This window comes from Aristolochia californica, unplaced genomic scaffold (genome assembly GCF_029961685.1).
Source record: "Aristolochia californica isolate CCGP_79_NKW_82.1479 unplaced genomic scaffold, dmAriCali1.0.hap1 SCAF_2, whole genome shotgun sequence".
NCBI lineage: Eukaryota > Viridiplantae > Streptophyta > Magnoliopsida > Piperales > Aristolochiaceae > Aristolochia > Aristolochia californica.
The window spans coordinates 39232621-39304709 of record NW_027181881.1 but is presented as its reverse complement, the minus strand read 5'-3'; the positions used below and the strand labels follow the sequence as shown (position 1 = coordinate 39304709).

General features: G+C 37.7%; 4 protein-coding genes and 2 pseudogenes across 4 annotated transcripts in view; 2 read left to right on the top strand and 4 right to left on the bottom strand.

Annotated features, from left to right (window-relative positions):
* Nucleotides 1-5703, top strand: part of LOC137955818 (protein FLX-like 3) — a 9092-nt gene extending 3389 nt beyond the window's left edge. Inside the window, exons 2-4 of the mRNA XM_068802968.1 lie at nt 4051-4591; nt 5167-5312; nt 5403-5703. Coding sequence (XP_068659069.1) covers nt 4059-4591; nt 5167-5312; nt 5403-5545 — 822 coding nt within the window. The 5' untranslated portion in view covers nt 4051-4058 and the 3' untranslated portion in view covers nt 5546-5703. The remainder of the gene's footprint in view (nt 1-4050; nt 4592-5166; nt 5313-5402) is intronic.
* A 13392-nt stretch (nt 5704-19095) lies between these two features.
* LOC137955043 (uncharacterized) lies at nt 19096-21774 on the bottom strand. The gene is made up of 7 exons (XM_068801920.1): nt 21583-21774; nt 20873-21492; nt 20297-20800; nt 20142-20243; nt 19588-19732; nt 19456-19539; nt 19096-19272 (listed from the first exon to the last, which is right to left on the bottom strand). Exons 1-7 carry the CDS (start codon nt 21772-21774, stop codon nt 19096-19098), a joined length of 1824 nt encoding a protein of 607 aa, XP_068658021.1.
* A 2524-nt stretch (nt 21775-24298) lies between these two features.
* Nucleotides 24299-27389, bottom strand: LOC137955269 (cyclin-U2-1-like; annotated as a pseudogene).
* An 8719-nt stretch (nt 27390-36108) lies between these two features.
* LOC137955042 (protein GLUTELIN PRECURSOR ACCUMULATION 3-like) lies at nt 36109-45038 on the top strand (annotated as a pseudogene).
* Nucleotides 45039-46311: 1273 nt separating this feature from the next.
* Nucleotides 46312-48739, bottom strand: LOC137955346 (uncharacterized). The gene is made up of 4 exons (XM_068802250.1): nt 48347-48739; nt 47663-47773; nt 47493-47573; nt 46312-46868 (listed from the first exon to the last, which is right to left on the bottom strand). Exons 1-4 carry the CDS (start codon nt 48620-48622, stop codon nt 46794-46796), a joined length of 543 nt encoding a protein of 180 aa, XP_068658351.1. The 5' UTR covers nt 48623-48739; the 3' UTR covers nt 46312-46793.
* A 1489-nt stretch (nt 48740-50228) lies between these two features.
* Nucleotides 50229-66937, bottom strand: LOC137955520 (isoleucine--tRNA ligase, cytoplasmic). Its single transcript, XM_068802495.1, has 27 exons — nt 66260-66937; nt 65511-65576; nt 65262-65405; nt 63994-64220; nt 63316-63481; nt 62983-63096; nt 62514-62611; nt 62307-62385; nt 59885-60043; nt 58978-59067; nt 58258-58391; nt 57956-58115; nt 57158-57241; nt 56860-57072; nt 56622-56747; nt 56166-56303; nt 55750-55853; nt 55558-55621; nt 54666-54754; nt 54347-54488; nt 53784-53847; nt 53409-53476; nt 52903-53025; nt 52749-52814; nt 50764-50872; nt 50584-50675; nt 50229-50462 (listed from the first exon to the last, which is right to left on the bottom strand). Exons 1-27 carry the CDS (start codon nt 66791-66793, stop codon nt 50358-50360), a joined length of 3558 nt encoding a protein of 1185 aa, XP_068658596.1. The 5' UTR covers nt 66794-66937; the 3' UTR covers nt 50229-50357.
* Nucleotides 66938-72089: the final 5152 nt, after the last annotated feature.

The window sequence follows — 72089 nt, the reverse complement described above, 5'->3', positions numbered from 1 at the left end:
CTTATACCTCTTTTGAGAACATGAATACCCAAGAAAAACACAATGTAACGGCTTTGGGAGACAATTTATCAATTGAAGGACCAATAACATGAAGATAGCAACCGAGCCAAACACATGTTTAGAACAACATCACACCAATAATGTTTATGAAGCTTCATTTGGATTATCATTGTGCGGACAACCTGAAGCAAGTGTTTGTTCTTCCTTTCAACCACTCCATTCTTCTAAGGCATATACACACATGATGACTAGTGAAAAAGACCGTGGTCAATACCAAAAGAATCAAACTTATTATTCACGAACTCAAGTTCATTATCAATGTGCACACGAAGTGAAACACAAATTTGTTTTTCTATTTCATTATAAAACTTGTGGAATACATCAAACACTTTTGATTTCTCTGAAGGGAGATACAACCAAGCTTCCCTACTTTAATCATCAATAAAGGAAACAAAATACTGATATCGTAAAAGATTGAGAACTCGATATGGACCTCATACATCTAAATGAACAATCTCAAATAAACTATGACTTCGATGTGGATGAGAAAGAAAAACTATTCTATAGTGCTTCCCAAAATGACATGAATCACATTGAAAAGACAAGGTGGAGGGTAACTCTAGAAACAACATTTTGAGGTTCTTTGGAGATGGATGTCCTAGCCTCAAATGCCACTGGATAGAAGATTCTATTGTCTGGAGTGTTGTGGGTAACTGATGGGTAGAACCTTCCTAGTAGTAGAGGCCTCCGCTCTCACTCTCAGAACTAATGGTCCTCCTCATTTGAATGTCTTGAAAGACACAATAACTAGGATAGATTGTTACAGAACATTGAAGGCTTTTATAATTTCACTCACTATCAACAAGAGAAAAAGAACATTCTAGAGATGAGGAAGTAGGCTGGACTGTCCCAACACCATCAACAGGAGAAAAAGAACCATCTGCTAATGTAACATTTTTAAATAGAGAAGATCGATCGAGGGAAGAAACATGGTGGACATACCTAAGATGTGCATAGATGCACCAAAATCAATGACCCATGAAGAAACTAGAGTCATATGGAATGTAGACATACTTGACTAGCTATAGTAACTGTAGTAAGAGGAACAACCTGGTTCACATATGGGGAGGAAGCTGTCAACTAAGCCATGCATTGAGGCAGCTATTGAAGCTCATCAGGTGCACCAAGAAGAATGCCAACTGCATTAGTAGTCAAAGATCGTCCACCTTTTGTGACACTTCGAGTTTGTGTAGGTAGACTTACCGTACTTATCCAAGCACTTGAGTAATGATTGGTACGACCATAATGAGCACACCACCTCTCACTGCTGCCTTCTCCACGACCTTGACCAAGATCAAAGGTATCTCTACCTCAACCACGTCCACCTTGGCCACATCTATAAGTAGTCTCTGAATTACTGTGTTTGCTGAATAATGAGATCAATAACCCTTGTTTCTTTATTCTCCTTGCTACCAGGTGGGACTACAACTACTTCAACTTGAATAACTCACTTAAACACCTTGGTTAGGAATGGCATATCAATTGTTGCAAGAATCTTAGCTCAGACTGCATCATGCTCCAAACCCATACTATCTAGGAATTTAGCCGTGTACAACTCACTCCATTGCTTTTGAAGATTTGTTTCGTTTGTAGTAAATGGGTGATACATCTCAATCTCCTGTAATTTCCCTTGTAGCTCTCTAAAATAATCTACTAAAAATCTCTCTCCCCTCTTCACAGCAAATAGTTGAGTGTATAGCTGATATACCCTCAACAGGTTGCTCTCTTGAGCATATAGTGACTCAAGAACATTCCAAATTTGTTTGGAAGTCGTAGAATGCATGATTTGTCTATCCATACTATTAAATAGCCAGGTCATAACCTGACTATCCTCAACTTCCCAATCGTCTGTAAGTGGCTATGGAAGATCACCCTCAAATATTTTGCGTTCCTCTTGGCTTTCAAATGGATTTTTATTGATCCGGCCCAGCTCAAGTAATTTGAGCCATTCAACTATTTGTGGTAATGATATTGTATCTTTCTGTTCTGAATACCCACCTTTCACAGAAGTGACAACTTCTCCCAAATCAAACATGACTAGACGTCAATGTACTTCAAATAATCTGAATATAATGCAGTTCAGCAACAAAAAATTCAACAAAGAATCATATAAACACACCAAGTAGTCTATGCAGATGATGTGGGAAATTGAAGGCATCAACTCATTAACAACCACGAGTACAATATAGATTGTAATGGTATGAAATCACCTCAGATCACACAAGTTCACCAAAATCAGAGGATAGTGTAGACCCAAATACTAGTCTGGGAGTCTGCACAGGCACACGGACAGGAAGGTATTCTTTAACAAGCCTCTAGGGGTACTAAATCAAAGATGATTGCTCAATAGGCAGTACACACCATAAACTCTAAGGTTATGGCATAAAAACGTAAGGATCTAACTTTTAACTCCAGTCAGCAGAGAATTGAAGAAATACCCTTCCTGGAGACAGTGCAGACTGAGAAAGGAGAGGAGAGATTGATTAGAACTTCACTTCAAATAGATCTTGTACTTTGGTATCATGTGAAAATAAGATAAAGAGATGAAATAGAGAAGAAGAATAAAAGAAAAGAGAGAGAAGAAGATACAGAAGTGCTGCAATGTGAGGCAAACTGTTTTAAGTGAAAAATATGTACAATGTCAGAAACGCCCCTCTACACTAAACTAATATCTTTTAGAATGCAAAGCATATGAATCTGAGGATTGAACCTAACATCCACATCAAGTAGACAAATGCTTTCCTAGTCTTAGAGGACAAACCCAAGTATGTAAAATGACCAGAATACCCTTCACACTCACAACTTTAACTCAATTGGTGTACAATAGAATTTAGGGTCAGTTACAGCACAAAGAAAGTTGTAAGAGAATTCAGTTTTTCTAGAAGTTAACAGGGAGTAGGAAGGTTATTAGCTTCTCTTAGAGAAAGCGAATTTACTAGAAGTGTTTGATTTTATTTTCTCTGAAGAAAGTTTTAATGACACGAAGTGGTATGATGTCTTTCTCAATTTCAATCCTTAGTAACAAATGAAACGTTAAGTGCCTCCACACTACCATTGCACCTTCTGAAAAGGCTGTTCTTAGGTTAGTGCACTTAGAAAGTAAATCACTCAGGAATGGAAAAAGTGAAAGTTCTTTCAAGGTGAGTTGCTTTCTTTAGCTAATCTACATTTCACCAAATTTTTCATGTGCACCATTGCATTTTTAGTACTTTTGGTGGAGGATTAACTTTATCTCTCAACTTTCTTTGTGCTTTAAAAGGGACAAGCATTTAACTTTATGGGTATCATGCTTTGCATCTCTTGTGCACTTACAAATTGGTGTACCTTGTAATTGATTGATTAAAGTCTTAAAATTGTAAGCATGTATATGACATGAGGAATGGATCTGGTTGGGTTTTGTTTCCCTTTTCCTTCTTTATTTGAAAAAAAAAAGGAATGAGATGTAGTTGGATTTATTTTAAGCATAAAAGTTGAAAGTTTTTATTACAGTTCTCATTCAACATCTACAAAAGAATCTGACTAGAGGTAAATATTAGGAACATATCAGAGGTGGGTGTATAACTTGCTGCCATCCAGTTCATGTTTTGATTAGGTGCAGTTTGTGCTCTATTATTATAGAAAGTAGGCCATTGATTTTGTTCTATTATTATCTGGAGTACATAAACTAGTCACCCATGACTAGATGGTTAGATTCAACTCGAAGAGGGTACAATTTTCAAATTAACCAGATAATTAGAAAAAGTCACTATTTCTAAATTAAAAATATTGTAAATTGAAAGTAGATTTCTACAGAATGAGGGTCAGGAGGAAGATGTCTTGTTGGACTCTAATGAGCAAGTTAGATTTGTAGGAGAATGGGCAAATCATCTCTGGCCTAATTTAGATAAGGTCTAGGCCACCTGTTTAGTGAAGCTGGAGTATTTGAACTCTTGTATTTGTTCTGTCTGCACCAATTACTGTCCTAGTGATGAGGTAAATTTCCTTATGCAGGATTAAATATGGCAGGGAGGACTCGAATGCCTCGACACCCTCTTAATGATGGTGCACATGGCTTCCATGAGGCCCCCCCTTCCATTCTTCTACGACATGGCCCCCCTCTACCTCCTCACCCTGCTACTCTAGAGGAGGAACTCATGATTCAACGTGGTGAGATCCACAGGCTTCATGCTGAGAACAGGCATTTGGTTGAAGATCATATGTCTTTACATAGGGACCTAATGGTTTCGAAGGATGAGATGCACAGCTTAAGTGAACTCATACCAAAACTGCGAGCAGAAAAAGAGTCCCATATAAGGGATTTGATCGAAAGGGGTTTGAAGTTGGAAGCTGAACTTCGTGCTATTGAGCCTCTTAGGTCAGAGGTTCTACAGTTGCGATCTGAAGCTCAAAAACTAAATGCACTGAAGCAAGAAATGACTACTCAAATTCAGGGTCTCAAGAAGGACTTGAATAGGCTGAAAGCAGAAAACCAGCAGATTCCTGCCATGAGAGTTGATCTTGAGGGCCGTCATCAGGAGCTTTTGAGGGCCAGGTTAAGATATTTTTTCTTTACTATTTTGGTTTATTGAAAATACTAATAATTCAACGTTACTGAACACAAACCATAGGCAAACTATGGGGACACTCAAGTGGCTCCAAGCGTGCGGTACAAGTAGTTGATCCAGATCTACCATTTGAATGATCCTCTTCTAATTTAAAATTAGTTTGACTTGTTACCTGTCAGAAAACCAGGTACCTAATCACCAGCTATGAGCCACATGCTTTCTAAGGAGATGATTAGTTATACACAACGACCTTTTTTTAATTGTAATGTAGCTCAGGACAGTATCCTATAGTTGGTTCATAGACCATATACCATCTGCAATAGGCCTTCTGACTACTGGTCAGGTGGGCTACCACTTTTGCCAAGAGTGCAGCACCTCTCCTTGTGAGTACCCTAGGTTAGGCACAAATACTACTGTTACATCACTCTTCCATTTTCTCATTTGTATCCGCTTGTCAGCTGAATATTTCGATGGAAAAGCAGTTATTGAGCGACCAACTCAAAGAAGTCGGGTGTTTGGCCGGTGAGTTACATTAACTGAGTCGGCTACTGGTGTTTTTTAGGACTGCTTTTGAATATGAGAAGAAGGCAAACATGGAGCAAGTTGAGCATAAGCAAGCTATGGAGAAAAACCTTGTCTCTATGGCTCGTGAGGTTGAAAAATTACGAGCAGAGCTCATGGGTACAGACAAGAGTGCAGTGAGACCGGGTAATTTTCTTTGACTGGTTGTTCTAATGCATGTTTCACTGGTTTAGGGATCATGACTAAGATGAAAGTGAGCCTGGCTTTTTTTTGTAGGAGGCAGTGGTTATGGTATGTTAAAAGGCAGTCCCGAAATGCGGTACCCAGGCGCATTTGTGGATGCTTATGGGGGTGACAAAGGGTTTTATGGGGCGAGTTCATGGGGAAATCACGAGAAGCGGGGACCACCTCGTCGTTGAGCAATTTGATGCGTCTTTTGTAACATATTGTTATTTGGTTGGTTATATTACACTGCAGATCCTTTGATTTAACATAACATCTGAAAATAGGAAAGGAACAGGAAGTACCGCCAATCTTCTTTGCCATGGATGGTTGAATTATCTTCTGCTTCATTGGACTGAAAGTTTTTTTTAGGGCATTGGACTGAAAAGTTTATGTAGAATCCTGCTTAGCTCATGAGCTTGTTCTCTGGCATTTAGTTCTCTTTGAAGTTGCATGTTAGATTATATATTTCCAAGAGAAGTGGGAGAAGAACGAGAGAATGTACATAGAAAGAAAGAGAGAAGATAGAGAAGAAGAGATGTTGTCACAGAAAGAGAAGCAATCTTATTAGGGGTCAGGACCAACACAAATACTTATGTAATTACTGATATAACAAAAATACCCCTTGCCCTCTAAATTACATAAAACAGCATAAAAGTAATAAAAATAAAGTAAACAGTGTCACAATGTTGGCACTCACTACCATGTCTTCAATGAAGTATCAATCTTGTTGATGTACTTGGGCGCTTTATGAAACAGGGGGTAAGGTCCAATCAGCATTGCTACTAATCACAACCCATAACCACAGGATCCTTTACCTCAAAACCTTCACACACATTTTTACAGGCCATGTGGGTCACAGCCTTGTACTCTGGGCATTAGATCTAGCAATCATTGTTTACTTTTATGTCCTTTGTATCACTAAATTTCCCAAACAAAGGTGCAAATATTGGTAGTTGAACTCTGATTACTTTGTACTCAGCATAGTCCACATAAGAAAAATTCTTAACTTTCCAACCAACCTTTTATATTGAATCTTATAATTTAAATATGGACTTCGACATCATGAAGTTTACAATTAGGTTCTGTTGGTGTTTCAAATGGTTTAGCTCCCAAAAATCTAGACTCCAATAGTAAGTCTATGAATGACTTCCTCTAAAATAAAAGAATCCCACACTTCTAGCCACTTTGATTTCTAAAAAGCATCTCAAGTACCCTAAGTCTTTGCTTTGAAACTATCCCTTCAAGTGATCTGTCACTTCTTCAATGCCCTTCAGGTCTCAATAGTGCACCTAAACCCAAATGGCATAATCAACTTGTTGCACTTTTCAATCTAGGCTTATGGGTTTTATTTTAGACCATAGATGGCCTTTGTCAGCTTACAAAATTTTCTAATCCTCCCTTGATTAAAATACCTTAGGGGTTGCTGATAGAGACAGAGATAGAGATAGAGATTAAATATAATGTAAACGTTGTATCCAGCTACGTTACATAGCTGAATAGTTAGTCTTAGTAATCAATTAGGAGTCTTTGTAAATTTGTATATAAATACCTTCCTCCACACAAATGAAGATATGACAATTAATTCCCTTTTCCTCATATTCTATATGGTATCAGAGCTTAATCAAATTCTTCCTTCTCGTAGCTGAAAATTGTGGGAGTTGTTCGAAGCCATCGTTGGAGATATTCACCGCCGTTGCTTTCGCAACATCTGTTGTCGTCGACAACTGCTCGTCGGCCGCTTCCATGGCAGACTCCCTTACCCTGCATCTTCTCGATAGCCGCTACCTTCGTTGTTGCTTTTGTCGCCGCCACCGCCAACCCCGACAACTGCTCCTCATCAACGCCTCTAGACTCCCCCGCTTTCTCGGCAGAAAACCAGAGATGTAAGTTAGGGGAGAAATAATATTTCCCCCTTAGTGCGCACGAAGACTTCGTGCGATTTCACACGTGCGAGTTCACACATGTGGCCTTCGCACGTGATAAAAAAAAACTTTCTTGAACTCCCTGACTTTTTCTTCCTCATGGCTCCTGAAGAGACTCAAATTACTATTCCCAATGCCCATGATCCAACAAAACCTCTTACGGTGCTCAACATCCATCAACTATCTTTACTAGAAGCTTCATATGGAAGTCATTCTTATCGGTTATGATCTACACAAGTTCGTTGATGGTTTCTATCCTGCGCCATCAGCCACAAAGATGGTAAATAATCTCGTTGATCCCTATCATGAATGTCATCCATGGCTTCGTTTGGACAAGTTGATTTTTAGTGCTCTAGTCGGCTCTCTCGTGCCATCCCTCATTCCGCTTATCACACAATCAAAGACCTCTCATGAAGCCAAGAATACTCTGCCCCCACTTATGCCCGGCCCTCATCCGATCACATCAAGCAAATCAAGGAACAACTCAAGCATGACACCAAGGGATCTCAATCTATTACAGATTATATGCTATTTATTAAATCTTGTGATGATGAACTTGCGGGCCTAGGATCACCTATGCATGTAGAGGATTTCATTGAGAAAATTTTGGATGGACTCGATGATAATTACAAACTACTCATTGATATTATTAATGGTCGTGATACACCAATTTCATTTGAAGAACTGCATGAAAAATTCATCAACAAGGAACTCTCTCTGTGTGTCCATCAAACTCTATCATCTCCACTTCCAGCTTCAGCAAATCCAGCCAATTCACACGCCAATTCCGGGAAGTCAGGTAATCGTCATCAACGACAACCTGGGGCATCCTCCTATCGTGCATCGACAGCTCCAACCTCAAATCTCGCCAATACTGTCACACAGAATGGTCAATATAAGCCTCGACCCAACCTTGGTTGTTGTCAATGGTGTCGGAAAAAAGGACACAACATTCCATAGTGCCTTGCCTTTCGTCAGATGCAATCACATTTGCCACAACAAGCTCCTCAACAACCTCGCTCGTCTGCACCTTGGCAACCACAAGCTCATCTTGCAACCGCCAACTCTTCTATTGGTTCTACTTGGCTTTTAGATAGTAGAGCATCGCACCATGTTACTATGGACTTGAGCAATCTCTCTTTTCACACTCCTTATGACGACACTGACGACATTGTGATTGGTGATGTCATGGTTCTCCCTATTACTCATACTAGTTACAAATCTTTCTCTACACCATCATGTCAATTTTTCTCAAATAATGTTCTTTGTGGTCCTACTATGCAAAAGAATCTTATTTCCATTTCTCAATTTTGTTAAGCAAACAATTATTCCATTGAATTTTTACCTACTTATTTTCGTGTGAAGGATCTTTGCACGGGGATAACACTTTTGCAGGGTCGAACTAAGGATAGTGTGTACGAATGGTTGTCGTCTTAAATCAAGTTGCCACAAATTATCGCCTATTCCAATGTCATCCATCGTCTACCATTCTCAGGCACATAGTGTCCACCTTTAAGTTAGATTTATCAGATCATTTGAATTTTAACTTCAATTGCAATTCTTGTCAATGCAATAAGAGTCACAAGTTACCATTCTCACTCTCTTCTCTTGTGTCTTCTTTCCCTCTTTATATTATTTTTTTCAGATGTATGAACTTCTCCCATTATTTCTATTGATGATTTAAAAAATTATGTTATTTTTGTAGATCACTTTATGAAATATATTTGGTTTTACCCTCTCAAAATAAAATCCTATGTGTTTGATACATTTGCCTATTTTAAATATCTTGTTGAAAATTCCTTTGGTAAACAGATTTAAACACTTTATTCTGATAATGGTAAGGAATATAAACCGATGTCCTATTTTTTGGCCACCAATGGTATTTCTCTGCTCACGTCTCCTCCACACCCTTGAATACAATTGGTATTCCGATCGACGACAACGTCATATTGTCGAAACCACTTTGTGTCTCCCTTCTCATGCATCCATACAATTATCTTACTGGTCATATACATTCTCCACTGTTGTCTATCTCATCAACTGTCTACCCACTCCCACACTAAACCTTATGTCCCTATATGCCAAACTTTTTGGCACCCTTCCCAACTACTCTAAACTTCACAGTTTTGGTTGTCTCTGTTATCCATGGCTCAGGTCATACTCCTCCCACAGCTCACTCCTCGTTCATCCCCGTGTATCTTTCTTGGGTACTCAACCACTCAAAGTGCCTTTTTGTATTTTGAACCCACCACATCTCAACTTTATAAGTCACGTCATGTTAAATTTATTGAGTCGATCTTTCCTTTCACTTCACTTCAGTCTCACTTAGATTGTCCTTCATCTGACACAGTATCCCACAGGTGTCTTTCCTTCCAGCTATTGGCACATCAAACACATCTTTGATCCTTGCGCCCTCTATAAGCTCCACTCCAGACCTCGGACCTAACCCCACTCAACCACCAAACCCCACTCCACCACCTAACCCCACTCCACCACCTATCTCATTCACCGAATCACACCTATAATACCTACTTACTTCTTCACCTCACTGTGTTATTGTCACCGGATCTAAGAACAACATTTACAAGTTTATTCAAAAATTAAACTTCACAGCCCAACTTCCTACATCTATGACCAATGAACCATCAACTGTGACTCAAACTCTCACAAATCCCAAATGGCGTCAGGCTATGTCGGATGAGTATGATGCTCTTGTTCAAAATGGGACATGGGAACTTGTTCCCTCAAATTCCTCACAGAATCTGGTTGGTTGAAAATAGATTTTTCGTACTAAATTTCTCTCTAATGGCTCTATTGATAGGTGCAATGCTAGCTTAGTCGCCTAAGGGTTTCACTAATGCCCCAGGGTTGATTATCATGAACCTTTTAGTCCCGTTGTCAAGCCTACCACTATTCATATTGTTCATAGCCTTACAGTAAGTCATGGGTGGTTGCTTCAATAACTTGATGTCAATAATGAGTTTCTCCAAGGTACCTTGTCTGAGGATGTTTATATGGCACATCCCCACCATGTTTGCAAACTTTTCAAAGCTAGCTATGGTCTCAAGTAAGCTCCACGTGCTTGGTATTATGAGTTACGCTAGTTTCTAATTACCTTTGACTTCACCAACTCTCATGCAGACTCCTCTCGATAAGATTAATTTGTGATTTTTTTAAGGGTTGAAAGCAATTTTGGCTTTTGTAGGCGATGAAAGATAATAATGGAGAGAGGAAAAAGTTGGATTTAAATATGGTATTATTGCAATTGATTTTAAAGTCGGCAGCCTATGTACCGAATCTAGCAAAAAAAATCTCGTTGAAGAACTCAACTGAAATCGGATTTTCATACCAACTCTAAAGTTTGAATTACGAAGTACCACCTTTTCATTTTCTGTTGTAAACTAATTTATAATATCTTACTTCATACCCGGATATTCTCGAATTAGCCTTCCAGGGCTCTAATACCAATTACAGCGGAAAAATTAATTGAAGGAAAATAAAAAGAACAAAGGGTAGAGAATAACTTCAAACTTATTCACAATATATTAAAAGTAGTTTTAATAAACTCTAAAGCAAGTTAAACTATCAACAAAGCAACCTTGAGTACAAATTGAGAACTCCGAATTTCAAGTGATGTCTAATACAAAATAAGTTATCTCCTCATATAGAAGGAGAGAAACAAAGTGGATTCTATACAATTTTGAATTCCACCAATAAATATCAGATAAACCTCTATGATTGAGGCGGCTGAGATGAGACACCTCCATTATTGAGGTTAGGTTGAGTAGTGCCTCAATTATTGAGGTGTGAAAGAGACCTCTGATGTGCTTGTGTTCAGAGAATCTTTCTTTTCTTTAATGCATTAATCCTTACACATGTAAGGCGGCTACTTTCTATGGTCCATTGATGTGACTTGATAGAAAATGGCCGACCAAAGATACTGTAGGTGCCTGGATTGATGTGGCAAACAGGTCAGCTGTGGGCAGGAGGATAAGATTTCCTCTGTGAATTTTGAAAGGACTTTGATGATGAATCTTGCTATGGTGGTGCTGACATATCTTCAGACGTCCTGCAAATAATAAATTTATTTCTTTTTAGACTTTGATTCAAGAAGATGAATCATAGCCTCAATATAATCCGCCATCGTGGGTTCATTATCATCAACAGGCTAGCTATCCGGTAATGAACCAGCTTGATCTTCATCATCTTCTTCTTTAGCAACAAATGGTTCTGATACTGACATATTGCCTTCGACAGGACGGGATGAAGACGGTGTGTTCTCATTGCACATATCACGAATAGAATCCTTCATTGATTCTAAGAGTTTCTTCATTAACTCTGCTTCCGAAATATTCGAATATTTAACTCGTAATTGAGTCTTGAAGTTGCTAAATAAATTCTTGGTGTCATAATGGACCTTTGGCGCTTTGTGTAATTCAAGTGCGTTCTCATTAGTGAGAATAACAAACTTAATTTCTGCAATTTTCTTATCCACGTTGGGGAAATTCTTCCACCATCGAATATGGAAAGTCCGAAGTAAAACTGGAAGGCCTTCTTTATTAAAGCATGATGTACAGTCCCATCTCCAAATCCATGGTATAGAAAATATCATGAAGAAGATAAATAGATCTACACCATTAAGTAATCTACCCAGAGCTTTAAGCTCAGGACTTGTTTTAAGCCATAAATTGAATTGAACCTTCATTGGCTCAGGTAATATGGTTATCGGCGGCCCAAATTTGATCCACCAATTGAACACCCAATTGGGTAAAGGTAATGACCTTTTGAAGACATCCTTACTCCATTGAAAGAACAAGGAATGTCGATGTGAGGGATTCTGGTAATAAAAAGTATTAGACCATGCATCAATATAATCCCAATAATTGAATTCCTTATCATTAGGAGGGCTATAGATTTAGCCAGATCAAATTTTTCCCATCCTGAAGGATGCATAAATTTTTGAATCGTACATTTATTGTATGCTCTTGGGTTATCCCATTTAGCCAAATCAAATTTTTCCCATCCTGAAGGATGCATAAATTTTTGAATCGTACATTTATTGTATGCTCTTGGGTTATCCCATTTAGCCAAATTGGACAGTGATGCACTACAATTGAATTCAGATGAACCAAGATGGATTCAAATGAATACCACTGTTTTCCTGCACGGATGGGGCAGTAGGCTTCACCAATTCATCTCTACAACATCTCTCAAGAATCCAGGGTACCATCTAATTCCTTTTTATTGATGATCAAAATTATTTCTTGATTAGGAAGAGTAATATACTTAGTTCGGATTCGAGTGTCTCTTTATATGACTCAGGGGCTTTTCCCTTATTCTTAGAGGAATTTCCTCTTCCTTGATTATTTCGGCCTCGACTCTTGATGTAGAACCACTTCCTCTCATTGGGAGTGGGTTACCCCTGTCGAGGTTAACAATGATTTGAACCCTAAAGAAATTTACGGGTTAGAAAATCAGGTAAGGAGTTCAATTCTCCTTTGATATATTTAATATCAAAATCAAAGGCACTTAATTCTGCCTGCCATCTAGCAAAGATTTGTTTGGATGTAAGATTTTTTACATCCTTTTAAAGAATTGATTTCACAACAGAGCAATCAACTCTTAAGAGAAATTTTTTATTTAATAAATCATCTTGAAATTTATGAATGCACTTAATTATTGCAAGAATTTTCTATTTCACCGTGGAATAATTAATTGTGCATCATGCAAAGTACCAGAGGTAAATCCAACAAGTTCTTCTTTACTAGCGGAATTGACCTGTTATAATGTGCCACCATAGCCAATATGGAACGCATCTGTCTCAACAACCTTCGGATAAGAAGGATTGGTAAGGTTAAGACAAGGGAGTTGTCGAACCTTCCTTTTAATTAATTGGACTGCCTGGGTATGTTTAGGAGTCCATGGCTCGGGATTCTTTTTTATTCATTTATGAAATATTGCTAAGTCTTGAACAAGATTTGGATAATAGTCAACAATATAATTGAGACTTCCTAGAAATCTCTGAAGTTAAGTTTTTCCCAAAATTTCATCTGGAAATTTGGAAGCAAACTCGATACTTCGATCAATGGGAACTATTTTTCCCTTGTGAATATTATGAACGAAGAATCTAACAGAGGTCTGAAACAATTTCATTTTAGGTGCCGATATCACCAACCCATGTTTTTGAATAACGGTTTTGAAAACATTTAAATGCTTGAAATGAGCATGAATAGATTTTGAATAAACTAATGTGTCATCAATGTAAACAATGGTAAATTCAAAATAAGAAGGAAAAATATCATTCATGATATTCTGAAATTTAGATTGAACATTCTTCAAACCAAAAGGCATAACATTCCATTCAAAATTACCAAAAGGGACAATGAATGCAATTTTGTATTTATCCTTTTCATTGATTTGAATTGCCAATATTCAGATTTCAAATCAAATTTAGAAAAGATTTTAGTATAAAATAATCTGAATTCTTTTTGTTTGGAATTGGATACCTAATCCATTTTAAACAATCATTAAGTGGTTTATAATTAACTACTAATCTAGGAACACCTCAGTCCTTTTTTGCATTTTTATTGACATAAAAAGCAGTACAACTCCATGGGGAGTAAAATTTTCTAATTAATTTTTTATCCAAAAGATTTTGGATTTCCTTCTTGCTTAGGTCTAGAAAAGTATGTTTCATTTGGCTAAGCCTAGCTTTGGTGGGAATGGTCCTTTCATTGAACCCTTCAATATAAGGTAACGACAAAATATATTTATGTCTATCCCAAAATGTTGTAGGAATATCACTACATATTTCTTTAGAAAACAATTTATGAAGACAACTAATTTTCTCTTTAATGTTTGTAGTTTCCAGTTGTTGTTTTACAAATAAGAATTGAATTTCTTTGTGTAGGAAACTAATTTGATTTTCTTTAATATTTTTTAATTCAGAAATCTCATTAATAAAACTTACTTTTGGTTGAGATTTGAAAGAGAAATAAATTGGTTTATTATAAACCTCTCCAAGGATTCCTTGATTATCAATGCCTTTGATTGGCATAATTTTGTCCAAAAATGGTGTGCCTAATATGACTTGTTGAGTCATATCCTTAACCAATAGAAAATATGTGGTTATGCACTGATCATTAGTGCAGATAGAGGCATTGTTTAATTTTTATTTTATTTTCAATCTTTTGCCATTAGCATTGGCCAAAGATTGGGTGTTTTTTTTCAAAATACTAGGTTGGAATTAACCCTTCTTGAATGCAGTTTAGATCTGCTCCACTATATATGAGAGCTGTTAAATGGGGAATGACAAAGTTCTGGTCGATTACCAAATTAATTTTTGTATGCCACTTTTGATGAGTGATTTGTGTAATTTGATTGAGAAAACTATCATCAGATATTTTCTCCTGTTTTTCTATTTGATTTTCAAGCTTTTTATATAAGGTTTTTAAGTTTTTTAATTCAAGCTTTTTTTCTTTGATTTCTACCTGTAAGGCATTTAGAGAGAGAGGTTGTTTTAAAGAAGTAGTTTCCTCAAAATGATTCACAATTTTTTTCAAAGAATACGGTTTAACTCCTTGACTATTCTTCGAAGATTTGTCAAGATATTCTTTTATTAAATATCTTTTTGTCAGAGGATTTTCCTCTTGATCGATGTTCTCAAGCAATATTTGCTGATCAGATGTTAGAACATTAATCGTATGCATTTGTGCCACTGATTTGAGATGAGAACAGTTACAATTGTGGCTTTTTGTCTGATTGGCTAGAGGAATCATAGGTCTTTTTCATAAATTTTAATTTTTAAAATTCTGTTTTGTCTAGGTTTGTTTTATAATTCTGGTTCATTTGCTCCCTTACAAATTCTCAACCAACATTATGGATGACCATTTCATGACCCTTGACGTTGGGTTGGGTGTAGGGGTAGTATCGAATTGAGACGACACCGAACATGCCTATGTTTGAGTTGGGCTTGGTTTAAATATTTTAAACTCAAACTCGAGCCCAGCCTCGAGCCTAAAATTGTAATCGAGCTCGAACCGAGTTTGAACTCCAACCTACATTTAAAACATTCCATAAAAAATATGTCTCAATTTGGGTATTGGATTTCATAGGCCTTAAAGTTTTTATCCACTCGAAGTGCCAAGTAAAAGTCCATGCACCCGTTTTCACCTTCCAATCATTATAATTGTTTCCATTGAGAGTAATAATATAGGAAGAATCAAATTTTGAAAAAAATAAAGTTTGAACTACTACAAAATGAACAACAACCTTATTAAAACATGCAATTAAGTCAAATATCGAATATTTACCCATGTAAATAAATTCAAACAAATAAATTAACATATCATTATAATCTTAACTATGGACTTAGATTATATCACATGAGCGATTTATATCACTTTATTATGAGATCAAAATATGTATGTAAAATAATTTTCTAGGCCTGTGGGCAACTAGATTTTGTTTTTTGAAATATTTTTATCCCATCCTGATTAATCACTTAAATATGACATTTTATCATGTGGAGTTAAATTATTATATTTCAGGATTAAACACATTTTTATATCATTAATTTTATGTGATTAAGCTTAATGTCACAATAAATTTCTTTATTTAAGAATGTTGTGGCTATTACTCAATTATTTAAATATAAATAAAAATATGACACCAAAATAATTGACTAAAATTGATGCCAATTATTAATTTCATATATTTATGTCAACAAAAAAATATGCATAAAATCCTAAATAAAAATCTTCATAAGATAAAAATTATCATAAATATGTACTTATATATTCAATATATATATATATATTTAATATATATATATATATATATAAATATATATATATATATATTTAATATATATATATATATATATAAATATATATATATATATATATATATATTGAATATGTAAAATTATTTAATTTATATGAATTATATGAGAAATAAAATAAAAAACAAATATACTGATTTTATAGTTATTCTAATATCTATTAAATGTATCCAACAATTAAACTTAAAGTGAGATGGCCTCGAGGTCATTTTCCAAAAATGTAAGTTGAGGGGTTGGGTTCTCAAATCCCACACTCCACAATTTTTCTTTCTTTCTAAGCATTGCTAAGCTCGACTGACTCAGTTGCGCGGTTTTGGAATAGGTGAGTCGCATTCAACTCAGTCTAAACCCTAGAGGTCATCTTCAACCTCTAGCCACGCATAGAGAGCAATGCCCTGCGCTGGCCTCCATCACTACCTCGCAGTCAGCCACCATTGTAATCGACAATGGCGCTACCAACGCTGGCCTTGGCTCTGTTCCAACATGTCGTAGAGCCAAGAACGCACAACGAAGGATCCACCATAGGAGGCAACGAAATCTGACGAATACTCACCCCGTAAGGTTTTTCTTTGTTTCTAAAGAATCCGAACAGGTCAAAGTCCAACATCTGGCTACAAATAACAACAAACGAAAATTTCCTCCATAAAATTTGAACCCATGCCCCTTTTCTGCTCATCCCCACTGCTCACCATCTGCTGTCGTGATGCACGATGGACGATGCGCAGGGTAATTTGCAAGTTATTTCTTTGTTGCAGGTTTTCTTATTTTTCTAAAAGGTTCATCCGTAAAAAATTGGGAGGGAAAATTCGTCAAAAATTCTTACCAAGTTTGCATCTGTCGAAAATTTGGGAGGGAAAGGTTTCATGTCCTATCCCGACTCCTGACTTTCGACTCATTAAGTAAACGAGCCGGTTCGCGAGCTCACAAATCGAACCAAACTTTGTTCGTTTGTTCGGGTTCGACTCATTTACTTAAACAAGTCGGAAACCCAATCTCAAATTCGATTTGAGATCGGATTTATTCGAATTAAACTGAGTCGGAACTGAGTCAAGATCGTTGTCACAGGGTCGCAACTCCTTTGCTTAACCCGTGCGGCACTTGTGTGCAAACTCCTTTTGAAAATACACAAGTCATCCTAACTCTCACTCTTACTTGCAAGGGCTACACTCACTCGCCCGATGAAAGCAATGAGAGAACTTAAGAGGACTCAAGGGACTTGCTCAAGAGAGATTGTATTATGCTCCAATGAGTTGTGTACAAATGAGAGGCTCTCCCCTATTTATAGTTTTGAGGGGCAGCAAGGAATGTTCTAGATTATGTACACTTGTCATTGATCCAATGGGTTGGATCCTTCTAGACTATTCCACTACCATCTAACTATGGACCGTTCTAGACTCCTATATACAATACTAGGGTGTATGCCCAAGTACATATACCGGATCCAACTTGGTGTATGTGCGGGACTTTCTAGAGAGCTTCTAGAGATCCTTCCTTCTAGAGCATGGGTAGGGTCATCCATAGAGGGCTTGGACTAGAATCTCCTCTATGTATCCTCAAATTGGCCCAATGGGTGGGCAGTGGGCTTAGGTCCAATGACATTCTCCCCCACCTAATTTACTCAACGTCCTTGTTGCGTTCCTTGTACATCGTGATCTGGTCCTCGAACTGCCACAATGCCTCAGCTTCTTCCCATGTAGCCTGACTTTCTAGCAATCCACGCCATTTCACTAAGTACTCAGTCTTAGGCTGGACTCCCCTCCGTGTCTTCACGTGATCGCTAATGATGTACTCCACCTCCTTGTCAAATGACGAAGTCATCAACGGCGGTGCACGTTTGCTAACTCCACGTAAGGGATCCTCCGCATCTGCATGGTAGGGCTTCAATATGCTAGCATGAAAAACCGGATGGATCTTGAGGGATGGTGGGAGTTGGACTTGGTATGAAACCTCTCCTACTCTCTTGATGATGGGGTAGGGCCCTTTATATCTCCTTACCAACCCCTTGTGCTTACTGCGCAAAGTCTTGAACTATTGGGGTGGTAACTTTATCATGACAAGGTCCCCCATCTTGAACTCAAGTGGCCGCCTCTTTCCATCTGCGTGGTTTTTCATCCTCTTAGTGGCCTTGTGTAGGTAGGACTTTGCTATGTCAGCATGTTCATGCCAATTCTTAGCAAACTGGTAGGCTGCAGGGCTCTTGCCTTCATATCTGGTTCCTATCGTCAATGGTGTGAGCGGTTGTTGGCCGGTGGCTAACTCAAAGGGGTTATGGCCTGTTGACTCACTCTTTTGCAAGTTGTAGCAAAACTGGGCCACATCCAAAAGCTTCACCCAATCTTTCTGATTTGAACTCACGAAGTGCCTTAGGTATTCCTCCAGCAATGCGTTCATGTGTTCCGTTTGTCTGTCGTTTGGGGGTGAAAGCTCGTGGATAAGCAAAGTTCTCTCCCCAAGAGTTTGAACATCTCCGTCCAGAACTTCCCAGTGAACCGAGGGTCTCTGTCATTTATAATGTTTTAGGGACTCCCCAATACTTCACCACGTTTTTCAAGATCAGCTGGGCTGCTTCATCTGTTGTGCAATCTGTTGGAGCCGCAATGAAGGTAGCATACTTGGAGAACCGATCTACCACAACTAAGATAGACCCCATCCCGTCCATCTTAGGCAACGCTGATATGAAATCCATGGAGATGCTCTCCCACGGTCGTTCTGGCATAGGTAATGGCTCCAGCAACCCTCCCGGCTTTCTATGTTCAACCTTGTCTTGTTGGCAAACTAGGCAGGTTTTCACATACTCGTCTATATCGTCCGCCATCCGGGGCCAATAGTACCTGGTCTCCAACAAAGCAAGGGTCCTTCTCTGCCCTGGGTGGCTAGCCCACAGGCTGTCATGGCATTCCTTCATCAATTCTCTTCTGAGGGTGCCCCACTTTGGCACATAGAGACGGTTCCCCTTAGTGTAGAGAAATTCATCCTCTTTCTAAAATCTCCTGGTCCTTCCATCTTCGATAGCTTGAATGATGCCTCTGGCCACATCATCCTTGCTAAGCCCTTCTCGTATATGGTCTGGCAAAGTCTCATTAAATTTGCTTACCGTAGCCACATGTTCGAGCTTTATGGCGGCAAGTTCAGCCTTCCGACTCAAGACGTCCGCAACCTGGTTAATTCGTCCAGGCTTGTATTCCATGACCATATCAAACTCGGCCAAGAAGTCTTGCCATCGTGCTTACTTCGGACTCAACTTCTTCTAGGTCTGAAAATAACTTGTAGCCACATTGTCCGTCTTAACAATGAAGCGAGAGCCAAGCAAGTAGTGCCTCCACGTTCTTAGGCAATGTACCACGGCCATCATCTCTTCTTGGACCGTATATTTCTGCTCCGTCTCATTCAACTTCCGACTTTCATATGCAACAGGGTGTCCATCCTATTCCAAAACCCCTCCAATGGCAAAGTCAGAAGCGTCAATGTGTACCTCGAAAGATTTGGAATGGTCTGCCAACTTGAGCACTGGTTCCACTGTTACCACACCCTTAAGGTCCTCCAACGCCTTCTTGCACTGCTCCGTCCATTGCCATGAGACATTCTTTTTCAACAAAATTTGTGAGTGGAGCAGCACGCTGTGAGTATCCCTCGATGAACCTTTAGTAGTAGTTGACAAGGCCCAAGAAGCTTCGCAACTCTGTCACCTTTGTGGGTACCTCCCACTCTGCTACAGTGTGGACCTTGGCCTTGTCCATCCAGATCCGCCCGTCTCCGATCCATTGCCCAAGGAATGAGACATCCTTCAAGGCAAAAAAACACTTCTCTCTCTTCACGTAGAAAGAGTTTTCTCGTAGTACTTGGAAAACAATTCGTAAATGGTTTAGGTGTTCTTTTAATGTTTGGTTGTATACCACAATATCATCTAAGTAGACCACCACGAATCGATCCAAGTATGGATGAAAGATTTTGTTCATCAAGGTGCAAAATGTAGCTGGGACATTTGTTAAACCGAAGGGCATGATTAAAAACTCGTAAGCTCAATACCTTGTGACGCAAGTAGTCTTCGGCTCATCTCCTTCGCCAACCCGCACTTGATAGTACCCTGATCGTAGATCAAGTTTGCTATAGAACCGTGCCTCAGCCAGCCTATCGAACAAATCTGCTATGAGCGAAATCAGATATTTGCTCTTGATGGTTACCTTGTTGAGTGCCCAGTAGTCGATGCACATCCTAAGGCTCCCATCTTGCTTCTTCTGGAACAATACTGGGGCTCCACAAGGGCTTTTGATGGTCGTATGAAGCCAGCATCCATCAATTCTCGTAGCTGCCTCCTTAGTTCCTCTAGCTCAGGTGGCGACATTCGATATGGGGCTAGTGCAGGGGGTCTTGAACCGGGCTCCAACTCAATTTGGTGATTGACCTCCCTCCTTGGTGGTAGTCTCTTGGGCAACTCTGGTGGCATGACATCCTTAAATTCACTAAGGACCTTTTCGACTTCCGGAAACATGGGTGTCCCATCTCTTTCTTCTGACAAGGTGGCCAAGTAGGTTACCTCACCCTTCTTGAGGCCCTTGACCAACTGCATAGCCGACAACATCTTGCTTACTTTCTTGCCATCCTTCAGCATTGGGACCATGCAAGGTGCCTTCTCATCTAGAAAGCTCAACACTCCCAAGCATGGCATAGGAATGGCCTTGGCCAAGCTAAGGAATTCCATTCCGAGAATGACCTTGAAGTCATCTATAGGCACTGCTGTCAGGTTAATGGTGCCTTACCATTCTCCTGCCTTACAGGCGATGCTCCTTGCAACTCCAATCACTGGTTTAGCCTCAGAGTTGACCGCCTTCATCTTACTCACATCCTTCTCCAACTTGAGACCCAGCCTCTTGGCCTCTTCTCCAGAGATGAAGTTGTGAGTAGCTCCCGTATCAATCATAGCACGTGTGTTTTTGCCATTTAGACACACGTCTATGTACATGAGGTCTTTGACTGAATGGGCAACAGGCTTTACCACATAAGCCTGCCCCTTCATGGCATTGAGGAGTCTAAGTGCCCCCATCTTAGGCTCCTTCTCCTCATGGCCTTCCATGTTCACCAACAACGCATTGAGAGCTTTCTTCTTTGGGCACTCAAAAGCTCTGTGGTCACTATCACAAATGAAACAACCAGAGCGACGAGGGATGAACTTACCTTTGCCTTTTTTATCATAGCTGGTTTTCTTGCCTTCTTCCTTCTGGTACTTCGGTTTGTCTCCCTCGCCCTTGCCTTGGTTAGGCTTGCCCTTTTTATCTTTGTTTGGGCCGTCAGCCTTCTTTGTGAATTCGACGAACTTCTCCGTTGTTGAGAGTGTGGTGGCCAAGTCTTGAACTCCCCGCCTTTGCAACTCTTGCTCCACCTAAGGTTGCAATCCATCCATGAAGAAGAAGAGCTTGTCTTTCTCAGCCATGTCAGATATATTTAGCAGCAAGGCTGTAAACTGGTTGACATATTCTCGAATAGACCCCGTATGTTTTAGCCGCTTTAGATCCTTCCAAGCCAAGTACTCCACGTTTTTTGGGAAGAATTGAGACTTGATCTCCTTCCTGAAATCTTCCCACGTTGCTATAGTGCAACAGCCTTCGGTCACATCACCGTACATCCGTCTCCACCATAGCATTGCATCGTCTGTGAGATACATAGTGGTTGTATCCACCTTCAAGGCTTCCTCCGAAATCTTAGCGGCTTTGAATTATTGCTCCATTTGCCAAAAAAAATTCTCCAAATCCTTGGCATCTCATTTCCCATTGTAGCTCTTAGCTTCCGGGACATTGACCTTTGGAGCGAACTCCCTCGGTCCAAGCCCTCCCCCAGAAGTTACCGCCTTCTCCAATAGGGTAAATCGAATTTTAACATCTTCGAGCTCAGCTACTTCTTCACAGAGGCTAGTCATTTCTCCTTCCATAGTCTCAAGCCTTTCCGACATGCTGTCAATTTTCTCTGTTGTCTTTTCATTCAAGGTTTTAAGACTACCGCACTTCGCATGTCGGCTTCAAGACTATGCAAAACATCTACAAAAGCGTTCGATTTGTTCAAACACTCAGAGAGAGTTTGTTCGAACTTACCGGCCCGAGCCTCCAGTATAAACATACGAGCATCCAAAGCCGATTCCCGACCTCGATCCCTTGACCTATCTCTTTTCGTCTTTGAAGACTGGCCCTCCACGGGCACATTGGTCACTTGCGAAACGCTGGCCATGACGCAACAACAATCCTCAGCAATTCCCCCTCTCGAACAGAAGCTCTGATACCAACTGTCACGGGATCGCAACTCCTTTGCTTAACCCGTGCGGCACTTGTGTGCAAACTCCTTTTGCAAATACACAAGTCAGCCTAACTCTCACTCTTATTTGCAAGGGCTATACACACTCGCCCGATGAAAGCAATGAGAGAACTTAAGAGGACTCAAGGGACTTGCTCAAGAGAGATTGTATTGCGCTCCAATGAGTTGTGTACAAATGAGAAACTCTCCCCTATTTATAGTTTTGAGGGGGAGCAAGGAATATTCTAGATTATGTACACTTGTCATTGATCCAATGGGTTGGATCTTTCTAGACTATTCTACTACCATCTAACTATGAACCTTTCTAGACTCCTATATATAATACTAGGGTGTATGCCCAAGTAAATATACCGGATCCAACTTGGTATATGTGTGGGACCTTCTAGAGAGCTTCTAGAGATCCTTCTTTCTAGAGCATGGGTTGGGCCATCCATAAAGGGCTTGGATTAGATCCTTCTCTATGTATCCTCAAACTGGCCCAATGGGTGAGCAGTGGGTTTAAGTCCCATGACATCATGCTATTCTCGAATGGGCTCGGTTGACTATCACCCCTACTCTGGTGTAACATTGGAAAGTTACGTTCGAGGGATAAGAAGCATCTCTCCTTATAAAATATTATTCATTTCTCAATCATCTTCTCTCCTCACACGCCTCCGAATGATGGATGGTCAACGAGTTTCCTTGGCGTATCGCCCGTGTGGACTCGTCACCTACCCACCATTTTGATTCTTCTTTTCTGCATTGCATGGAGTCCGTACGTGATAAAATATTGATGGAACTTGGTTGCGCTAGCTGTCTTCTATTAATGGCGGATGGTGGACTCGCCAACCAGCTTTTCCCTTGTCCAGTTCACTCTGGTTTCTTTTCTTTTTAGACCCTTTCTGTTGCTTCTGGGCATTTGTTTATGTGAGCTTTGGGGACGATGAAGAGAAAAAGAAGATCTTGGAGGGAGTTCCGGCAAATTACAGTGGGGTTCTGCCAATTCTTATTTAGCTCATCTTTTTCTGACAAAAGCTAATGTGGCTCCCTGCTATTTTATCGTTTTTATTGGGACTGAGCTCACACTACTATTGAACAGATCTGGAGATTGATTGGCTTAAACAGCATTAAGTGTCAAATCAAAGTTAATCAGATTTTTACACTTCTTATTTTTTACAGCAAGAACTCTTTCTGCTTTGTCTGTAAACTATGGTACTACTACAGCAGTGATCATCTATCAAAGTGGGGAAAAGGAAAACAAAGTTGCAGCTACCTTTCTTCATCGTGTAGAAAGCTGAAACCTTCTTTCTTCTTTTTTGAATTATTAAAAGTTGAATTCTTGTAGAATTCCTTGTTTTCAGCCACAAAAAAAACTCTGTTTGCTACAGTCAGAGGACCACCAAAATGAGTTTATAAACAGATCAGAAGGATGAAACCAAGTTATCTATTCTGATTCTGTCATCACAACCTCAGTACAAATCTTAAAACTGAAAATTGGGTTTGAAGGTGAAAAGGATGATGATCTGTACATAGACGAAAATATCATTTCCCAAGCGTTCGAGACGTGGGATCTTCTGAAATAACTTTGTGAGGCGCAGCCAGCAGGGATTAATAATCACTTCATATGTCAGATCCATCAAACTGAAACTGTTTGCTCATGAAAATTTGAAACAATGGGGGTAAATCTGAAACCTTTCGTAGTTATAATGATCAAACTGAAACTGTTTCCTCATGAAAATCGAAACGAAAGCAAGTAAATTTGAAAGCTTTATAGTTAATATCAATGGATTTTTGCACGTATAGTCAATTTCCTTTCACTTAAAAAATCCCTCAGAGGAGACAGATTACAAAAAGTTTTATATTTATATACAGTAGTTTGCAGGTCGCCAACCAATTCGATTCAGTCAATGCGGACCACATCCGATAACTGGAGTTAGCCGACGATCTAGAGTCATCTTCTCGCCCTTGCTGGAAGTGTTTTCGTCCCTGCGGCACATTAGCCTCAAAGTCCTCTCAATCTGGTAGCCACCCCCGATGCTGACTTCTCTCTCTAGATGACAGCAGTAGCTTTCGAACACACTCGCGCTCACTTGCAGCTTGAAACCCATCAAGAGCAGGAAATCCAGTTCCAGTCTGTTCATCTCCGCGGTGGTTAATCCGCCCTGTTACGGTCCCGGATCTGACACGTGGATTTTTTGGGAGGATCTTCAATCTGCCACGGGTTACGGGTCTTCCAAGCATTACCGTAGGGGTAGTAGGAAGACATGGGGAAGACGAAAACGAAGATCAAGCCAAAGGGAAGCTTGAAAACCCTAGAGCTCGTTGAGGAGAACTCTAAACCTCTTTACGCTAAATTTAACCTAATTCTTAATACTTCAATGCTTGTATTTCTCATTAGTCTTACCCCTTAAATAGGGTTCACCCGGTTAGGGTTTACAATAAAATATTCCAAAAATACCCCTATAAATAAAATATTCCAAAAATACCCCTATGACCTAAAACTGAAATAAAATAAAGTAAATTAAAGAAAACACTAAAATAATAATGTTATTGCGTGCATAACATTATTATTTTAGTGTTTTATTTAATTTACTTTATTTTATTTCAGTTTTAGGTCATAGGGGTATTTTTGGAATATTTTATTTATAGGGGTATTTTTGGAATATTTTATTTATAGGGGTATTTTTGGAATATTTTATTGTAAACCCTAACCGGGTGAACCCTATTTAAGGGGTAAGACTAATGAGAAATACAAGCATTGAAGTATTAAGAATTAGGTTAAATTTAGCGTAAAGAGGTTTAGAGTTCTCCTCAACGAGCTCTAGGGTTTTCAAGCTTCCCTTTGGCTTGATCTTCATTTTCGTCTTCCCCATGTCTTCCTACTACCCCTACGGTAATGCTTGGAAGACCCGTAACCCGTGGCAGATTGAAGATCCTCCCAAAAAATCCACGTGTCAGATCCGGGACCGTAACAACTGGTATCAGAGCAGGAACACAATGGGTTATTCTATATCCCAAGAAAGATGGGTTGCTATGGGTAAGGAATTGGAGGAAATACGAGCACGGTTAGATGCTTCAATTGAATGTTCGGCAATGGAGCCACGTGCTCCTATAGAAAAGGCCATACAACCTGAAATTTCCTACATATGCGTAGAAGAGGCAGCTGCTGCCTTGGACGAGCAGAAAAGCCAACGGCCAGGAACTCCAGCGGCGACGACATCGGAATTTGGGGATTCCGAAATTCCAAAAATGGCTGCACCGGAAATTCCGACGGCACTCGAAATCTCCGAGCAAGCACAGAACTTCCGATATGCCTCCAAGGGCTATGATTCGCCTCCAAGTGGTGTGATTCGCCGCCGGAGTAGCAGGCGACCCAGTCGCTTCCCTTGGGTTCGTCGGCAAACTACTCGAGAGCCCTCTGTCTCAGAAAAATTCCAAGCGGCGACGCCTCAACGAGCTTCTCGTTGCCACCGGCGAAGCAGGATAGTTCGTCGGCGCCATAAGCAACTTTTCAGCCAGGGATCTCGGTTCCGGGAGGCTGAGGAACGACGATTTACAAGTTTCCGAGACCCCTCTGTCTCGGAAACTATCCAGGCAACGAAGCCCCGACGGGCTGCGATTCGCCACCGGAAAATCATGCGATTCCGTCGGTGCCGAGAGAGAGGAAGGAGACGAACGTCGCCGGTAATCGTCGGTGCCGTGAGGAACGAAACCGCCGGCCGCAGAGTTCAGGAGCCGCCGAAGGAAGAAGACGACTCCCGATTAAATTTTCCTAACTTAGGAAAATTTAATCGGCCCGGTCCGCTGAGTCGCAAGCCGGACCGGGTTCCTGAACCGGGTCAACCCAGGTTAACTCGGACCGGCCCCCCACCACCCCAAAAAAAAAAAAAAAGCGGACAAACAGAGGGGGCGTCATAGCTTTCGCGGATGCTACTTCAGCACCGGTGAAGACGTCAACATACAGACACTACTTCCGAGCTTGAGGACAAGCTCGTTTTCCAAGGGGGGTGTAATGTTATGCACGCAATAACATTATTATTTTAGTGTTTTCTTTAATTTACTTTATTTTATTTCAGTTTTAGGTCATAGGGGTATTTTTGGAATATTTTATTTATAGGGGTATTTTTGGAATATTTTATTTATAGGGGTATTTTTGGAATATTTTATTGTAAACCCTAACCGGGTGAACCCTATTTAAGGGGTAAGACTAATGAGAAATACAAGCATTGAAGTATTAAGAATTAGGTTAAATTTAGCGTAAAGAGGTTTAGAGTTCTCCTCAACGAGCTCTAGGGTTTCCAAGCTTCCCTTTGGCTTGATCTTCGTTTTCGTCTTCCCCATGTCTTCCTACTACCCCTGCGGTAATGCTTGAAAGACCCGTAACCCGTGGCAGATTGACGATCCTCCCAAAAAATCCACGTGTCAAATCCGGGACCGTAACACGCCCACTCTTGCAAAGTTGGAGTTTCTGTAGTTCCTGCATACATAGAACAGAAGAAAATTAACAAATGTACAGATGAGAAGATCATCAATAGCGAATGAACTATGTGTAGTTTTGAAAATTTTAGAATCGATGGGTACTCACATGTCCTCCACAAACTTGGAAGCCACCATTATTGTGGTGATGAGAAGTCAGTTGACATTATTGGAAATGATTCTGAAATCGGGGTGGAACTGGCAAAACCGGTCGATGTAAACGTAGGCGGCGACGTACACCGGCGGGGCGATTTTATGGGCATACCGGTATATCCTCTCGAGGTAGGACTGAATTTCCATGTCAGGTGTTTCATGAGAATCGAACACTCGAGCACTTGAAGCTCTGGGAGAGACCCATCCGCATTTTCTCAGAACCCTCTCGTTCCTAGCCATTGCTCTCTCCAGAAGGGATGCCAGCACTGAGATCACCAGCGGCGCAGTAGAATCATCTTGGTGGGAGAAGCTGTATAGGTCAGACCTCAGTCTCCTCGGCGAGATTGTATCTAGAGAAGGAGCCATTGATGGAAAGTATAAGACCAGGAAGAGAGATGAACAGATCAAAACGAAGAAAAGTATAGTCAGAGAGAGAGGTGAGCAGATAATTGAATGAGCACGTTAAAGAAGAGTTATATATAAGAGAATTGACTGGTTGAGCAGCGAACAAAGTAAAGAAGAGTATGTGCAGTTGAGGAACATTTGGGACGCGGCAGGAAGGAAAGGTCTGTCATATTTTAAGCAGGAGATTGAAGAAGATGTCGGTAGGCGAGGAACAGTTACGACAAAAAGGAACCTTTCCTCCTCCTTTCTTTTCGATTTTGATATTACAAAGAAACCGCCGACTGCAGGGGCTGTACCGAGTACGGGGAGATCATGGGTAATGAAGCTTCGGCACATTTTGGTTTAAAGAGAAAAATAAAAAGGGGAAGCAGCAACGTGAGATGGAGCTGCTTGTTGTAGGAGGAGCAACACAGATTTCTGCAGATCTTATCAGATTTTTATTTTTTGCTTTTCACCGGTATCGTGACTGTCGATAGTACACCATTGTTTTCATCTTTACTCGTTATTGACTGTGAAAGTCACTCTACTGGAAGCGCACACGTTAGCCAGGCATTAATGGCCTCAGCCTCCAAGTGGGGCAAGTACAAAGGAGCAGAGTATCTATTTCTGTTCACCTCTGTAAGATTTATCTCGGTAGTCATGACTCGTGACAGACGGAGACGGAGACGAAGACTGCTCTAGTTGTTATTAAATTATGGAAAAAAATGTCTGCAATTTGCAGAGAAGAAGACTCTTCATTAGAAGTGCAATTTGCTAGTCATTTGAGTTTGTATTTGGTCACCGTGACCAGATCCGGTCAAGCTTAGTTCGTTCGGGTCTGACCTTTAATTGACCAGAAATTCTGTCAGATGACTCATATTTTTTTAAAACTTAAAAACTGGGGCCAGGCCCTTCCTACAGACACAATACAATGGGAGGTCTGTTACCGTCAACATCACTTACCATCGTTCAACCAACACTGGATAACCTGGAAATACCGGTTTGTGTCCATAAAAAATTCGCCGCTCTTTAACAAGGCTCGTGAACCAAACCAAGCTTTATTCAGGTTCAACTCGTTTACTTAAACCAGTTTGAAATCCGATCTAGAATTTGATTCAAGATCGGATCGGGTTTATTTGAATCAAACCAAGCCAAAATCGAATAGATCTAAGTTATTCACAAACCGGGGTGGGTTCGATCCACCCCTACACACGGGTTTACCTAGTCCTCTAAGCTTCGTTAAGAGACATAAGAGTGACCGCATGGAATTTTCCATTTTGATAAACATGGCATGCCCACCCAAGGATATATAAGAAACAGAGGACGAGCTGAGAAACTGAAGTGTAAATTGTTTCTTCCCTTTCATCACTCACAAACCTCTTCCAGTTCGTTGTTCTATTATTAATTGATCTGCAGCGATCAAAGCATTCGAGATCCAGCATTTCGAGTTTTTTTTTTGTACCGAAACTATCTGATTATGTTACAACTTGGATGGAGAAAGGAGAGACAGCCGTTGAAGACCAGTGCGTCCATGGACCAATCAAAGCTCTAAAGAGTATTATCTATTAGAAAACTATATTCTTAAATCCTATTCCTTACATCATGCCAGAATATTAGGATTCGGGATAAATAGCTGGATCCATTCTAAACAATCACCTACTGTTGTAGAATTTTGCGGCAATCGATACGAACGAATTATTGGTTTTTGTGATCTTCCTCAACTAAATTTCCTTAGTTCCCGAATGGAACCTTTGTCTCTCTTTCTGATGGGGACAAGGGAAAATGTGTGTGATTTAGTTTGTTGGGGACCATAACCATAATGTCTCTCCTTATATAAGGTTCCCATAATTCCCTATGGTATCTACTCAATTGGCCCATATTCTTTAATGGGCTAAACAAAATTAGATCACTTAGTTTCTGCCCATTCCATTAAATAGTAAATATAATTGAATAATAAACATGTTGCCCAAATTAGAATAGTAAACGTGAGTTTCCTAACAATCTCCCACTTGGGTTACATATCATTCCTGAAACAATTATGCCACAAATTCTTTAGGCGCACATCTGTATATTATTAATAATGGAACCACCGCGACTTTCATCACAATACAATCGTGACTAAACCACGATGATCACCAAAGTAATACACTCAATAACATAGATCAAATATGGATGGGTAGCTAAGAAATTACATGCAATGTGATCTTGGACATTCCTATTTCCAACTGGTCTTTATTTAATCTTTAGTCAAATCTTTCCAAAGTCCTTAATGCAATACAAACATTGCACATAGAAAAACACAAGTAAGTTCAGAAATAGAATAATAAGCAATCAATTTTATTACGTAAAAAAATGAATAATTCAATGTCTAAAGCAAACATATAGTACAAAAATGATTCCCACTAAACCAAGGTATCCTCATAAATAACGCCCATATGAGCAGTGTGCTCATGAAAGACCTTAGGCATTAAGCCCTTGGTTAATGGGTCTGCTAGCATAGAGTTTATCCATGTATGTTCTACATACATTTGTTTATCCTGAACTCTCTCCTTAACCATTAGAAACTTGATGTCGATAAACTTCGACTTTGTTGAGCTCTTGTTATTGTTGGAATAAAATACCATAGAGTTATTGTCACAATAAATCTTTAATGGCATGTCAATGCCATCTACTACTCGTAGCCCAGTGACAAATTTTTGCAACCATATTCTGTGGTTGGATGCCTCAAAATAAGTAATAAAATCTGCATACATGGTTAAAGAAGCTATGAGAGTCTGCTTAACAGACTTCCATGAGATAGCTCCTTCACCCAACATAAAGATGTAGCCTGATGTGGAGCGTCTTCTATCTTGGCATCCAACAAAGTTGGAGTCAGAGAACCCAATGATCTCTAAACTATGTAATCTTCGATAAGTGAGCATGTAGGCTTTTGTTCTACTCAAATAACGCATGACGCGTTTGGCTGCCTTCCAATGTTGCATACCCGGATCACTCAAATATCTGCCCAAAATTCCTACTATAAATGTGTTAGGTATACGACCAAAATCTCACATTGGTTAGAAGTGGGGAGGATCATGGATATATAAGTGTGGACATCATCTCTATTAGTATGAGGCCTTTTGGGATAAAACCCAAGAGCAAATCCATAAGGGTTTAGGCCCAAAGTGGACAATATCATAACAATGTGGAGGTAGGTGGTGTTCATAGTCCTAAAAAATGGTATCAAAGCTATGCCCCAGAGTTAGCTATTGTGGATGAATCCTTTGAATACTGAACAAAGGTGGTGGGCCTCAATTAGATCGTGAAGGGATCCGTGGATGTGCTCTATTGGACAAGTGGTGTGCTCCGGATTCTTCATGGACGTGTCCTCGTCCCAACACAATGAATAAGAGTTGATCTGGATAGAGCATGCTCTTGAGACAGGTGGTACTCCATGTAAGGTGTGTACTTCCAACGCATTGGAGTGGAGAATCCAGGTTAGTAGAGAGTAGACGGATGAATGATTGTTTGAGGGGAGGCTTAGTGGTTCTTTGTTCGAGGGGAGGATTGTTGGGTATACGACCAAAGTCCCACATTGGTTAGAAGTGGGAAAGATCATGGATATATAAGTGTGGACACTATCTCTATTAGTATGAGGCTTTTGGGGGTAAAACCCAAGAGCAAATCCATGAGGGCTTAGGCCCAAAGTAGACAATATCATACCAATATGGAGATAGGTGGTGTCCATAGTCCTAACAAAATGCTATGTCGGGACGAGTACAAATTTGAGCAAACATTAGACTCCCTACTACTGATGCATAGGGAATTTTTTGCATCTATTTTCTTTCAAGATCATTATTAGGGCACCGTTTGAGACTAAACTTGTCTCCTTTAGCAACGGGTGTGTCTCCTAGTTTATTACCTTTCATGTTGAATCTACGCAAAACCTTATCGATATAACTCTTTTGTGACAACCTAAGATACCTTGAGAACAATCTCTAAGTATCTGTATATCTAATACAAAAGAAGCATCACCAAGATCTTTCATCTCAAATTTCTTCATCAGAACTTTTTGGTTTCGTGCAGTAATCCTATATTGCTACTAGCGAGCAAAATATCATCAACATATAGTATCAGGAAGATATATTTACTCCCACTGAACTTATGTGGTCATCACCAACATTCGCCTCAAAATCGTACGAGGTGATAACTTGATGGAACTTGTGATACCATTTACGGGAAGTCTGTTTAAGACCATAAATGGATTTCTTCAATTTACAGACCTTAAACTTTGGATCACCAGATATAAAGTTTTCTAGTTGTACCATATAAATAGTCTCGCTAATGTCTCCATTGATAAATGCAATTTTGACATCCATCTGATTTAGCTTTAGATCTAAATGAGTCTTTAGTGTCATTATTGTTTTAAAAGAGTCTTTAGAAGATACCGGAGAGAAAGTCTCTTTATAGTCTATGCATTCCCTTTGAGTAAAGCCTTTAGCGATTAGATGGGCCTTATATCTCGACATTGCCCTTGGAATCCCTCTTGGTTTTAAATATCCATTTACAACCAATGGGCTTCGTACCTTTAGGCAACTCGATGAGACCCTAAATGCCATTCATAGATTTCATCTCATCCCTCAGGGCATCAATCCACTTTTGACAGTTAGAACTGTGCAAGACTTGACAGAAGATAATCATGTCATCTTTTGTCAATCCGACGACATCCTCATGTTCTTGGAGAAATATGATATAATCATCTGGAATCGCATTTCTCCTCTCCCTAGTGGATCTCCTTAATGTCACTTCTTGAGGTTGTTGGGTTTGTTCTAAAAGTGGTGCTAGAGGAAGAATCTCATTATTGTCTTGATCTGGAACAATGTCAGGAGTAGGAGCCTGAACATTGTCCTCTAGTGTCTGAACCTTGTCTTGAACAGGAATAGGTATGGAGACCTAATCACTGTCAATAACAGATTCTTCTTCAAACACAACATTCATTATGTTTTCTTCCCCTCCAAACTCAATATCCTCAAGGAATCTCGCATTTCCCGTTTTAAAGAAGGATCTTGATGTGGGATTGTAAAACTTATAGTCCCAAGAATGTTCAACGTAACCAATGAAATAATTGTTAACCATCCTTGAGTCCAGTTTTCTTTCATGTGGCCTATAAGGTCGTGCCTCAGTTGGACAACCCCAAATGTGCAAGTGCTTAATGTTAGGCTTCTTACATGTCCAAAGCTCATAGGAGATTTTGGCAATTGCTTTGCTCGGTACCCTGTTAAGGATATACACTGTGGTCTTTAAAGCTTCTCCCTAAAGCTCTGGCAAGGAGGAATGATTGGTCATACTCCTTACCATATCCTTAAGAGTTCGGTTTCGTTGCTCTGCAACACCGTTCATGCTGGGTTTGCCCAGCATGGTGTCTTGCGGGACAATTCCGCAATCTTTGAGGAAAATCGTGAAAGGTCATGGATGTTGTTCTCCTGATCCATCATACCTTTCGTAGTATTCACCACCACGGTCGGATTTGACAACCTTTATTTTCTTTCCAAGTTGAATTTCAGCTTCATCTTTAAAAGACTTGAAGACATCCAGGGATTGTGACTTCTCATGTATTAAATATAGGTAACCAAATCTAGAGTAATCGTCTATGAACGTAATGAAGTACTGTTGTCCATTCCATAAAGTTGTAGGGAATGGACCACAAATATATGTAGGTATATGTTCTAAGACATCTGTAGCTCTTTCTGCACCTAATTTTCTAACTTTTGTTTGTTTCCCCTTGATGCATTCAACACAAACTTGGAAGTTTGTAGTATCTAGGGGTTCAAGAATTTCATCTGACACAAGCCTTTGAATTCTCTATTTAGAGATGTGTCCTAAACATTTGTGTCATAATGTGGCGGTTTTTGCTTCGTACGACGTAAACTTGTTTGCAATATTTCTCTATAAGAACTAACAACATCAAACATATACAAATTAACAATTAAGAGGTCGGAACCAAAAAAATTTGAATTTTTAGTAGAGACTAACTTTATTATTTCCAAAATAACAAGAAAAACCTGATTTGTCAAAAATGGAAATAAAAATTAAATTCCGCTTAAAAGACGGTGCAACAAATATCTCAAATAAATCCAAATAAAATTCAATGTTTAATTGTAATCTGAAAGTTCTTCTATCCTCTACCACAACTTTATTGTCGTCGCCCACAAAGATGAACTTTTCAGCATCACTTAGTGGTCAACTCCATAGGCAACCCTGTAAAGATATACTTATGTGAGTGGTAGCACCAGAATCCACCCACCAAGTATCTTTAGGTATAGTAGTTAAATTAACTCCAGAACAAACTAAAGTTAGAAGAACACCCTTCTTTACATGTCAGGTGACGTACTTGGGACAATCCTTCTTCATATGTCTCAACTTCTTGCAGAAGTAGCAAGTAAACTCCTCACCCTGCTTCTTTTGTTTCTTATTCTAAGAAGATCCTTCCGCAGCATCCTTACCTCTCTTATTTTTCTTGTTCTGAAAGGTTGAGGCCAAATGAGCACTTTCAATCTTATCCCGTTGCTGCCTCTCTTCCTCTTGTACACAGTGAGATATAAGCTCATTTAGGGACCATTTGTCCTTATGAGTGTTATAACTCACTTTGAATTGCCCAAAGTGTGCAAGAAGAGATATCAAAACCAAGTGCACGAGCAAGTCCTGAGACAACTCCCTTATGTTCCATTTTCCCTTATACTTCATCAAAACGAGTTTAGCCAAAAGGCTACTCGCCTCCGACTTGTCATTCTTGGAAAAATATTGCTCAATTTTCTCAAGGAACTTCTTGGCGCTCTTGCTCTCAGTAATAGAGCCCTGAAACACCTCCGAAATGGAGTTTTTCATGATCATCAAACACATTCGGTTAAAGCTCTCCCACTTCTCAATTTTAACCTTATTGAGGTTTTCCAGAGTAGAAGTGGGTTGCTATCTCATGGAAGTCTGCTAAGCAGGCTCTCATAGCTTCTTCAACCATGGTTGATGAGTTCATTGCTTGTTTTGAGGCGTCCGACCATGGAATATGGTGCGAAACTTTGTCACTAGGTTGTGAGTGGTAGACATTAAAGATTTATTGTGACAATAACTCGGTGGTATTTTATTCCAACAACAATAGGAGCTCGACAAAGTCAAAGTTTATCAACATCAAGTTTCTAGTTGTTAAGGAGAGAGTTCGAGATAAAGAAATTTCTGTAGAACATATAGGGACAGACTCTATACTAGCAGACCCATTAACCAAGGGCTTAATGCCTAAGGTCTTTCATGAGCACACTGCTCATATGGGCTTTATGTCTAAGGATACCTTGGTTTAGTAGGAGTCATTTTTGTACTATATGTTTGCTTTAGACATTGAGTTATTCGATTTTTTATGTAATAAAATAGATTGTTTATTATTCTATTTCTGAACTTGCTTGTGTTTTTCTATGTGCAATGTTCGCATTGCATTAAGGACTTTGGAAAAATCTCACTAAATACTATATAAGGACCATGTGGAAATAAGAATGTCTGAGATCACATTGCATGTAATATCTATGCTACTCATCCATATTTGATCTATGTCATTGAGTGTAAATGTATGGTGATCATCGTGGTTTAGTCACGACTGTATTGTGATGAAAGTCACAGTGGTTCCATTATTAATATATAAGATGGTTCCACTATTAATAGTATACAGATGCGCACCTAAATAATTTGTGATATAATTGTTTCAGGAATTATATGTAACCCAAGTGGGAGATTGTTAGGAAACTCACGTTTCCTATTCTAATTTGGGCAACATATTTATTATTCAATTATATTTACTATTTAATGGAATGAGCCGAAATTAAGTGACCTAATTTTGTTAAGCCCATTAAGGAATATGGGGCCATGAATATGAGTCAATTGAGTAGATACCATAGGGAATTATGGGAACCCTATATAAGGAGACACAGTATGGTTATGGTCCCCAAGAGACTAAATCACACAGTTTTCCTTCTCCCTATCCGGAAGAGAGACGAAGGTCTCATTGAGGAATTAAGGAGATTTAGTTGAGGAAGATCACAAAAACCAATAATTCGTTCTTATCGATTACCGCATAATTTCGCAACAATAGGTGATCGTTTAGAATGGATCTAGGTATTTATCCTGAATCCTAATATTTTGACAATAATGTACTGCTCTGATACTACTTGTTAGAAAACTGTAATCTTAAATCCTAATCCAGAATTTACATCATATCAGAATATTAGGATTTGGGATAAATACCTGGATTCATTCTAAACGATCACCTACTATTATGGAATTTTGCGATAATCGATACGAACGAATTATAGGTTTTTGTGATCTTCCTCAACTAAATCTCCTTAGTTTCCCAATAGGACCTTCAACTCTCTTCCGGATGGGAGAAGTGAAATTGTGTGTGATTTAGTCTCTTGGGGACCATAACCATAATGTGTCTCCTTATATAGGGTTCCCATAATTTCCTATGGTATTTACTCAATTGGCCCATATTCCTTAATGGGCTTAATAAAATTAGATCACTTAATTTTGGCCCATTCTATTAAATAGTAAATATAATTGAATAATAAATATGTTGCCCAAATTAGAATAGAAAACGTGAGTTTCCTAACATTATCAGCATTCTATAGAAGCCACTCAAGGAGGTTGAATTTAGCAAAATCCTCTTTGTCGCCTGAAACTACGAATGGATGTCCATCGTTCAATTGCAGAAAGGTAGAACTTGAAAAATATCAAGCTTAAATTGACATCACTTAACATTTAAATACAAAACATATGCACACAATAATGATACTAAGACTAATTATGCCAAATCTTTAATGATACCACCCTGCCTTACACTAACAGGATTGATCAGGGGAGAGGGCGGGACAAGACTATGAGGATTGTGATGAATTTGTGGTTGGGTTTGATGATTTGGGTTTCTTTATATTTGGGTTTTGGGGTCAAAGATCAGGTTTTGTTAAACTCCACCTCGACCTTCCCCAGGCCCACCCCTAAATAGAATTGGGTGATTAGGTATTGGTTGTAAGGACTAACGAAATGAGGCAAAACTTGACTCTAACCTAAGCTAAAATAATAGAAATATGATTTTTTCATCGATTATTTTTTATTATATATTTTATATAAAAAAAATTATTTGACATATTTTATTGTATTTATACTTGATTTTTTTAACAAATTCATTCTATTTTAACACATTATAATTTTTAAAAGAAATAGAAAATTTCGACAACCAATTATTTATAGTTATTATTCGCTGAATACACCTAATATATTCAATCTTTATGAAAGCAGCGATAAAATAGGACGGAATCATGAGAAGCAACATTCTTGTCTGGTAACCCAAGTTCTTCAAAACACGGGCTGGGTCATTCGACTCAAGTTGGATCACCCTAAGCCAAAAGCCAAACTTGAGGCGAGTCAGGCCCAACCCACACCTTAAAACACTTGAGTCAACCAGAGGAGAGTCAGGCCCAACCCTGTTCAATTAAACTTTTTAAACATTTATGCCTGTTTTTAATAAAATAAAATTTAATTAAGCTTAATTAATAATTAATCTGTTATTCTTTTTTTTTGGGTCCCCAAGTCCGGAGTTTAAAAAGATCCTCAGATCACCGACCGAAGTCAGGCATACGCATCCCGGCGCGTGCGACTTCTCACCCAACCGTACGTTCCGGCGGAATTCGCAAGAGCAACAAATAAAACTAACCGGTACAACGGAAGGTCCGAAGCTCAGAAATTGAAGCAGCGAAGGAATGGACTGGGTTCGCGCGGATTCGTCCGATTTTGGGGGAACCCTTCCACAACAGATTCGTTAAGGAATTCTTGCTGTCATTGATTTTCTTCCCCTTCTCTTCTTCCGTTCGTTTGCGGTTTTGACTTCGGTGTCTTCCACTCGCAGTGGTCATAGTGCAGTCAATGTTGGAAAGTCAAGGTAGTTGTGTTTGGAGGCCTGGTGGATAAGAGATTTCTCAACGACATTGCTGTTTATGATGTGGGTACGCACTCTTCATGATTTCTGCTTGAAATAATCCTCAAAGTTATTTATTTTACTTATTAAAAGCTGGTAATTTTCTTTATATGATTACCGGATCTGAAATTTTGAGGTTTCTTAGTTTCTTAACTTTCTGCGATTCACTCACTTTCATGCTCTTAGTGGTATATTTCGAAGTAGTTCTTCATATTTTTCTCATGCGTTTTCCATTTATCAAGCTCCTACCCACATTAATTGGAAAATATTCCTCTGATCAACTTGATGGTGTCTTATGACTTCTAGTTTGATGGATAGGGATTTTCCTGCAGAGAGATGCCAACCCTAAAATTTTGCCATCTACAGACGGTCCTTTCTAGAAATACCCTTTAAGGGTAATGCAATTTTGCATTTATTGATAATATTATACTACAAGTTGACAGTGCTATTTTCACAAAAAAAAAAAAAAAAAATTGACAGTGCTATAATTGAGCTGCTGGAATAGTAAATTGGTTATGATAGTGAATAACCGAGACTTTTTTTTCACGTGATGTTGGCTTTGTTGAATTTAAATTAAGCAAATTTGTGCGAGTATGAGTTGTATATTTATCTTTAGACATGGATGCATTTAGTGTTGTCTCCAAGGTTTCAAATTATACTCATCCAGTAGTTTCAAGCTTTGCTAGCCGCATTTAGTAGTTGTCTCCAAGCTTTTCTGATTGTAATGTATCAGAAAACAAACTATAGTTTACTCCAGAGTGCACTGGGAGTGATTCTGATGGGCAAGTGGGTCCCAGTCCACGGGCATTTCATGTTGCTGCAGCAATTGACTGCCATTTGTTCATCTTTGGTGGTCGTTATGGCAATAAAAGGTATACATCCATTCATTTTGTGTCTATTGATTTTTCTGTTTTTCTTCTTTTTCGTTTGTCTGTTTGTTTTCTTTGTTACATGATGCAACTGGTTTTTCAGGTTAGGTGACTTCTGGATGCTTGACACTGGTATGTATAGTTTATTTTTTAAACTTCTTAGAAATATCTGGTCTTTTTTTATTTTTACTCTTTCATTATCTTCATCTTTTCTACTTGTCAATAATGAGCAACACTCTTCTATTATTTTATTTCAGATATTTGGCAGTGGTCAGAGTTAACCAGTTATGGTGATCTGCCTTCACCGCGAGACTTTGCTGCTGCTTCCGCAATTGGAAATCGAAAAATTGTTATGTAAAAATTTCTTTATCATTTCCTTTATAAAATATCATGTGTCTGCCTCTCCTTAAACTTTTAATGAAAGTTGTGAAAAAATGCAGGTACGGTGGGTGGGATGGTAAAAAATGGTTGTCTGATGTGTACATCTTAGATACAAATAGGACCATAATATATGTCTTCTTGTCATTTTGCCTTTTCTAATATTTAAATCTTCAGCAGGACCATAATATATTCATGGTAATCATTTACAGAAAACAAGTGATCTTTAATTACTTTCTATGAAATGCTATTTTGGGCAGTTTCACTTGAATGGACTGAATTAGTCGTGTCTGGGACACCGCCACCACCAAGATGTGGGCACATGGCAACTATAGTTGAGAAAAGATTGCTAGTGTTTGGTGGCAGAGGTAAATTCTATACTTTCACCTCTCCCATCCTTCTGATATTTAGGCTTCTCTTTGGTTGCTGAAGTTTGTGTGCCTTCAGTTGATGATTTATTGGATATCCACATCAAGGGAAGTCTCTATCAGTTAAATAACAAGGATAGAATTCAAGTTAATATTATGCTGGAAGCACACAATTAGCAATTGGTTGCAAGAATTCAAGTTAATATTATGCTGGAAGCACACAATTAGCAATTGGTTGCAAATGATACTAATTTGTCTGTCAGCATTTACTAGGAGGGGGTGGACCAATCATGGGTGACCTATGGGCTTTGAAGGGCTTGTTTGAAGGAGGTAATATTGTTGTTCTCTGTTTCGTGCATGTGATAGTTAGTAACCTGACTTTAGATATTAAGTATCTTTTCATGCAATAACGAAGATAACGGGCAGGGAAAGGGAAAGCCTCAAGCCTTAATATACAAATGCTGTTGCTTTTCTTCAAATCCTTGGTTTTTGTGTCATTCACTAATTTTTCTGTATTGTCATCTTCATTTTTTTCATTTGCTCAATCGAGATTCTCTGTTAATGATTGGTCTCATTCTATTTATCTCCATATTGTTCTTGTTTTTGAGAACAAAAGAGGTCTTGACAAGCTAACCTGGACCCTGGACCCGGGACCATGGATGTGCTGGTCATTTTCTGTTGCTTCTTTCCGAGCTACACATTGCTGGCTCATGTAATGCTGATTTTCCTGATGTTGTGCCGCTATCATGGAAGCTGTTGAGGTCCACTAAAGTTTTTCGTTTCATATGGACAACGGCCTATGAGAAAATCGGTACCTGTGATGAGTTAGGAAACATGGGTTTCCACGTGGTCAGTTCTCTATGTAAGTTCTGTTGTGTACAGGAAGAGAGCAAATTGTACCCTCCACCACTGCCAATTTATCTGTTCAGTGTGGGTGATTAGTTTTAGCAATAACATCAACATAGGTCTTCCTGCTTTCTTCTTGAGATTCATTAGGTTATGCTATTTAGCCTTTTTCCAAAAGCTGGCAGAACTCAATGGGCCTTATGGTGTGAGTTCAATGAGAAAACAGTCCTATATCTTCCAGCTCTATAGGGTGTCTGCTTGAAGATATTTTTCACTCAATGCTTCTTTGAGAGCATTCTCACAAAAGTCTTCCCCCTCTTCCAAGCTCAATTATTGGTAGACGTTGGCAATTTATTGTCAACCGTACAGATAATGTTACCCCTTACCTCTCGCCTTGATATCCCTCAGCTTGCAGGTTAGCTGACATTGAACTTTGGTGGAAGCTCTCTTGGGAGCTCCAGTCCTGCCAAAAAGAGTGCTCTAATCAGGGATCGTGAAGGCTTCATCCATTTTGTGCTTCATGAGGCCAAGCTTTGTTCTAAGGGATTTTCCTCCCCTGTGAAAATGGGTGGCTCTATTTCACTCATCAAATGGATGTCTTTATTGTCAACCGTACAGATAATGTTACCCCTTACCTCTCGCCTTGATATCCCTCAGCTTGCTGGTTAGCTGACATTGAACTTTGGTGGAAGCTCTCTTGGGAGCTCCAGTCCTGCCAAAAAGAGTGCTCTAATCAGGGATCGTGGAGGCTTCATCCATTTTGTGCTTCATGAGGCCAAGCTTTATTCTAAGGGATTTTCCTCCCCTGTGAAAATGGGTGGCTCTATTTCACTCATCAAATGGATGTCTGTGAGGAGCATGCCCCCAGGATATTGGAGCACATTATGATAAAAATACTCTCCTCTAGTCATCCCATAGCCGATCTGTTTGTTCTGCCAATACAATGAGACTTGAGGTTTCCCAGCAGCAATGTTGTTGTATGTTGCTCCTGCTAACTTGTAACTAAGACTTGAGGTTTCCTCTCCATCCCTTTTTAATCTTTATTATTGAACTCAAATTAATCTACAAGTTCAAAAAATAAAGCTTTCATATTTCTTTTATTGGGGAAGGTAGACAACGAGACACCAGGATGGACCCAGTTGAAGCTTCCTGGTCAACCTTGTTAAGGAATAGTCCCACATGGATTACTGAGTACAAAGATCTTGAGTTTATTAGCTAGGAAAAAGGTTTCCTAAGGTAGCTAGTCATTTTAGGATAGGGCCTTGGACCTAATTTAATATAGTATCAGAGCAGGTACTCATGTGTGGGCCTGCACTTAAAAACTATTTACTTGTAGAGCCACAAAAAAGGGCCTACACCTAAACTGCCTACTCCTAAATTATCCACTTGTAGAGCCACAAAAGAGGGTCTACACGTGAGGGGGAGTGTTAGGGAATAGTCCCACATGGATTACTGAGTACAAAGATCTTGAGTTTATTAGCTAGGAAAGAGGTTTCCTAAGGTGGCTAGTCATTTTGGGATAGGGCCTTGGACCCAATTTAACAAACCTCTTCCCCGTTGTAGCCATACGATGACTTCTGGAGGAGTTAATGTAATAGTATCTCAGATATTTTCATCTCTTTTACTTCATTCAGCAACAGTTTTTTTTTCTGAGAATACTTTTCTCCTATATTTTCATTGGTGTTCAAAATAATAGATTGAAAGAATGAGAAAAAGGAGTTTGATAGTGATACATGACTATTAAAAATTTCTTGCAAGGGTCGGGGTAAGTTGCAATCAGTTTAGAGGTATGTTTCTGTCATTATCGATGGAACTATTTATGGGGCAATCACTTTTAGGAAGCTTGTTTTGAAAACAATAGTTCTCCTTTATTGTAATCATTTTCACCTTTTCAAAAAAGAAAAAAATATTTTTCCTTGATAATCTGCTGAACCAAGGGAAATATTTTTTGAAGTTGTGGCAACATGAACAGATTTAGATATTGAAACATCAAGGAATGCTAGAAGAGATTCAAATTGTTTGAGAGATTTGAGTATATTCTGTCAGAATCAAGGTCAAACTGTAATCCACTCTCTGCGAGAGTTTTTTGGAAGCCAAAACATTATGCAATTAGTTGAGAATTATTTCCTTCTTGATGAAAAAGCTAACCAATGTGAGGAATCATGTTTGTAAATCCCATTGCAAAAATTTAAAATTCTCCAGAATTATACTGGGATTGTTCACTCAATTAATCTAGAAGTTCCAACAAACATGCTATATTTTCTTACAACTACTGGCAACCTAATATTTGCGTGTTCTCTCTCTCTCTCTCTCTCTCTCTCTCTCTCTCTCTCTCTCTCTCTCTCTCTCCACACACACACACATGCACATATTGGAAAGTCATGAAGGTTTTATTGGATAAAAGAAACAAGATAGGGAAGCAAGACGAGTGGAAAAATAAGGAAGACGATTAGTGCTTTTAGAGGAATGCTTTTGCTGAAACATTGTGCTCTGCACAAAGTCAAGGGATATGATTTTCACGTAGTTTTGAATATATGGCCCATAATAATTCTTGGAGGATTTCTGGACATGCCTATTTGTGCCCACATATGCTTATGACAGACATGAAAGTACAGGACATAGCTAGTTTCACATAGGAGACATTCAAAACCTTGTTATGCACATACTTCATATGATGCTTGGTTGGATAGGGAGTAGAGTGTAGATATTCCCTTATATAACAATATATTGATTATGAGGCAAGAGAGCATGAGGGCGACTGTGAAAGCCACAACAAACATGCGGAAGATCACCGATTGGAATGCAAGGAAATTTTATGGTACAGAAACAATGGGGACCTCAAGAGGAAGATTAATGGATTTTGGAAGTGATAAAAAAACAAAGAGTCTCCCTCCAATCTCTCATTGTTAGGAACCCCTTATCTGTTTGTAGTTTTTGCCTCATGCTTTAATAAAATCTCGTCATTCTCGCCAAAAAAAAAAAAAAAAAAGAAACAAAAAGTATTTTGGTTATATCCAACATGTCTGAGCTAGATGTGGCAGTTAATGCACCCTGAAATTGAAGGAATTAGGTGCTTTAACCAATGTATTAATAGTCCTTCTGCAAATAAGAATTATTTTTGAAGATTCAAAAAGCAAAAAAATCTTTGAAAGTGAACAATATATCATTTTTACTTATTTTTGTTCAAGAAGGGCGCCAAGAATGAGTATCTTGCTTAATGAATTTGCAGCTTTTGTTATTTGGTGGCCATTTGAGCCTATACAATGTATACCACAATGATTGCATTGTTTTCGACCGAGGTAATTGCAATTCCATGCTATTGCCATTTACCTTTATTACTTTTCATGCCAAATATAATTTCAGTACCTAGGGTGAAGAATACTTTGCTTGGAAGAATGTTCATATGGTTGAACTAGGCGTTGGCTTTTGATTCTTTAATTTCATTCGTCTTCTTGAATCCTAGACTGTGTGTGAGTGTGTGTGTGTGTGTGTGTGTTCCACAACATGTGGATTGAGCCTTTAACTTGGTGGCCACATGGAAGTTGGGAGTTGGGGCATACTTAATGTGACATTTGGTTTGGGTTTCTTCGTTACTAAAAAATAGTAGTTGTAGTCAAGTATGTCATATCCGATCCTTTATACTACTCCAACCTCTTCTCACATTGCCCTTTGCATCTTTACTAAATGACATTAAGGAAATTGGCATCTAGTCAGATGTTAGAGATCAGTGCAAGTCTTAGTGTCAGGTTGAGCCCATTTCCATTTAAAATGACTAATTACTTAGGAAGCTTATTGTTCAACCTTATAGGCTTATTAACTTTTCTTAACAATTCTTAATGTGAGACTTTTTTTCCTCTCAGCATTTCCTTTATATGGGCATAAGCTCCCAACGAAGCACACATCACACAAACCCACCTAATGGAGCCTACTACACACTTTCTGCTTTAATATGGGTCTGCCATCCCAAAATGACTAGCCACTTAGGAGGCTTATTATCAACCTTATGACCCATTAACTTTTCTTAATAATTCTTAATGTGAGACATTTTTCCGCGCAACACTATATAGAGCATTTTCATTTTATGTTAGAGAATCATCTAATCCTCTAAGATAGAGCATTTTCATCCTCTGAGATAGAGCACTTTCATCTTCTAAGATAGAGCACTAATCAGTACAAACAAGCAACCAGGTTTGATCAGTTCTGATGAAGGGAAGGATGGTATGTTAGATAGGCGTGATTGCTGTCTTTAGTTTGTTTCTTGTGACCAACATTTCTAAACTACCAGAGAACCTGTTTTCCATGTTTGGTGTAATTCTTCTAATAAACTAAGATGCAGGAAGATGGATTGGATTATCCTTTCTGGTAGTTTGTTATAACAGTTATGCTACATTTGACACTACTCTTTTGGTTATTGCCTGTACTACTTCCAGTGTATCTGTCCGATATCATGGTTCAATGAAAACCGGAAGAGTCAACTTGAAAACCACAAATATGGCTCCCCACCTATCACATATCACTCACGATCCCAATGTAAGAGATCAGTCAGTAAAAACAATTTATGTAAAACACGTTAACCGTTTTCTAAACCATCCTTTTGGGATCATGGAATCTTTAGGTTTTCTTCTTTATTCTTAGGTTTCTGGAGATACTGCAGAAAGCTTTAAGTCAAAGGACAAAAAATGTAACATGCAAAAGAGACTGGGTTCCATTATAGTCTGTGTGTTTTTTTATGTAGGGAATTTTTACATAATTGTTCATTTTACATGTTTACTGTTTCTAATTTCTACTTGTTATTTTAAAAATTAGTGTCAGGGCAGTGGAAACGCTTGGCTACTACTAATGCATCTCCTCCAGCTAGAGCATACCATTCTATGACTTGTGTTGGCTCACGCTATCTCTTATGTGGGGGCTATGATGGAAAACCTACATTTGGTGATATCTGGTGGTTGGTTCCAGAAGGTACTTGCTTTCTACTGTTCTGAGATGGAAGAAATGAATTATCTTTCCTTAAATCAGATACCTCAATACAATTTGCCAGAACTTTTTAGTTTCTTCACCTGAGGACCTTAATACTGTCTTGCTTAACAAGCCATATATTGGAGATTTCAGATGACCCTATAGCAAAGCGATCACCATCACTACCACCTTTTACTAATACAATAGACTCTTTCTTTCTTTTTTCTTTTTTTTTTTGTAAATGAACATATTAATGAACATATTTTTTAATATACAAGGAAGGATCATAGAGAAGTTAAAAATCAGCCCTGTCCCGGAATGGGACGGGGCAGAGTGGGGTAGGGATATGGCTGCAAGGTGGGGTTGTAAGGGAAGAGATTTCTTTGAAACCTTTGCATCACATATCACACCAAACCAACAACATCAAATCATTAATTAAGAAAAATAATACACCAAAGAACATTATTTAATCGCATAATAAACAAAAATACGAAGTTCTACCTTAGGTAAAGAATGAAAATCTAACCAAGAGAAGAAGAGGAAGCTCCAATAATTCATCTCAAACACACCAGTTCAGTTCTCCTTCTTCAGCTCCAACGACCGGCAGTTGCAATGATTCAAACCCCACTAACCAAGCCTAATGCTGGATCTAATTGGAAAACATAGAGAAGGGTCTGAAACAAGCAAAAAATTGGGGGGAAAGAGGAAAGGAAACAAATATTTACCCCAAAAAAAACTACTGCTCTGGTAAGTATGACGTGCAGAAAGAGTGTAGAGGAGGTTGGAGAAGAAGCAAAGAAGGGAACAAATAGGATATTCTGCTTGAAACCATTGAGCCGAATTAGAGAATTGGGTTAGAAACCGAAAACCGCCATGATTTGCCACTGGAGCCGCCTAATTTTCCGAATCCAGGGTCCAATCCCCTTCATATAACACACCTCAAGCTAGCTTTATGCAAGAATTTGAGTCACAGATTAGTTTGTCGGCATGATAATCATTATTCCAACAAGTGTTAGAATAACTTTAGGAAACCCGCTTTAACTTATCAAACTACACATACTGGTCTTAGATAGTGGCTAGTCAAAAGAAAGATGACTAGAAATCATTACAAAAAGTTGACAAGGTATCTCTTTAGCCTTTGGGTTACATACTTCATCTTCCAAATTTCTTTCTTCTTTGAAAAATCTTCTACTTGCGGTCTGTTAAACCAGTGGATAGGAATTGGAATTGCAGCTTGTTCCTGTTTTAGAACATTACGAGGCCAAGTAACTGAGATCAAATACTGTACCCGGAGATTTTGCCATGCCTTGAGTCCATCCTAATGCAGTTGAAGGCTCCAATATGATACTGCTTCTTGCCTCTTTGTGTTCTACTTTATTCATAACTCTATCACTTCTCCACTTTCTTATTTAAAATACTAAAATGCACATCTATCTTGACAATAAAAGAAAAGAAGATACTTTTTCTTTAAACCATTACCTAAGGGTGTGTTTGAGATAGGAGCGTTTTGAAGGGAGTATACTTTTGCTTTTCAGCAAATGAATAAAGTGCCGAAAGGCCTAAATGTGAATAAACAAATAACTTTATTTCAAGAGTTGAAAGCTGGTGAAAGAAAGTAAAGTAGTTCTCATGAGTTAATCCAATGTAAGAAGTAAAAACAGCAGGAGATTTAGAATTCATTTGGTAATGAATTTGTTTGTTTTCCTAGTGCAATTGACGGAAAGGTTTTCCTCAGGCTTGCCCTCCATAAGAAGAAACACAAGTAAAAGTTAAGATTAATGGGTTCGGTTACAAATTCTGTTCAGGAAGAGACACCATCCAAGATCAGCACAATACACAAGAAAAAGAAAAATCCAATCAAAATGCAAGAAGAAACAAGTCTTTCCAGAGTCAAGACAAAAGAAACACCCACAAACAAAAGACATACAGAACAATGTTTGACAGTCCTAACAACCACAGAGCAACATAAGTGTGCTGAAACTTAGTGAAGAGAGTCTATATGTTTGCTCAGCTCCTCCAGTTTATTCATCCTTAGTCTCTCACTCTCAGTGACCAGCTATCACCATTCATCGGCGGAAAAAAAAATTAGAAAAAAGTACGAAAGCAATGACAGACTTTAGATTTTTTGAGATGTTCATATCATAAAATACTCACAAATCAAATGGAGAACACATGAAAAGGTGCAAAATGGAGTACAAACTATGGTTTGCTTAAAAATGTGCCCTGGTGCCGCTTACAGAATTACCCCAGTGGCGCTTGCACCTTTTTATGCTCCATTTTTTCAGTTCTTCATGTACTGCATGCACATCATTCATGAAGTACAATATAGCTTATGTATCTCCGTTTCATTTATATTTCAGAACTTTATTTAAACTACACATCCCAAAAAATCCAAAGTCAATTTGCAACATCATATTAGGTAATATTAATCAGCTTTTAAGGAAACTAAGATGAAATTATACCAGTCAATGTTTGGGATTTATTGAAACATGTCCCAAAGCCTTCTAGATCAAGCACCCTGAATGGTCCCATGAATAAAACACATTCACACCTACATGAATAGGTCTCATTCACAGGTTCATCCATATTGGCTAGTGTCAAGATTTTTGAATACCCAATATCAGTACACCAAAAACCTTGGTTAAGATGTAAAATATATTGGCGCTTAAAAAATAATTACCTCCATTAATTTGGTAATTAGCAGTGCCATCTCTTTGTTCTTCTCATTGAATGCATCAAGGGCTTCTTTGTATTCCTTCTCCTGGGAGTTAGAAGCAACCACAAACTTCAGCTTTATTTGCAATGTTAAAAGGAAGAGATATAAAATAGACATGAAGAATTGATCTTCACCTTCTTTTGGCAAGTATACCCAAGTGGCTTTAGTTCACGGTTAACTGTATCAATCTTCTTCCTAGTAGATGACACTACTTTTCTCATTGGGTCTGCCAGACTTTCTAGCTCCTACCAAATAATAATGAATTACTACAAGAATGAAAGTGAGAAGGCAAAAATTAACACAGTAATGGAAGATGTTGGTCTGAAATCATGGTTTCTCAAACTATCACTGTATCAATTAGGGAAAAAATGGGGAATACCGATCAAATTTCTAGAATATGATAATATTAGGGCCTGAATCATGAACTGACTTTTGAAATCAAATTCTATTTTTCAAAAAAGCTAATTTAAATTATGGGAAGAACAGAAATTTTGGTTCTTTTTCTTTTTGCTTTTTAGAGCAACAATTAGAAACCCAGAATGGCAGAGAAGTAGAAAAACAAAACTTTTATGTTGCAACAAATTCAGAAACAAAAGGTTAATGTAAAAGAGAAGAGAGAAATTTCAAAAATCAATTCAAACTGACACAGAGAATTCATCAACCTTCTCTAGTAGCAGCTCTTATCTTCAATCCGAAGCCTTTTGGATGGGTTTTTAGCACAACAAAAACAAAAACATTTAGCTCTCTTTCATATTCTTCTCCTTCAAATCTTTTGTTACAGTTTCTTATATAACTGCAGAGTGGTTTCTGAAACTCACTCCTCTGATATCTGCCAGCCTCTTGGTCTCTTCTTCAACTCGGCCAAGGCGAGCATGCACCTTCTCCCTCACCTCCTTCTTCTTCTTCTCGATCTCCTCCTCTTTCGTTCGGAAAGACATCAAAGCCGACTTGGTCATCTCCTCTTCCTCTTTCTCCTCTCCTGTGTCGCTCTCTCTTTGATTGTTGGTCGTGACCCTGGTTCGTTGCACCATGTTCTGATCCAAGGGCAGCTGCTGCTGCTGCTTCTGATGGTGATTATGAGTCTGGTTCTGCATCTGTTTTTCTTCCCTTCTCTCTCCTCTTTCCCCTTTTCTCTCTCTCTCTCTCTTCCCCCTCTCTCTGCGCTTCTCTTTGCTCTCTTATTCTTCTCCAAAGATGGCTAGCTTTTTCTACTCTTGATGCCAGGAACTTATGAGTGGAATCTTCAAGTGGTATCCGACGCCTACCTCCTCTTAAAAGTTGAATCTGAAATGACTATCGTAGGCATGGACCCCTCTCTGGTGTGCTACAAACAATTACGAACTGTATACACAAAGGGAGGATTCAGTAAGACAAATCTCTGCTAGATGCTAGATGTTTCAGTCTCAAAATGGCCTTTATTTAGACATTTGAAAGATGAAGCTTTAATTCACAAATTTTTGACTTTTTTTTTCCTCAGACTGATGGCTAGGTGTGATTTTTGTAGTTTATGGAGAATGCTAGGAAGACCCTACCCTCTATTTCATCAAATACTTGTAAATTTACCATGAAATGGGAATAATTCTTGTAACAAATCCTGAGTGGGTCCATCTTAGGTAGTTTGATGTTTTCCTGATCTGGTCTGTAGGCCATTTCATCCAACTGATACTTGAAATCTACTCAAACATGTCCATCCAAGAGCAGTATATATAAAAAAAAAAAAACAAATACAGAGGTAAGCTTTAAGTAATACTTCATTTTTTCACTCTTTTTTCTTGAAATGAAGAAGAAAGGCAAAGTGGGAAAATGGGTCTTTTAATTGAAGTTGCAGAACACCAAAAAACTCATTAAACGAGCCATTTTTCTCAAATCTGTTAAGAGAATATAAGGTGATTTCTGGTTGAAGGGTCCGAAGAAGCACTGGTAAATCCTCTTTTCCTTCTGAAGAGGATAGAAGAAGGATGCTTAGGCTGGTACTCTTCTGATGTGGAGTAGACAGAAAGGTCTCACCTACACGCTGGGATCCGTGGCAGTTTAAGTCAAACAAGGAACAGGTCAGTTACCGTCAACTAATAACCACCTTTACAACCTTGCTAGAATAACTAGATATGGACTCCCCTGAAAATGAAATTTCCCTTCTTCAAGATCCCCTGCCCCACTACATGACGAGGAGGTGGGGATATGCAATGCTAGTCCCAAGAAGAAACGAACGAAGCTCTGTGTCCTAGTTTTTCCTCTCTCTCTCTCTCTCTCTCTGTTTCGGCTCTAGAACTTGGCTTTTAATCGTTTGGTTTTTCCATGGGAATTTTTATGTCTGATATGGAGTCAGGCCATTTCACTGGTGTCTCAGATGGAGCTCGATTTTTCAGCTCAGAAGCTGGGAACTGTATGACGGAAGGAACCACAACAGCCAGCTACTAAGTGTGAAGGAGATAATTAAACACGAAATGTCTGAAGGAAACTAAGGGACCCTAATGCTTCTAGAAATAAATTTCCAGTATTTTTATGAAATACACTCGGAGAAATAAAGGGCACTCCAACGAATTAATTTTTCGTAGTTCTCAATACTTTCTTCTTTTTTTATTATAATTTTATGAGTTGACAAATATTTAATATTAGTCTCTACAGATTACATATAAATTGCTAGGTTTCTCTCAGGCATGAGCTACAATGTAGGAACTGCCATGGAAGGTCAAAACCAAATTGAGCAAGACATCACCTCTTTAATGAAATAATAGACAAATCTACATTCAAGTCACATTCTTTATAAAGAAATTAATAGCTATTTCAGCACTAAATAATTACTACAATCATGAAGGCCATCGTTTTCCTCTACCGTTTTCTGGTGCTCTGATAAGAATCTCCTACTGTAAGGAAGACATGCTCCCCTAAAACCACATCTACTGCAGGCTGCCCCTCGATGCTGTCGATCTTCATCTGCAAAATCAGAGACGGTTCTCATTTAGCTTGAACCACCAAACTTGAGAGAAGGGACAACAGGGAATAGAAAGGTAAGAATCAAAACAACGCAGAACGCTCTTGTGAAGCTAACCCATACCTTGTCTTTACTTAGCTGAAACTCGGACTTCAAATTTGTATGATCTCTTGACCATAGGTATGTCTGTAACCCTAGAACATACTTTTCATTTCCTGCTTTTTAAAAGATGATCATGAAGTGTATTTACAAAAACGAATCAGATTTTTATAACTGCAGTGCATCGAAAAACTCAGAAGCTACCTGAATATAATGCAAATAAAGCTTTGGTATTGAAAACCAGTGTCGGCCTTGCTAGCCTGATGGCGAATGACAGTCCAGTTATGTTGTACTTCTCCTCACATAGTTCAACCTGCAAACAATTTTGATAGCCGTATAGTCTGTTGCAATTGCATTGGAATATCTTTTCTTTCAAGAACAGTGAAAGCATAAAGGAAACAGTTTTGCCAGGTCAAAAAACAACTAATGTCAGTATTAAAGTCGGGCAGGATCCTTCTTCAATGACTAACCCATGTTAGAATGTCTCTTCCTACTAATAAGGCATAAGATCTTTTCAAACCCAAACCAATATGAGACCATTTCCCCACACCTCTTACTTTCAGATAACTAGATTGAGACATGAAGTACAACTACAACTATTAACTGGTGGACCAAAACTCAAGATATAGAAAACCAACAAATATTGGTCATAGAGAACAAGCACAGAAGCCACTCGGCATAGAAACATGGTCTTGGCTTGACTTCGGTACTAGTTGAAATCGGGCTGCCGCTCCCAAAATGACTACCTGAAGTTAGCAAGTCTATGTAGGACTACTACCCCACATACAACAACTCTCACTTTTAAACAACTAGCCTGAGAGGTGGAACACAAGAACAACTATCAACAAGTAGACCTTTTTCCCTACCAACAATTAGGATCATCTGATTGGCTCGACTTTTGTAACAAATGCTTACACAGCCTTTGAAAAGAACAATACTTAACGCGCTCAACACATAAATAATAATATAGAAATCTTCAAAATAAACAAAAAAAACTATAGTTAACCCATCAGAATAGCATGTGATAATGGTCTAATTCTATTAAATCCAGTAAGGTTAGAGTAAGGGAAGGGAACCACCTGGTGTTTTAACCATGAATTGGAAACTTTTTTCACCATTCCCACCCTGTCTCAGTTGTGGCACATAAAATTCCTATACAGAGGTTTTTATAAAATAACCCTCTACAAAGATTCAATCATTCCATCCATTTTTCCACTGAAGATATTAGAGAATTAGCCACTTGAAACTCTCCATTGTGAAAGAAGTTTATAATGATGGTTTAACCATCCTTTGACATTTAATTTGCAACTAATAGCATCAAAGGTGGGTAGATATTCGTTGACCATGACTCGAAAGAAAATGCAAATTACACTTATCCCTTCATAGGCGAATATTTTACAGGTATGATCTTTCTCTCCTCTGCTTTGTCAAGTTTTAAATATTTTTATACTTCTTCCCAACCCTCCGATGAGACAACCACCCAAACAGATGCTGACACAGTATGCAAGTAACATATTTTACTTGCAGGTACAAGTGTTATTTTACTGCTCTAACATGAAATGACCAATTTGAGAATTTCCTCGTTCCAGGAAAACTTCTATGACAGAATTTATCTAAGAAAGAAATGTCAACTGTTAAATATTTATTTAAGGGTAGTTTGATCTTTTCACATCATGTCATTTTATCCCTCAGGTCTGGTATATTTTCTGTTCCGATGTTTTGTAAAACAGCTAAAGTGATCTTTTTTATGTAACTATTTTAAGTGATTTAATAAACAGATTAGGGGTCGAGCAATGACCCCTGAAGAGACTGCTCGGCAGTCCTCTGCTTCAGCTCTTCCCTTCTTCATTTTCACTCCTTAATTACAGGACTTGACATTTACTTGAACACATGATGAAAATCAGTGCATGACTTCATACCTAGGTCTACAAGATCAAACTTCTCCAATCATATGTTTGACTTTGATAGCAACAACCCATTCAAGTACAGAAGTCAAGTAAAAAACATATATTTTTGGTTCCAGAACAACTCAATGATTTTCATTTGCCAAATCATGATTAAGGTATTCCAAAAAAAAAAAGGTAAAGTGCCTTAATGCCTCGAGTAAGTGTATAATGCACTTGCAGTACCATATGAAAATTGATGTTACTACTTGACTTCCTAAAACAATAATAATTCATGCCACTTACACCATACTGAGGAACCAAAGTGGAAGGAAGTAAAGGAGAGCCAATTGCATCCCTGATATATTGCTCCTGCAAATTGAAGGAGATATTGTGAAACAGGATAAAGAAACTGTCTGTTGAATTACTAGCTACTGTCAACAACCATCGATGGTATGACCTGGGAATTCAATACATTCTCCAAAAGAGATTTATCTGAATCCAATGATTCAATGTAGACCTCCACCAAATCAGTAGGTTCAAGTCCAGCTTTCTTACGTAATTTCTGAATTCTATTGACTACCTGCAATAGGTCAAATTTGGTTAGACTTGGTAGAATAACACCCAACTTGATTAAGAAGCCATCCGCTCAAATAACATAATAAAAAAATATGTAACAAAGTATTCATGTTCACAAAGAACACAGCAAGAGCATTCCCCAATTTGAAGTCATTTGCACCCAAACATCATGACAGATTCCAAGCACAAAAATGAATGGTTAATCCAGGTTACAGAGAGATCACACCACAATCTTCACACATCTCTGTCTCTTATTACTTGCATTCTATAATTACCAATAGAATGCTTTTTCATCTTGATCAGTTTCTTGCCTAGATAACATATAACAGAAATGTGTTTGTCAAAAAAAAAAAAAGAAAGTTTTAAAGATAAGCATTTGAGAAGTACCTCGCGAGCAACTCCTGCCTCAAACAATGACTCATCTGCCTGTAGGTCCAAAACCACCAAAACATCACCTGATGGAACACAAACAGGTATCACATTTTTCAGACTGAAAAGTGAAAGCAAAAGGAATGGATGAATTAGAAAGATGACCATAAGTTCTACTTCATGTTGTAGAGATAAAAGTTTTATTACAAAAGAAGAGACAATTGGGAAGCCAAGAGCCTCCATCTGAATACAAGAACGCAAACAAGTCTGCATGCATTATTCTCATCCCATTTCTTGAAGTGTGAGTGTATTCTGTAGACTAAATAAAGAGAGAGAGAGAGAGAGAGAGAGAGACTTCAGATAAATTTGAAAATATGAATATGATAACATTACCATCTCCAGCTGCATCTACGTCCTTCTCTTTTGTATTTTCTGGATGTTTGAAATCCCGAACAACCTAGAAATGTGAAAACCTTATTTTAAGAAACTTTTTTTTTTAAATGATGCTGATTATTTTAAGAAACTTACAAGTTACTCTCCCATTATAGCATGAATTAGGCATTAATCAAACATAACCTAACAAGCAAATCATATGATGAATATATATATAGATATTTTTTGAGCAAGGGTTCGATAAACACAACATATGATGTCATCAGATGTCTGCAGCAAGATGCAAACAAGAGTTACTCCAGCAGTTCCCTTCTTTTGAAGAATCTACTCCGCAATTACTTTTTAATCAACACAGCAATAAATCTTTCCTCAAAATTCAACATACAGATGAATGATGATTTAATATCTTTTTAACAGTACAGGATCAAGTAAAATGAACAGAGATCAATATAAAATGAAAAGAACTGGAGAGCATGCAGAGAAGAGGATAAAGCAAGAGAGAGAGGAGGTGAGAGAGAAATAATGGTGATGGAAAACAGTGACTATGATACAATGTTAATCACCTTAATGTCAGTCAGCTTCAAACAGTGCCCAGCAATTGTAACTTCTCCTGACTTTTCAAAGGCTATGATGTCAGCTTGAGACATTGCCTTAACCTCTTTCGCAACAGGTCCCATAGCTTTTCCTAGACGCTTACCTAACACGCTACAAAGTAATCAAAATCGTCAAATACAATTAACAATGAAGAACTTTATAATCATGCACCTTACTGAAGCATGATGCTGAGGCTTACAGTATATATTGTTTATTTTAAAAAATAAAGCAATAAAAAAAAGAAATACATACTTAACTACCTAATACAAATAAAGGTTTGTCAGTTACCTAAAGTCGGGCTCCGCACGTAAACTGGCATATTTTAGTGGGTCACTACATGGGATCACCGATCTAACATTCAGCTCCTCCAGTACATACTGTTCAAGAATTGTTTTGGTATATAGATGAGAATTCTATTTAGACCAGAAGACAAAACAAAGAACACCAAGAAAAGCAAAATATTACAAAGAAAAAGAAGATGATACACCAACATACTACTCAAAAAAGGCAATTGATCAGGTTCACAGTTTACAATTTCTCCTCATCAAATGAAAAGGGGCACTCATCTAAGTGGCTTAAAAAATAGGAGAATTACAAAACCCAAAAATTAAGTGATGTGCTATGTAAACACTGAAAGTGTGAAAAAAAAATTAGAAGTGGATACAATAATCAATGATCAAGGAAGGAAAACAACAGTGTCACTAATTAAAAATGGACCACAATGCAAAATTTAGTTGTCGTAACTTGATAACATACACTACACCACTGCACTTTCTCATGCTTTGGCCACTATGACATAATGAAATTTAATACTGAAGACAAAAAATGCTTCATTCATAACCCAACAGAGTTGGCAAAACAAAAGAAATGCCAGCAGAAAACCAGTAACACTTCAAACAAAAAAATTAAGAGGGTCTTCAACAGAGAATTTGTCCCTCGCAATCGTAGACTGCAAATAAACACCATCACAAGCTAGTTTATCTGCAATGAAATTTGCACTTTTGAGGGGTATGTTACTTAGCTAATTCTCACTTTCGAGGGCTATGTTACCAAGCTAATTTACACTTCGTACATTCTTCCTTCTTTTTTTCACAATTTTCACCATTTACCAAAAAATAATAAAATAAAGATGCTTTGTTCATAACTGAACACGATAAAATGTTAATAGTCTTCCACAAACCTCTCTTAACTTCCCCGTAATGTCTTGCAGAAAATCGGTATCAGGATGAACAACAATCATCTCCCTGCAAATGCTCAAAACGAACAAAAGTAAGATGTATGAGGTTCAGTTTTCAGCTACTTGCACTAAATTATTTAAACTCTGATGGACGAGTTGAACTCCAATGATAAAAAATATGAAGGCAAGTTATACTTAAGTGGAGTCTTAAGAGGCTTATTGTTGCGCTCCCGGATATTGCGTGCAAGATCAATAATTGTCATCATCCTAGCAACACTTTGTTCGATTCGATCCTCCACCTAATGCATTAAACACTAGCTTTAGATACTCAAATAAATTAAGCAAAACAACTTTCGAATAGGCTAATCATTTTAATCCAATAACAGCAATTTAAGATAAAAGAAACAACTTTGTGTCTTAGACAACTTTTTGATGCAGACTGATTATGTTTTTTTTTCTATATTTGATAATTTGTAATACTAGGTTTTAACTTTGCACTTAGCTAACTCTTCTTAAGCTAGTTGCTTTCTTGTAATCTTGTATCCTCTTTATCTTCAATGAAATTTTCATCATTTCCAAAAAATAAAAATAAAAAAAGGTAAAAGATATACCTTTCCTTCTAATTCAGGAAAATGGCAATGGTGAATGCTTTGCTCTGAATCCGTGCACACCTTCCGCAGATTTTGATACAGAACTTCAGTGAAGAATGGAGTAAATGGAGCCATTGCCTTACATGTCGTTAGAAGCACCTAAATCCAAAAATCATATGTGAAATATTAAACCAATAGGTCATACAGATCTACTGCTGAAGGAACTCAAGAAACAAATGACTCTATAACACACTTTTTTTTTAAATGACTAGAACACACTTTGAAAAACCTTAAAAAACCACCCTCCATAAACCAAAAGCACAGATGCATTAAACATAAAAAAGAGAAGACAAAGTAACCTATGGATTGTAGCAGCAATTACATACAAACTTTCAATCCTATTATATCTACATAATATAAAAAGTAGTACACAAAGTCAAAGAAATAAAACAGAAAAGATGTTCCTGAACACAATACATGGTAGAGAGTTGAAAGAGCAATCCTGCAGTCATCTTCTCCCGTACGGCCTTTTAGTCTCTTACGATTGAAACGAACATAAATATTTGTGAGGTTGTCAATAAATTTCAAAAGAAAAGGTACAACCTGCACCAGTGAAAGGAAAAAAGGTACAAGCAACATCAACATCATCTTATTACAAATGCTAATAGAAGGGATAAATGATAACTCAGATTCCATAAATAGCATTTCTACAAACCGTGTAAAGTCGATATGCATCCATCTCTTGGCGAACAAAGTGTACCAAGCTCTCGGTAGCAGAGTAGATCCACTGATCAAGCACGTTAGATGACTGCTGAAGAGTAGCATGATGAATAGGTACAAAAGGTTCTAAGCCTTCAACCTCAAGTCTCTTCGAGTTTTGAATGAGGAACCTATATGCATTATACCATGGAAGGAAGACATCTTTTACCTGCAGAAGCATATCGGATGAAGAAAATTTAAATCAATCCATCCTGCTAAACGTGTGAAAGAAAGGCATGGAAAAGAATACTCACAACACTGTAAACACCATCCTTTTTGAACCGCAAAGGTTCTGCACGCACTACTGGTGAATTGATAAGGTATAACCGCAAGGCATCCTGTATATACTCTACACCAATAAGAAGTAGGCCAAAATGGTAAAGATATAGATTCCTATATCAAGGGAAAGACCTCCAAGAACAACCATTTGCATTATACAATGGTTTGAACATGTTTCCAGCTTCTCACATTTCAAGTCAAACAATACATGCCAGAAACACATTTTAGCAAAACTTGTCTGCCCTCTGAAATCACATGTCCAAGAATCATATTTGCCATAAAAACATCTAATTTTTTACTTACGAATTTTCAATATTTCCTGCAGTCGGGGTCAAGATTATGCAAAAAATAAATAAAAAATATTTTAACTAAAAAGATACTATGAAAACTTTTGGTCGCTTTTTAACAAAAAATTTAAAAACATTTATAGCTCTGTACTCAAAAATGCCTATAGGAAAGGACACTTCCAACCTCAAAGTAACTTTTCCTAGTAACTACAGGGTCTAGCACTTGACGCCTTCAATGGTATCAAATACTGGAAGACCAACTTAAAAAAAAGAAAAAAAATGGAACTGGGGTCCACTCCAAAGGAGAGCACATCCCCCCCCCCCCCCCCCCCCCCTGGGCAATGCAGATGGCAAACGGGAGCCGTGAATGGATGGCTACCATTTGTCATTTGGGATTTAAGAGGCTCCATTGTTGGGAGCAGATTTGGACCCAAACAATTGAATACCAAACACAATCTTGCTTGTTGGACAAAACAGAGAACTTACAGCCCCATAATCACCAATTACTTCCATAGGAGAGGGATAATTCTTCAGCCTCTTACTCATCTTTTTTCCATCCTCAGCAAGTACAAGACCATTGCAAATGAGGTTCTTAAATGCAGGCTTGCCAAACAATGCAGTCGACAATACCATCAATGTATAGAACCTGAAAGACAATAAGGAAATAATACACAAAAAGTACATGAGAGATTGTACCCAAGATTTTTGTTGCGTATTTTGTTTTGGGATTAGAAAACCTAAAACTGCTAAAAAATCATTAGATGGGGATGATAAGTAGGAAAACTGACCATCCACGAGTCTGGTCAAGTCCTTCAGCAACAAAATCTCCTGGAAAGTTTGTCTCAAATAGTTGTTTGTTTTGAAATGGGTAATGAATGTATGCGTAAGGCATAGATCCACTCTCAAACCAACAATCAAATACCTGACAAAACCAAACATCCACTTTGAGTTAAAAAAACTAATGTTATTAAACCTGACCTGGTCACCTCTCAATTCAACCAGGATCAAATATGTTTGACCGCCTTTTGCCCCAGATGTGGTCATATTTATTATATATAATATGAAAAATTCAAACCCGGGGAAGAAGCTTCTTCTTCTCCCAATTCGACATTACAGGAAGGGAGCGGGGTAGAGCCCTGCCCTGCCCCTCCTTCCGCTGGCAAAGAAAGGGCACCTACCCTCCCTGGCGCTGGCCGGATTGGAGAGCAAGGGCCATTCTTCCACTGGCAGAAGAAGAGGGAAAGGACAGGGCTCCTCCCCCGCACCCCTTGTCCCTTGCCCTGCGGCCCAGTGACTCGGCTGGCCAGCCTGGTCATGTGTTTAGCTAGTTAAACTGGTGAACCTGGCCAAGTCCACCGGGGTTTGATTGATCCCCAGGTCTCTAAGACCCAAAACCCAAACAGGGGACCAGGTCCGGTTAAACCCGGTTTAATAGGCCAATCTTTCTAGATTTTAAAACACTGAATAAAAAACTCAATCAAGACCCCTAAGTTTCCATAAATACTAACATCCTCAACACGTTGCAGCACACCGAATTCAGGACCACGGGTAGAAGGAATGGTGATATGATCAATCTTATGCCGGTGCAAGTCAGTAACCTGTGTTGAAAAATAGTTTAATGAATTCTTCTTCACAAATAGAATACCTCAAGAACAAAAATTTCTGAGTCATTGAAACTGAGAATTTAATTATATGAGCAGTTTATAATGCAAAAAATGTAAATTAACCTAGTGAATGCAATCAAAACTTCAAGGTGATTCCCTACAGAATACCAATTTTTCTGCTAGTGGGTTCTCTCATTTTTCCAGCTAAATCAACAGACATTCCCACCAAATGATGCCATACCACACCATATGCCTTAAAGTACTCACATGGAGGAGTATTTCACCTGCTTCTTTCAAAAGGGCATACAGAGGGGGCTCTACTATCCAGATAATGTCAGACCCAAGGACAGCCAAGTGCTTTTGTTTGTGAATCAATCATGAAGTACCAAATTATGCATAGTATAATCCTTTCTACTGCAGAATGTGCATTTTATTTTTTAGCACAGAATACACAACTTATTATCGGTAGAGCAACACTATAACCATCAGTGCAAGCTATAAAAGTAAAGGGATTCGACTCCATAACCAGCTCATACAAATGGTTTCTAATATGTGTTTCTATTTTTATTTTTATTTTTTTTAATGATGCTGAATTTTATTAAAACAAACTCAAACGAGCAAATTACAAAGGGGGGAAGCCTTCCCAAACAATGAGAGATTGCTGGGAGGTTCCAAATTTTGCCAATTTATCAGCCAGTTTCCATTTTTTTTAAATGATGTTATTGCACTAATACACATAATCAAGGGACTAGACATGCAATTAAACTGCCTAAAACCCAGAATAAATCAGGACCAACCAAGAGACAAGCACCTTGACACCAGAAAGTGCTTCGAATTCCTCCACAGATCCAATAACTCTTGTTTCCTTGCCATCTTCACTAACCCATATAGGAAGAGGAGTGCCCCAAAATCTACTTCTACTAACAGCCCAGTCTCTAGCATTTTCCAGCCAATTATGGAACCTCTTTTCCTGTCATTGTAAGAGAAAAAATTAAATAAAAAGGACAAACCAACCTCACTCCATTCTTCTTATACAACCTGAGTTACAGGAGGAAGAAGAAATCCACAGCCAGAAGAAAAAAAGAAAATATTGTCAATATTTTCTTACTGGATATAATATTGTAAATATTAAATCGAAAAGATAATATTGCTATTATAATAAGGTATATGTTGCTCATACAAATGGTTTCTAATGTGTCAATTTCTTTTTTTTAATTTTATGATTTTTAAAATATAAATGCAAAAGAAAGTAACACCCTTGCATGGTGTTAGAGTGTCAGAAATTCAATTTCAGATAAATGGTATATAGCTGGTGTACTTGAGTTAGAAGTGAAATTACTCTACTAAAAATCATATACCCCGTTATAAAAAATAATAATAATAAATCTTATATTCCAATTTTTCAACTTTTGCTGGGAACTCATTACCTTTGTTGGACAACCAAATTGAATTCTGGAAAGAGGAGAAACTTTTCTTCTTCCCTCTAGCCAACTTTGAACCAAAACAAAGGATCGGACCCCTCCTTCCATTTCCTTTGGAACACAGAATGAAATGAATGGGAAGGAAGCTCTCCTACTTTCTTTTTCTGATGAAAGGAGGGGGACACTCCTCTCAGAAAACAAAAACGAAAAAGGAGAAAGGGGCCACCTCATCCCCCATTCCTTCCCGCTGAAACAAGATGGGGGAGTAGGAATAGCAACAAAACAGGTTCAACAGGGAAAACGCCACGACCTAATCTGCTTGAGCCACTGATGTCAACATGGAAGGAAAGCACACCTAAAGACAAAGTTTGCAATTCAGATCTGTAGGGAAACAAATATCCAGCAAGTTTGCACTTCCAACTGAACTCCGACCTAAATAGAATTATTGCAATTATGTCCTAGGGTTTGTTAATCCAACCTAAACACAAAAGGAGAAAGAGGAAAAGGCAGCAGTTTTCTTTCCAAAGGGAGAAGGTTAACATTAGGGTACTAAACCTTACTTAATAACTAATGTACCTATCTGCTAAGTACTTAAATACAGAAATAAAGACATAAGTAACCCTACCGTTTTGTGCATGAAATTAACTTCTTCCACTTATTGACTAATATGAAGATAAAATATCTTAATATTCTATGCTTGAGAAGTAGCCTTCTCAGCATACAACAAGATCTTCTTAGCTTTATTTTTTTAAAAGTTCATCTTCTCAAATTCCTCTTAAAGTTCTTCACACATTTCACGTTCCACCTCTTTTTCTTTCGGCATTTCATACCCCATCTCTTTCTCCATAATCAAATTTGGGACTGCATCAAGTGTGGACAGGTTAGCACAAAGTGGAGACAAGTTGCCCATAAAAAACACACAAAAGTGTCAGGTTGGGGATGGGTCAGTCGAACAAATGACACAACCCGGGGTACATATAAACATACATTTCATTTTAAGATAATACCCCTCATTATACTACAAAATGACACAGTAATGAAGTAAAATAAAGACGGATGCGATGGAGTTTGCAAGGACCCATGAGATTTACATTTCTACCAATATTGAAATCAAAATTATTAGTCAGATTAATACAATATAATATTTATGGTATTACAACTTTTTGGATAATTTATCTTTTCCTCGTTTTAATAGTTTATACATCTTCCTTAAAAAAAAAATTAGATAATTTATAGCAGATATTCCTTTTAAATATTTAAATTGCTTTATATAATAGTATATTTCAAATGATTTTGGATAATAGAAATAGATTGTAATTTAATCATTTGTAATTTTTATCAAAATATTAACATAATAATCATTATTAAGAATTACTTATTTAGACTGAATAACACTTGTATCAATTCTTTAACAAATCCACTTAATTGCACTAACAATAGGATTCTATTATTTAGAAATGTACATAAGAATTCCAATAGTTACACTAACTCTAGAATCTTGCATGCTAGAAATATTTATTCTAGAATCTTATATGCCAGTAATAAAATTCCGGTACTACAATAGCAACATTATTATTAATTAAAGCAAGATGGAAAAACCACCTGATAAAGCAAGATGGGAAAACAAAGAAAAGAGAACACATGATAAACTCCTGAAATTGGAGTTAGCTCCTCCTCTTTGCTCTCTTAATAAAATCACATTTCATAAAAAAAAAAAAGATAAACTTCTGAAATTTCCAAAATACAAGTGCAGAAAATACCAAAAAAAGTAACCTAAGACTTGTCCAAAAAATAAAAAAGAAAACAACAGACCTTAACATAATCTGGAACCCAGTATGTTTGTTCATTACTTTCAAGCAGCTCCTTTTTTATTTTTTCCACTGAAACAAACCTACAGAAGAAAATAACAACTCAGGAAATGAGAAGGCATTCAAACAGCGGTTTAAATAATAAAGAGGTTCCATCCAAATTACAATGGGACAAGACCGTCAAATAAATTCTATATAAATCATCACTTACCAGCTTGGAACAGCTCTGTAAAGCAGAGGAGTCTCAGACCTCCAACAAAATGGATATGTATGAGTAATACTTCCCTTGTTCACAAGTCTGCCTTTGGTCTGTCCAAGAGAACCAGAATTCTCCTTAGAATGTAAGAAATTTAAGCACTATCACCACAAAATGTTTATTCTGACAAGAATTACCTTTTGACCTTTTGACCTTTTAACAATGTAGATTAGAATAAGCTTTTGACGATGTTGAACAGTATAACCCAGTCAATTGAAATAGTCACAACAAAATTTAAGTATCAACGAATTGCAATGCCTATTTGTTGTCTTCCTTCTGAATTCAAGAGAATTTTTTCCTAGGATCTTATTGAAACTTCTCCTTTAATCCAAATGGATATTTTCTAACTTTCTTTGGTATCATCAATTCATTTCTATCTAAAAGTAACTGGCTCCCCTGAAAAAGAAAAAAACAGCTAGCTTGCCTTCACAGCCTCAATGATATCATCATCAGCTTCCTTGACATACCGGCCCTTAAAGTCTGAGACTTTTGAAGTGAAATGTCCATCATCATCAACGGCCACAATAAGGGGCTCACCCTGCATGAACAATTGCCAAACATTAAAAGCTAGGTCATCGATAGAGCATATAAACATGTTTCATACAACATTCAACGGGATAACAGATGACGAAGAAGTAAAGAACACAAATTCATGTGCTAGGGTGCAAACTAGAAAATGAAAAAGAAATCTACAAAGAAAATAGTTTAGAAAACTTAATAAAATTAAACTAAGAGACAGGAAGAAGGGGAGGAAGACCTTCTTGATTATTTCCCAGTGAAGGCAGACACGATTATCATCTTCACCGAATGCCGGGGCACTATGGACAACACCAGTCCCACTATCTTCAGTAACATAATCATCAGAAACTACCCTGAATGCTACATCAGACAATTCTTTGAAATAGTCAAACAGTGGGACATACCTGCATTAAGCAATATCCCTGATCAAGTTAAGGCTAGAACGAGGTACGAGACAAACATAGACCAAAATAAAACAATTCTGACAAACAAACAGTAAAATACTTTTTCTTTTTCTCAAGCCCTCTGTAGGTATCTTTTGGCATTTTTAAAGGATATAAGCCCGGTGTATTCCAAAAACGGCAGATATAAGGTTTAATAAGATTGTGGTAAAAGATCCATTAACAGAACTTTAAGGATAGGGTGGGAAGATGGGGTTCCGCAAAAAAAAATTATACTCAGATAGTAGAGGCCCACATATTCGAGTAAGGAGACCTGTCAGATGTAGCAGCAGGTGAAGCCCATCAAGTATGGCCAGTTGGACCAGCCAGAGCTGATTGCAACATGGTTTACGACAAATTAACCTTTATAATAATAGAAAATGCTAGAAATCCAAAGAGAGAAATTAGACACAAATTTCCACAAGTAATTGCAAGAAAACATGGCATTTATGAACATAAAGCATATCATCTCTTACTTCTTCCCCACCAAGGAAGAACCAGGGAATTCTTCCAACAACTCGTATGCTCTTAAATCTATTCCGCCCTCAGTTTTATCCTTTGAAGAACCCTTGCTTTTAGGGTTTGAATTCTTCAAATCCTGAGCAGGTCCATTGACGGATGCTCCTTTTGTTTTTTTTACCGGTAACTGCAATGCACGAGATTTTGCAACTATATAGACCAACCCAGTTGACCTTTCACGGACCTGCATCATTTTCCAGAGTTTAGATATACACATCAAGAAGAAGGAAATGCAGAATTCATAAATAAAACAGCAACAACTGCTAATGTGAAGTTCTAACAAATAAATGAGTGTTCTCACATGATATTCAAGTAAAGTCAAACAAGTCATGTAAGATATACACATATCTACAAATATTATCTCAGAATTCCAAGATTATGGTCCTAGAACTTATGTGCCCTCAATTTTTAATTTAACCATCAAATTTGAATTGATTGACTTCAAATTTAATTTCTGCTTCTACATTTTCTTCCCACACAATCATGTTGATGTTTATTTTAAATTTTTTCTTGTTTATATAATTCTTAATGATAAAATGGAGATAACAGTATTGTTGTAAATGTAATGAAGTAGATGACATTTTGGTAAATAGTGTGACTTTTCTAAAGAAGAAAAAGTTGAGTGCAGTTAAGATTGGCTGTACTTTGAATCCAACATCCTTTCCTTTATGTGTATTTGAATGGTTGAGATAGAATGGAGATAAATATACGCAGACACACATTTTTTTAGGGGACATAACGAGTTACCTTTTCTTTAAACTCATGAAGTGTTTCATTCACAAGAGGAGATTATAATATAGTAAACATAACTGAGAGTGAGAGGGACTCCCAAACCACTAGAGATGATTGTAACATAACTGAGGTAAAAGTTGGTCTGAGTCAAAACCAGTAACTGGAAAAAAAAATACCAGTTTTAAGTAAACTGTGAGAAACAGTGTTTCATATAATACAATTATATAGGAGTTCAACCTTGTTAAGCAATCCCAACAGGAGAAGTCTTTTTTCAATTTTTTGAATGACTTCATAGAAAAATTATAGAGTGAGACTTCTTATAATTGGACACTCAGCGCATTTATGATGTCCAAGTAGATGTTTGCAAGACCATACAAAAATCACACAAACAAATATAAGCATACTTCAAGTTCAAAAAAGAAAAAAAACATAAAAGCATACGTGAATGCATGTATATCAATTATATCCAGCAGTGAATTGAATTATCACCAACCTTCACATATGTAAATGACGCACGAACACAAAGAGCAAGGTTGCTAGGAAGAGTCCACGGTGTTGTTGTCCATGCAACAAGAGCTGCATTGTGTTGATCACCAATCAATGGAAAAGACACCATAATTGCAGGGTCTGCTACTTCCTATTAAACTCAAAGAAATAGAAACAGAGATAGAGAGAATCAAGAACTGAAAAGATTAGAAACTTCCATGGAAGTCAAAAAATGTAAGACAAGAAGAAAGAATACCTTGTAGTTCAAACCAGCCTCAAAATTTGAAAGAGGGGTTTTGCAACCAGTGCTATATGGCATAACCTGCACCATAACATTAAAAAAAATAGACAGATATCATTAGACGGTTGACCTCTGCTAATCCATCAAATAACAATTTAAATTTCTATATAGACAAGCATAAGTATGCCAAGAAAAGTAAACAAACAAGCTGTGAGCCGCAAGAAACGAACATTTAAGTCACATAATGAATTCAATACAGGCAGGACTTGATAATCAAAGTAAAAGAGAAATGAACAAATTAAAGCCCCAAATTAAAACCCCAAAATAACTTATTATCAACAATTTTTAAGAGACATACATAGGACATTCTGCACGAATGCCTATACATCATAATCATTTCCAGACACAATTTTTTTCCATGGAGGGTCCAATCATAAAGGATACCCAACTCTTTGACTTCTATAGAAGTAAACTATAAATTTAAAAAAAAAATCCTATTAATGTTTCTTTTCAAAATCTACTGGTAATACTAAGTAAAACAAGAGTGCATTAGAAAGAGAAGGATTTCATCTTCAGGCAGTACAACAAAAAATTAAAGTCCTTTTTTTTGTAGCTAAGTAATAAAGAAAAGCATTGGCTTATTCGAAAAAGAAAGAAAGAAAGGAAATAATTCTAAAAAGTAACTAATGCATCGAGAAACAGTGGTTGAACGCGACTAATTTACCCAAGTACATGACAAATAAGGCTTTATACAGCTCGTATACCTTAAACCCTCTGTAAACCAAATCCTTCTCATAAAGAGTCTTGAAAACCCACCAAACGCTCTCCATATAGCTAAAGTCCATCGTCTTATAATCATTTCTAAAATCAATCCACCTTCCCGTTCTCGATACGACCTTCTCCCACTCCGCCACATACCTCGTAACAATGCTCCGACACTCCTCATTATATTTATCAATCCCCATTTTCAAGACTTCGTCCCTGGTCTTAATCCCCAGTTTCGTATCAATCTCATACTCAACGGGCAAGCCATGGCAATCCCATCCAAACCGGCGCATCACGTGATGGCCGATCATCGTCTGATACCGGGTCACAATGTCTTTGATGGTCCCGGCGAGAATGTGACCGTAGTGTGGCAGGCCAGTGGCGAAGGGAGGGCCATCGTAGAAGATGTATTCGGGAAGATTTTCAGTAAGCTCAAGTTGTTTTTCGAAGGCTTTGATGTCTTCCCAGAACTTGAGGATCTTCTCCTCTTGGTTTGGGAAGGAAAAGTCCTTCCCTTCGCAGACTTCATCCATGGCGCGAGGGAAGAGAAGGGTTGAGTTAGGGTTTTTGGAGGGGAGAAGCGGAAGTAACAGAGGTGCGCCTGCAGAATAAAGCAGATATAATAACGTGGGGGGAGAACCAGATGACTGACTGTGTCTCTTACTTGGCTTCAAGGCTTCAAGACATTTGACAAGAGTCAATCGAGAAACAAAGTGTAGGGGGCAAGCAAGCAAGCAGGCAGCTAGTGAGTAGTGGGCAACAACTTAATGGGTACGCCACATTTTCCTTTCGATGTTTGGGGGTTGTGAAAATGTATAAGAAATTCGTTAATAGACTTATGATAATCTAACCACTAGAAGTGGAGACTGATTCAAGTATTGACTTATTGAACGGATTCATAGATAACTGGAGACTCATTCATATATTTTGAAATTTTTATTGATTAAATACTATTTAAAAAAAAAGTTTGGCCTTCAAACAGAGAGAGAACCACTATAGTATAGACCCATAACAAACAGATATCACCCCTTACCTCCCTTCATATAGCACACAAAACTCCCAACTTTTCTCATGCCAATTAGGAGTAAAGAGTACCATCCCACCTATTTTTCTCTTACATTATGTTTAAAGTAGAACAACAAACTTAAGTCTACTTCTATTCCTTTAAAGAGTAGAAGAGAGAAGAAGTGTGAAACAATTTTTGAAAACAAAAGATAAGATTAATTTGTGATTTTTTTAAGGGTTGAAATCAATTTTGGCTTTTGTAGGCGATGAAAGATATTAATGGAGAGAAGAACAGGTTGGATTTAAATATGGTATTATTGCAACCAATTTTAAAGTCGGCAACCTATGTACCGAATCTAGCAAAAACATTCTCACTGAAAAACTTAACTAAAATCAGATTTTCATACCGACTCTAAAGTTTGAATTGCGAAGTACCACCTTTTCATTTTCTGTTGTAAACTAATTTATCATATCTTACTTCATACCCTAGATATTCTCGAATTAGCTTTCCAAGGCTCTAATACCAATTACAATGAAAAAATTAACAGAAGGCAAATAAAAAAAACAAAGGGTAGAGAATAACTCCAAGCTTATTCACAATATATTAAAAGTACTTACAATAAACTCTAAAACAAGGTAAACTATCAACAAGGCAACCTCGAGTACAAACTAAGAACTCCGAATTTCAAGTAATGCCTAATACAGAATAAGTTATCTCCTTATAAAGAAGGAGAGAAACAAAATGCATTCTATACAATTTTGAATTCCACCAATAAATATCAGATAAGCCTCTATGATTGAGGCGACTGAGATGAAAACCTCCATTATTGAGGTTAGGTTGAGTAGTGCGTCCACTATTGAGGTGTGGAAGAGACCTCTGATGTGCTTGTGTCCAAAGAATTTTTTTTTCTTTAATGCATTAATCCTTACACAAGTAAGGCAGCTATTTTCTGCGGTCCACTGATGTGACTTGATCGAAAATGGCGACCAGAGACACTAGGTACCAGGATTGATGTGGCAAATGGGCCAACTGTGGGCCGAAGGATAAGATTTCTTCTATAAAATTTGGACGGACTTTGCCGACGAATCTTGCTGTGGTGGTGCTGACATATCTCTAGACATCCTGCAAACATTAAAGTTATTTGTTTTTAGACTTTGTTTCAAGAAGATGAATGCACTTATTTATTGCAATAATTTCCTGCTTCATCGTGGAATAATTAATTTGTGCATCATGCCAAGTACCAGAGGTAAATCTAACAAGTTCTTCTTTACCAATTGAATTGACCTGTTTTAATATGCCACCATAGCTGATATGGGAGGCATCTATCTCAACAACCTTCGGATAGGAAAGATAGGTAAGGTTAAGATAAGGGAGTTGTCGAACCTTCCTTTTAATTAATTGGGACTGCCTAGGTATGTTTAGGAATCCATGACTCAGGATTCTTTCTGAGTCGTTTATGCAATATTGCTGAGTCTTAAGCAAGATTTGGATAATAGTCAATAGTATAATTGAGACTTCCTAGAAATCTCTGAAGTTGAGTTTTTTCCAAAATTTCATCTGAAAATTTGGAAGCAAACTCGATACTTCGATCAATGGGAACTATTTTTCCCTTATGAATATTATGACCTAAAAATCTAACAAAGGTCTGAAACAATTTCATTTTAGGTGCCGATATCACCAACCCATGTTTTCGAATAACGGTTTTGAAAACATTTAAATGCTTGAAATGAGTATCAATAGATTCTGGATGAATTAATCTGTCGTCAATGTAGACAATGGTATATTCAGAATAAGAAACAAAAATATCATTCATGATATTCTGAAATTCAGATGAAGCATTCTTCAAACTAAAAGGCATAATATTTCATTCAAAATGACCAAACGGGACAATGAATGCAGTTTTGTATTTATCCTTTTCATTGATTTGAATTTGTCAATATTTAGATTTCACATCAAATTTAGAAAAGATTTTAGTAGAAAATAATCTATCTAATAAATTCTTTTTGTTTGGAATTGGATACCTGATCCTTTTCAAACAATCATTAAGTGGTTTATAATTGACCACTAATCTAGGAACACTTCGTTCCTTTTCTACATTTTTATTGACATAAAAGCAGTACAACTCCAAGGGAAGTGAAATTTTCTAATTAATTTTTTATCCAAAAGATTTTGGATTTCCTTCTTGCATAGGTCTAGAAAATTTTGTTTCATATTGGTTAGACCTAGCTTTGGTGGGAATGGTCCTTTCATTGAACCCTTCAATATAAGGTAACGACATAATATAATTATGTCTATCCCAAAATGTTGTAGGAATATCACTACATATTTCTTTAGAAAACAATTTATGAAGAGAACTAATTTTCTCTTTAATGTTTGTATTTTCCAGTTGTTGTTCTATAGATAAGAATTGAATTTCTTTATGTAGGAAACTAATTTGATTTTCTTTAATATTTCTTAATTCAAAAATATCGTTAATAAAACTTACTTTTGGTTGAGATTTGAAATAGAAATAAATTGGTTTATTATTAACCTCTCCAAGAGTTCCTTGATTATCAATGCCTTTGATTGGCATAATTTTGTCCAAAAATGGTGTGCCTAATATGACTTGTTGAGTCATATCCTTAACCAATAGAAAATTTGTGGTTATGCACTGATCATTAGTGCAGATAAAAGCATTGTTTAATTTGTGTTTTATTTTCATTCTTTTGCCATTAGCATTGGCTAAAGATTGGGTGGTTTTTCAAAATACTGGGTTGGAATTAACCCTTATTGGATGCAGTTTAGATCTGCTCCACTATCGATGAGAGTTGTTAAATGGGGAATGACAAAGTTCAAGTCAATTACCAAATTAATTTTGGTATGCCACTTTTGCTAAGTGACTTGTGTAATTTGACTGAGAAAACTATCATCAGATATTTTGTCCTGTTTTTCTATTTGATTTTCAAGCTTTTTTTATAAGACTTTTAAGTTTTTTAATTCAAGCTTGATTTCTTTGATTTCTCCCTGTAAGACATTTAGAGAGACAGGTTGTTTTAAAGAAGTAGTTTCTTCAAAACGACTCACAATTTCTTTCAAAGATTACGGTTTAACTCCTTGACTATTCTTCAAAGATTTGTCAAGATATTATTTTATTAAATATCTTTTTGTCAGAGGATCTTCTTCTTGATCAATGTTCTCAAGCAATATTTGCTGATCAGATGTTAGAACATTAATCTGATGCATTTGTGCCACAAATTTGAGATGAGAACAACTACAATTGTGGTCTTTGTCTGATTGGCTAAATGAATCATAGGAAAAGTCATCCTCATAATCAGAATTTAAGAGAATTTTTGCTAAATGAATTCTTAATCCTTCATCAATTTCAAGTTGGTTAATTTTCTAATTTGTTTTGCATATATTTGAATAGTAGCCTAATTTGTCACATTTATAACAAACAATTTTCCTTTTGTCTAGAAGATTCCTTCTAGAGGGTGGTCTAGGAGGAGGTCTTCTAGATTCATGACTAGTCTTTTTATGAGACTACTTTTTAGGATATCTCCTACTTTGGTGATAATAGGGATCCTGTCTCCTGGAATGGGAGACTTTGCTTTTTCCTTTTCTTTTATTTGATTGGAAAGTGGTTGTTCTGTGTTACAGGTAAATTGTTCACAAAATTTTCCTAGCTCTTGCTTTCCAGTAAGATTTCGTTTTTTGAGCTGAGCTTGGAGCTTTAAATTATTACATAAAGTCAATCCTTTTTGGATAATTGCACTAGTGAGAAGGCCATATGTATATTGATGGTAGTTAATAATGCCTACCTCATTACCTAATTTCTTTCTCACCTTGCTGGCAAAAAGAGTTGGTAATCCATAAAAAAATTTGCTTTCCAATATTCATTATTGGCATCAGGTCTTTGCATAACCTTATAAAGGAAGAGATCTTTATACCACCTAAAATGGCTAAGAGTCCGACATCTAAGATTCTGCAAAACCTCTCTTACCTTATCAATTTGAGAAGTCAAATTGCCTACAAAATTATGTAGGATACATGAAATCAAAGTATAAACTGCATCTTCACCCCCAATAAGGGTTTGACCAGATTCAGTTTTGATGATCTTTCAAGAATTGTAGATTTCTTGTTGTTGTGCGGTGGTAAGAACAGTATCCCACCTTCCTTTAAGAGCTCCAAAAAACCCTGCTGTAAGCATTTCGACAATACCATGATTTGAATTGTTATGTTGCTACCATTTGTCATTTGGGATTTCACAGGCTCCATTGTTGTGAGCAGATTTGGACCCAAACAATTGAATACTAAACACAATTTTCTTATTGGACAAAACATAGAACTTACAACCCCATAATCACCAATTATTTCCATAGGAGAGGGATAATTCTTCAGCCTCTTACTCATCTTTTTTCCATCCTCAGCAAGTACAAGACCATTGCAAATGAGGTTCTTAAATGCAGGCTTGCCAAACAATGCAGTTGACAATACCATCAATGTATAGAAACTGAAAGACAACAAGGAAATAATACACAAAAAGTACATGAGAGATTGTACCCAAGATTTTTGTTGCTTATTTTGTTTTGGCTAGAAAACGTAAAACTGCTAAAAAATCATTAGATGGGGATGATAAGTAGGAAAACTGACCATCCACGAGTCTGGTCAAGACCTTCAGCAACAAAATCGCCTGGAAAGTTTGTCTCAAATAGTTGTTTGTTTTGAAATGGATAATGAATGTATGTGTAAGGCATAGATCCACTCTCAAACCAACAATCAAATACCTGACAAAACCAAACATCCACTTTGAGTTAAAAAAACTAATGTTAATAAACCTGACCTGG

Excerpts from the sequence above, each read along its gene's own strand:
- LOC137955346 (XM_068802250.1), bottom strand. The coding sequence starts at position 48,622 with ATGCAGAACCAGACTCATAATCACCATCAGAAGCAGCAGCAGCAGCTG. Across the intron at positions 47,774-48,346 it reads GGCTGGCAGATATCAGAGGA|GAGCTAGAAAGTCTGGCAGA; the intron begins GTGAGTTTCAGA and ends ATTATTTGGTAG. Across the intron at positions 47,574-47,662 it reads GGTATACTTGCCAAAAGAAG|GAGAAGGAATACAAAGAAGC; the intron begins GTGAAGATCAAT and ends TCTAACTCCCAG.
- LOC137955520 (XM_068802495.1), bottom strand. The coding sequence starts at position 66,793 with ATGGATGAAGTCTGCGAAGGGAAGGACTTTTCCTTCCCAAACCAAGAG. Across the intron at positions 59,068-59,884 it reads AAGCACTTTCTGGTGTCAAG|GTTACTGACTTGCACCGGCA; the intron begins GTGCTTGTCTCT and ends TTTTCAACACAG. Across the intron at positions 55,854-56,165 it reads TTCCTGAATTAGAAGGAAAG|GTGGAGGATCGAATCGAACA; the intron begins GTATATCTTTTA and ends TTAATGCATTAG.
- LOC137955043 (XM_068801920.1), bottom strand. The coding sequence starts at position 21,774 with ATGTATCTCACAGACGATGCAATGCTATGGTGGAGACGGATGTACGGT. Across the intron at positions 21,493-21,582 it reads CGGGGTCTATTCGAGAATAT|GTGGAGCAAGAGTTGCAAAG; the intron begins GTCAACCAGTTT and ends TTGCAACCTTAG. Across the intron at positions 19,733-20,141 it reads AAGACTACTTGCGTCACAAG|CGTGCTGCTCCACTCACAAA; the intron begins GTATTGAGCTTA and ends GGATACTCACAG.